The sequence below is a fragment of the Amphibalanus amphitrite genome, unplaced genomic scaffold, assembly GCF_019059575.1.
Source record: "Amphibalanus amphitrite isolate SeventyFive unplaced genomic scaffold, NRLGWU_Aamphi_draft 000001F_arrow, whole genome shotgun sequence".
NCBI classification, from domain to species: Eukaryota; Metazoa; Arthropoda; class Thecostraca; order Balanomorpha; family Balanidae; genus Amphibalanus; species Amphibalanus amphitrite.
The window spans coordinates 2,532,841-2,604,574 of record NW_024881499.1 but is presented as its reverse complement, the minus strand read 5'-3'; the positions used below and the strand labels follow the sequence as shown (position 1 = coordinate 2,604,574).

Sequence of the window (71,734 nt, the reverse complement as noted above, 5' to 3'; positions counted from 1 at the left end):
CGTCTCTGGTAGAAAAAACGCCTTTCCAGCCTTGATCGGTGACATGGAGGCGGCCCTTCAATCCCTGGACGCGTACTTTCGGTCCAATGGACTGAAAGTCAACGAGGCGAAATTTGAGCTCCTCCCTATCGGCACTCGGCAAAATCTACGAAACCTTCCCCCCTTCTCTGTAAAATTTCGGAGTACAGCTCTCCTTCCCGGCTACGAGGCAAAAAATCTTGGTATCACTTTCGATCGTCATCTTTCGTGGGATTTGCACGTATCACAGCTGTCTCGGAAGTGCGTAGGGATCCTGACCGCCATCTCTCACCTACGTCACTACCTACCCCCCGGATCCCTTCCTATCATCGTCTCAGCCCTAGTCTTCTCGCACATCCGCTATGGTTTGGCAGTGTACGGCAACGGTTCTGGCAGAAACATGGCAACCATTCAAAAAAATTTCAACCCGCATCATTTCTGGAAAGCGTAAATTTGACCATATATCCGCCGTGCGAGAAGACCTGGGCTGGCTGTGTTCCCAAGACCTGGTCGTCCATCACACCCTCACACTGCTTCATAAGGTCCGTCAGACTGGGCAGCCCGAGTCTCTGGCTGCTCGATTCTGCACGAACCGCGAACGGCCCAACCATGTGCGCAGCACTCGCAGTGACAACCTGCTGAGTCTCCCTGACATACGCGGCACGGCGGCGGGAAAGCGGCAGTTTCCGTACCGTGCCGCAGAGCTGTACAATGCTCTCCCCGCCGCCTTTACTGATCTGGCCGTCACCGAGTTTAGAAACCAGCTGAAACGTCGACTGACGTCTGGTGCGGACGAAGTGTGATATGTATGTATATGTATGTGCATTGTGTTGTGTGCTTTTATCGTGATTTTTCAGCATTTTTTATGTCATAGCATGATGTTCTTTTACCCACTTCATCACCATCTTTTATTGACTCAGTGCCAAGAATAGCCTCTTTGACTTCGGTCATAGATAAGGGACGGCCACTACGAAGTAAATAAATAAAATAAATAAATAAATAAATGGTGGTATGCAAACGCATTAAAATCTTTCCCCGGCTCCCGCAACGTTCCAGCACCCCTCCGTTATGCGTTCGCCCGATGTGTCCACCGAGCCGGCTTGCCTCCGATGACGTCATCGGCCGGTCGGCGGCGTTCAAGGTCAAACGGCTGGTGTCCTTACCTGGAGTTCTATAGCCTACAGCCTTGGGTGACAGGGACCAAGAGCGACGGCATGGGGCCGCCACGGCGCCATGGATATCGTCTTGCGGGGGCAGGCTTTCAGAAAAAGGGCCCAGTAGCGGCGGAACACCTTCAATTAAAGGGACAGTATCATCGAAAAAAAATCAATGTATGGAGCTGATTTTTTTTTTTACTAGCATTTCTTATTTTTCTGAATCAGAAAAACATAGTTTGAGGACCGAACTCGGTGAAAAATATTTTTTCATGAGCGAGTCATTTTCATGAGCGAACCACCACTACAAGCATGGCCGCCACTTTGGAAGCCTGCGAAATTACTACAGAACTGGCGCAGATAATACATTATTGACGCTACGCTTACGCGGCCGCTCTTCTGATTGAGTTGTCGTTGAGATCGAGACTGATCAGATGACGTCATACATATACGTCATACATTGGAGGGAGATTGTGATTCAAGCTGGAGGAATTCCTTTGTTGAGCCGCTAGAATCCGAAGGAAACAGCGGAAATTGCCTACGACTATTTAATGAATTTAACGGTGATGAATAAGTGCGAAAAACGTTTTGGCTTTATAAAATTTGATGAAATGACCAGGGTAAAAGTTTTATTACTGGCGGTCAATTCAAAACGGCGCAAACATTTAAACAGTGAAGCACGATTCAAAGTGTAGTACACCTTTCGTACTTTGAGCGGCGATAGCGGGATAACGGTGTGGAGCTTCGAGGATCGGTCTTCAGTTCCCGGACCAGAAAGGTGGGGCCTATGCAATGTCAAATTTCATCAAAATGGTGATACTGTCCCTTTAAGGGGGGGAAGGTCGGCGCACTGGCGGTCGCAGCCGTTAGGGGTGATCGACTAAGTTTTTACGTGTGTAGCAAAGTCGACGCCACAATGTGCCGCGTAGTTGGCACTTCTTATGCTACATCCATCTCATTCTTGCGTACAATTTTTGAACTCAGTTCAAGCAAAATAACCACTTCCATTTACCGTCCCACGGTGTGCTCACGGTCGGGCCGTTGCACCATGGCGACAGATCGGTGCAGCATATAAAACCAAAAGAGCATTTTTAGACTACCTATGGCATTTACCCATGACATAGTTGTGTGGCTGCGGGAGAGAGTAGGTACACCGACCTCTAGAGACCCCCCACAGGCTCCTGGCTTTCAAATTTGGCATCTGAGGCATGAGGGCCGCGCGCAGACTCCTGCGGGCTTTGCAACTAGCACATTTATTAGGTATTACTAACTTGAAGCAGTGAAATAGCCTCTAGCAAGGACTCTCTTCTGTTACCTTGGCCTTTGAGCAGCCTTGTATCGTAAGATGAACCACAAATAGGGACCTGATAAGGCTCAAAACATTTCAAAACACCTTGGAAGTTGACACGCAAGATGTACGAAAAAGTGCAAAGTTTGAGGTCAATTTTGAGCATGACCTTGACCTTGACCTTTGATGTTCAGCACTTTTTCGGAATCCTCAGACTCTTTTCTTTCCTTTGACATCCAATTTTACCGGTTTTATGCATCCTGCCGTCCTGTAGAACGCTCACTTTGAGATCACTACAATGTGCCGGTTTTTGCCTTTGACCTTGACCTCTGACCTTGAAAATTGACCTGAGGTCAAAAATTTTGAGTGCTTTAGAATCGTCCATAAGGACCTTTCGTTTGGTATCACTTTTGTTTGCATAGCTCCCTTATTTACGGAGCTAGACAGGGGGGGGGGGGGGCGAAAAACGCCCCTCACCGGGCTGCGGTGGTTGGAATTACCCCCCGGGCCCGGCCGGGTTAAAGGGACCCTCCCACCTTCAAAAAACTTAATGCATTGCCATGAAAGTGATGTCGCTCGGTTCAGAAAGAGCGAAAACGAATATCTACCAAATTTCATCCAAAACTATTCACCGGTTTTCAAGATATTAGACTTTTACTTTTGTTTACTTTTTGGGATCTCCGCTGTTCCTATAGCATTATAGAGTTCAATGTCCTATAGCGACTTTATTTGAAAGTGCGGCCATTGTTGCGCGCAAAGCGGCACATACCACCGCGTGCTGCGTATTTACAAATTGCAACCGAGCTCCGCCGTAGGGTATTTTATTTCCGCCGTAGTGTATTTCAGTTGGGGTATTTTCTACCATACATCTGCCTGAGCTTGGGGTAATTACAATTTGTCGGCGACGTTAAAAAATGTACCTTTTTTCGCAGTATAGGTTATCGCATGTGCATATTTTTGCCTTTTTGGTTGCGCTTTTCCCTCGCCCGTATAGGGGGAGGCGTTGAGCGGACCCCAACGGTTTTTCGTGAGTAACTCGCGTAAAAACCGTCCGATCGCGACGGAACTTTCAATACCCTCGATTTTATCAATTTTACTCCTACCATGAAAATTTCATGACCCTGACCCAAATGACCTTTGACCTGTGACCTATTTCTCGAGACCATGTTTGGCCCGAATCGCGATTCGGCGTATGTCGGCTCGCATTAGCCGCGCGTCTGCAGTCTTTACGTGGTTTCAAGCGTTGAAACATGTGATATGAGGCTGGTCCCATGCATTGGGGTGGGTGTCACATGAAGGTCAGGTCAGCTCAATGACCTTTGATGACCTCGGTTCACTTTTTCGAGTTTAACATGTTTCTAGGCTAGCTTTTGGAGCTGATTTCGAATTTAGCAACCATTTGAACATTACAGGGGGTGTAACGAAATTATCCGGACATCTTTCTTCCCGCTGTAATTAAAAAGCAAAACATTCTGGTACTTTTTATTTTGACTGAGCATGTAGCCACCTTTCATAGGACGCGATCTGGCGTGAGGCGAAAGGTGGTGAACTGGTTGTTTTCCCGTCAGTTTCGTTGTCTTTCAGTTTCAAGGGCACTAGAACCAAGTTAAAGGGCGGGTAGCGGTAAACCATGATATGGGATCTCTTATTATCTGACTTGGTAAGAATTCGAGTCAATTTGCGGATTGATTGGTGCCGTTTCCTTGCCGCTATCTTGATGACTCTCCTCACCACTTGACAAAGGGCGGCTTTTGTGGTCGCGACCGGGCTGAGTCTGCCACCGAAGTCCCAGCTTATTACACCTCAGGCAGATGTGCAATTGGCTGCTGCTGATGTCCAGCTGCTGGCAGACCAGCTTCTGGCTGATGGCTCTTGACGCCGTGGATGCCGCCATGCAATTTTACCACAAAAGGAGAGATTGTATCCCTTTCTCGCAACTGCCTTGGACGAAAACTACCATGTGAACCCGTCTGTGAATCGACTCCTACTCAGAGCAACAGTCACATGACAATGTCAGGTCACTGCTGAGTTGAAAACCGATAGCAGAGGCACGTATTCATCCAATATTCCCACTTCTAACATCAGAAAGGATTAGGAAACTGTGCAAACAGATATGCCGAAAAAATAGATGTCCGGATAATTTTGTTACACCCTGTACTGAAGTAGTTTTAGTGCCTTCGTAACATGTTACGAAGCTGTCAGAGAAAAAATAGCGTTCTGCCCCTCCAACTTTTGCTTATTTGTAGAACTTCGTTGCTTAGCAAACCACTATGTTGTTCGCATTGAGGAGCTTTGAAATGTCTGTGTAATTCAAAATATTAGTTCTGTAATTAAAAGAATTGATTCAGTGTTGCACATAATCTAACTTAACAACCGAGCATTGCAGGTTTGACAGCTTTTTGCCCCAATAGCACCACCTTCCCTGGAAAAGCTCCACCCTTGCCTATGGGGCAAAACATAAGGGACAAAAACACAAAACAAGACAGATAAAAAACAAAACAAAATGAACTCATTACCTAATGAAGTTCAGTCTGGAGCAAAAACATAGGTAATAGGTATCTATGTCAAATTAGAATGAAAGATTAAAATCAACCTGACCAGGTCTTACGGTCTGACCTGATCCCAAACACCTTACTTTACCTAACTTAACCCAATTCAACCTAACCTACCACAACACCTGCAGACTAGGTACCTTCCTGGAAAATGACGCCCAGGGAGGTGTCCAACTTATTGGAATATTACCATGATTGCTTGTCAAAATTGAAATGTGTGTCATCATGCACTTGCTTGACAAGTGATGTATAATAAATGTGACATTCAAAAATGGTCTCCTGACTGTTGAGTGATCAGAATATCCAAATAATCAGGGTACAATGCTGTGCATCATAGTGCACACTAATCATGTTGTTTTTGTGTAGGCCCTCTGCGCATTATTGTGTACACTGCCATGTGCACCTTAAGGAAAAAAAGTGACTGGTGGTACATGAAAAGGGTTGTGCAACTGTGAAGTTCATGCCCTTGGTCTTGCTGGAGTCAAATGCTTATAGCTATAGCAGGATCAGAGGGTTGTAGACATGCTACATACACTGTGAATTGAAGATATTGGCACAAAGTTCATCCATAAATATTATGCTTAACACCTAATGTAAGAAGCAACATAAATGCCCAGATGATACAGCTCTCTGGTCAACATCACACAAATTTATTGACATACGTTGGAGGTACATATTTACATTCATAGCAAATACTTTTGATTTGATTCAATAACTAGGTGCTAGTAAGCTTGCATTTTTGTAGGTACAACAATGAACATATATGTAATCATAAAAAACTTTCCGTGACATTCATCACATACCTTTTTACCGAACAAGTACCTATCTACCATGCAATGATTCTAAATTTTGTCCGCAATCCACCTATATCTCAACTGACACATTGAAATTGAAATACCCTAACAAAACCTAGAACTGTACAAAAGAAGAATGCAATGCTACAAGAACTATGAAGTTCTGAAGTTATTCTCACATGCTGGAATGTTGAAACTCTACTTTTGTCATCCATTTCCACGTTTGATCGAGCCATCATATTGACCTGTTTTCGCTCTTCAGTCATAAGCTTTTGCACAAATCTTGAATTTTTACACATCATCTTGAACCATGCTCCAGTCTTTCCAACAAGATACTATGGAACATCAAAGCAATTTTGATTTGTTACAACAGCTTCAGATCATGATAGGCTTGAAGTTTGTTAGGTACACCATTTGCCAGACAAACCTCTACAAAATGTGTATCAATTCCCAAACTAAGCAATTGATTATATCAGTATTTGCAGTTTCCACACAATGTTTAATAATATTATTCGATTTTTATATCAAGAAACCCAAATAATCCACAAATTGTTATTGAAACACTCCCACTTCAACAGTTCACAGCAATCACAATACAAGTTCAGAAGCAAATAAACATTGCGCCAGATTTCGTATGAAACGCGCCATCATCCTGAAGTTCCTACCACAGACGGTAGTTCAACCGCAGCCGTAGTGCGAAAACCCCTGCCCACCTTACCCCACGGCGGAGCTCGGTTGCAATTTGTAAATACGCCCGCGTGCTACCAAACGCTTTAGTAAAAGATTTAAAATCGTTAGATCTGCGCTGACGTCACAAATTCTAAGGGGGCATTCCAATGCATTAGCCCCTTAGAATCCGAAAACTGCAAGTTTGAAATTCCATATCTCCGAATTAAAGCATTTTTCGATGCTCTGAGTGCCCAAACCGGTATTTTCAGACCATGGCCACCGATCTGGCTATCTCAACTCAAAACTACTGGTAACCCTCACCGGCACAGGGGGGGGGGGGGGGTGATGCAACCCCCCTAAGGTTTTTCGCGAATAACTCGCGTAAAGAGCGGCCGATCGCGACGAAACTTTCAGTACCTTCGCATTGATCAATTTTACACCTACCCTGAAAATTTCATGACCCTGACCCAAATGACCTTTGACCTGTGACCTCTTTTCCGAGATCATGTTTGGCCGGAATCGCGATTCGGCGTATGTCGGCTCGCATTAGCCGCGCGTTTGCCAGCTTCTCGTGGTTTCAAACGTTCAAACATGTGATTTGATGTTGCTCCCATGCATTAGGGTGGATGTCAAGGTCACCTGAAGGTCAGGTCAGGTCATTGACCTTTGGTGACCTCGGTTCACTTTTTCGAGTTTTACATGTTTCTAGGCTAGTTTTTGGAGCTGATTTCGAATTTATCAACCATTTTAACATTTGCGAAGTAGTTTTGGTGCCTTCGTAACATGTTACGAAGCTGTCAGAGGCGGTTGACACGTATTACGAATATCCGTCACGACCCCTACCGGTTGACCTGACCTGACCTGACCCGACCTGGTCTAAATGCTTCAAGACATCATTTCCGATCAAAACTAACACCATATTCGTGATCAGCACCCCGGAAAACCCCATTGCAGCCACACTTTACGACTTTCTAACAGGTCCCGATTTTCCCGATTTTCGGGTCATTGACCTGACCTGGAAGGTCACCCGATGACCTAGGACCTTAAAATTGGATATCATCGGCTTCCTCTCGTGACGGGCAGCACGCTCGTTTTTTTCCGAGAAGCTCTAGCTCGATCAGGGGCCAAACACGATGGGGGGGGGGGGGGGTCGTACCTTGTGCCGTCGAAGGACGCAAAATGGCCTGTGCCGGCGAGGGTTAAGGTGGGATGGTCACTTTAAGTTACAGCCCGCCAAACTTAGCACTACAATACAAGATATAAAATGTTACACACTGGCCGTTTTCACGACGGAATAGCAGGCATCTATTTGATACCTGTTTGATCCTTTGGTTCCTCAGGAATTTTAGTAGTTCTTTTTAGTAGGTATCCCAGCTTTCGAATGAATAGTGCGTTAGTTTGCTATTTTTCTATTAAATATCACATCGATTTACTTTATCTAAGGATTTATCACTAATATCAACATAAAGCGTAAGCACAATTATAAAATTATGAAATTATTAAATACTAGTACAATAGTTAAAAAAAGATACTGAGTTGCCACGCTACAAAGAATATATTCATTTATGGCGCACGACAGACATTTAGAAAGCAGCGCCCTGTTTTACTGCACGCTGCTAGCCGCTTCCATTGGGTTTTGCAGGCCGACGTCATTGGTTGTTACACGTATGATGTCACGCGACTTGTGGCCTATCACGGCTCTTTAATGATCTCCACTAAATGAATGCAACAATGGCCTTTTAAGTTGATCTCTGTGGCCATTTGTCTATGGAGCGACCAATATGAAAGTTGGGTGAACCGGGGTTACATGACTATGAGCAAGCAAATGTGTATCAGGAATGGATTTAGGTGGAGAATTGCGCTGGACCATGAGTGCTCGAGCGCTCCCAATTCCACGCCGGTTTGGCTTTGGAGCCGAGACAGACGATGCGGGTCAAGGTCACCGCTGGGGTAACGGTGGCTGCGCCCGAGCACCCGTAACGCGGCACAATTCTCCATCTATGGATTTCCCTATTCGCTCAGCATTGTGATAGGCGTTCGTAGGGGAAGCGGGGGTAACACCGCCCCCCTAAGCTTTTCGTCAAAATGAGAGAATATGTGTGAAGTCTCTTGGTAGTTATTGTCTTGGTTACAATATTTAAACATTTTCTCACGTGTTTTAGGTACTTATTTTGCATGCTCCTAAAAGGTTTTCATGTATCACGACTTTTAAAAATACCTTGCATATTTGCCGCCTACAAATTGTGTGGGTAACCCCGCCACCGGTGTTGATGTTAACCCAACCCATTCCTACGAAAGCTTTTAATTGTTCAGAGATCGCGTGCGATGAGTTTCCTGTCGGTAAGTGGTAATTTTCGCAAATAATCGGTAATGGACACCTAAATAGGTATAGGTTCATCAGCTGTTTGCCAGTTTTATACAGCTGGCAAGTGCTTGGTCGGGATGCATGAAAAATATAAAGTAAAAAATCAAATAAGCTGCTTATTCCCGACTTAGGAACATCTACGAACATAAATAAAGCGTGTCTTTGGAGTTTCGTCACTTATCACGCTACGAACAGGAAACACCGCAACCTCAATCGGGGTAACACCGCCACGGGGTGGCGGTGTTCCCCAATAAGTGATCACAAGCAAAAATCGCCAGCGGCAAGAATGTACTACACGGTTCAAGCAAACCTTTCTTACTGGACAAAGCCGATCAGTTATTTTTCGATGTAATCAAGTAAATCAAAATGAGTCTCTACTTAAAGACATTCAAAAGTGCTCCCAACTCATCGAATTTTTATTAGAGAATGTGCATTTTTCTTTAAATGCCCACATTGAGCTTCGATTACACTGAAACACCGGAACACAAATCAGAAGACGCTTACCTTCGTGCGGTTAATAGGAAATAACGGATTTTTACACTTCACATTTCATACTTTCGCCGCCAGATGGGGTGGCGGTGTTTCCCACAGTGGCGGTGTTCCCCCCGCTTCCCCTAATAGCATTTACTCTGCTCATGTACAGTCCACAGCAGAAGTAATGTGGGGTTTCAGTCATGGGTATGTTCTGCTTATGAAGCTTAGGAACGGTTAGCCAGACTACAATGAAACTTTGAATGTAGCTTATATGTATCGTCACCCTTGCAGCTGCAACACTGAAAACAAGTTGAAAGAACGTAATGCAAAAGCATCTTAAAATATTCCACACTTAGGTCTTTTGGGTATTAGGGTAAACTGGCTTAGAGGCGAAGCAGAACGTCTGGTTCATGAAGAACACACACAGTGTTTCACATAGACCGAAGACACGTGCTGCTTCTTCGCGTGCAGTCTTAGCGGCCCCAGGGGCCTTCAACTCGACCAACACCGGTTCTTCTTCGTTCTCCCTAGTCACGTGATATTACGTCACACAAAGCGCGCGAAAGATAAACCCTTTGAAGGTTTTGCACGAACTAGCATCGGGTTTAAGAAGAAGGGGTTGTGGTTTGATCAGTGTAATGGCTTTCATCAAGACCACGCCCGCGGTACCACGTTCTGGCGTCCACCGGAAGCGATCGCCATGTTTCGATCCGGCGTTGGATCACGCTTTGTGCAGTGACGAGCGGCTGGTGCAAGATTGGGTGAATGGCAAGTAATCGAATATTGAAGAACTGAAATAAGGTTAATTTTTGGCTTGTCGAGTGTTGTGTATTATCTATATTACTTGTGATTGGCAATGATAAGCAATATCACAACGCTCTTCAAATGCGTGGGTGAATGCATTGGATGAAGAAAATTCATATGCAAGACCAATCAATGCAGTAAGTATTTATGTGTTGTATAAATGCCCCATAGCTTAAATTATGCATGTGGTATTTAGACAAATCTTCTAAATGAAGATAAATCAGGAATAGAATCAGCTTTCCATTTTGGGATCAACTGATTAACCCGCACCGGGCCGGTGCTCTGAGATTCCGCGCCGGGCCGGGGGGGGGGGTGTCTGAACACCCCCCCCCCCGTCTAACTCGGCTCCTGGGCCAGGTAGCGACACGCGGTAAGCGGCAATCGAAAGAACGTCTAAAATAAGGGCGAAAACAATTCGGTCATTTTTTGGGTCAGGTCAAAGGTCAGGTCACCAGAGGTCACCAAAGGTAAAATGTTGACTATTTCAACATTTTGGAAACTGCCAACGGCTATCTCAGGAACCGATAGAGCTACAGCGCCGCGGAAAAGCGCATTCGATAGCCCTTTTACAGACCTTTCTGAGTAATGTTCTCAGATTTGACCTCAGGTCAACGGTTTAGCCTCCAGAGGGCAAAAACTTCAAAAATAGCCGTTTTTACGAAAAGTGGTTTTTTGGCAATAACTTTTGACTCAAAAGAGCCATGACATTACTTTTGCCAGCATCGTGTTCCTCTCGTCGAGACGCGTCGAATGAACTATAATTTGACCTTGAAAGGTCAGCTTGAAAATTTGACCTCAGGTCAAGGTCATGACCTGACCGGAAAAGGTCATGTTGCATATCAGTCGATCCGTATCGTCGAGCTGAACACATCTAAGGCGTTTTCATTGCTCTAGCATGCCTCTATCAAAAGTTATTAGCGAAAAACTGATAGATTCTGTTCGTGACCTGAGACGACCTCGGGGACATAACAAGGGGTCACACTAGTTGCCATTTTCCGGTTCAGTGTGTCAATTGTACCTATATCTCGATGTTTGAGAGTGTCTAGAATAGCGTTCGTGCAAAACAGACGCTTTTCAATTTTCTCCCATTGACTTATAATGGAGAGGCCGCAAAATTGACCTGACCTTAGGTCACCGATATCAAAATTCCGAGATATACATTTTGTAGATATAGTTGCTCTTATCAATCGCTGAAAGTTTCAAGGCAATCGATCAATCGGTGTAGCTATGACGAGCATTCCTATTTTTTCTGAGGTGAGGTCACTTGGCGTGACCTGGTGACCTGACCTAAGGCGACCTGGGTCTGAAATTTTCACAACATGTGCGGAAAAGATGCACAAACAGGTGTGCCAGAAACGGCGGCGGGAGCGCCGCCGTTTTTGAGATATCTGCGAAAAACCGCAGGGGGGGGGGGTGTTCAAACACCCCCCCCCGGCCCGGCGCGGGTTAAGGTATAAATTTGGCTGATTTTACAAAACATATGTTCTTGCTGATTAGTGCAATATTTTATCTAGCTGCACTTTATATGTTAAGTGCATTATTTTATTTTTGGAGTAGGCTCATGGTCTCTGAAGTCAATCTAAGTTTCTTTACTCCCTGCCTGTTGAATAACGCATCCGCCCGACTCTTCATTCTAGGGGACGAGGCCATCTCCGCTCTGATTGAGGCCCTGGAGTCTGAGGAGAGCGTCCTGACGCGCGGAGACGTCGACATCGTCGAAAACGCTGGCTTGAAGCTGGTGGTGGAAGGAGGAAAAACTGTATGTGATTTGGGAGAATGCGATATCGCCACCCGGCTGCTGACATGGGTGATAGCGCATACTGTGTTTGGGAAAACATCCACTTGCTAAAGCTAAAAATGTGTTCATATTTGTACAGAAAGCAACCCTGAGCGTGAAGGAATCAACCTCAATAATTAAACATGCCCGAAAGGCTCTGGAGTTCTTTGGCTTGGATGTGTAAGGCAAGTGACACGGCCGAGGGGAAAGCGTTCCTGCAGGCTGATTGCGGGCTGATCGCAGGCTGAATGCGGGCTGGTTGCGGGCTGATCGCATGGGCTGGTTGCGGGCTGGTTGTTCCTGACTGGAGACTTGCAGGCTGATTGCTCAGAGTAAAGGGGAAGGTAATACATTTTAAGGTGTATCAAATACTGTGTTTGCGCAGCAGATGTGACGGCGCAGGTCGATAGCCATGCATGGGAGGTTCAATAGACGAATGAACGGGGATTTTGCGGTATTACAATAGAACTGAAAGGGTTCTACAACCGATATTCAGAACACAGGGTGGTTTCCCTATAAACCTCAGGGACCTCTTCACAGACCCTTTGGGGTTCTTATCTAGGTGCTAAGAACGCTCTTATTATAAACCCTAAACCTCATAAGAGTCTTTGGAAGAATCGTGTGGATTCTTTTGATGAGAATGCAAAGCCGTCTACGTGAAGAACCATGGGGGTTCTGAAAAACGGTGGCATAACATTTTACCCCACAGGGGTCTAAATACCCCTGTACGTTCTTAACGTTCTTCCAAAGTGTTTTCAGTGAACTTTAGCTATTGACATCTTCTTTTCGATCACTCCGCATTAAACAATCGCCAGTCAAAGCCAACCGTTGAGATTGGTAAAATCCTACATTACTTTAGCGGTGGGCTGTACCTATCCCCGGTTATTTAAAAGAAGTTTTTGTGGGGGGATATCACGGCTATAGGTACTCAGTCGCCCTATTCACGACTTTCAAAGAATGCTCTGATAACTAACTACCGCACAGACCTACTGCATTAGTGAATCTGACAAAAGGTCTGTGAAATTACATCCCCCTCACCACACCCCTAAAAACTCATCCAGTGTCCAAAACCACTTTTATCGACTCGCCAAAAAAAAAAAAAAAAACACACACACACACACAAAGCATGGGGCATGTCAGCTCTCAGTTCATTTATCATTGTCTTTACCATGGTTCAATTGCATTGCGCGATTCAAAGCACGTGAGTGCCTATATAGTATATATGTAGAAAATAATACCTACAGCAAAACATCCAAAATTACAAAGGCTACAATGCTTAAAAAGTAGGTTCATCAAGGAAGCCCATTTTAGCTTGAGTGGTGTTGCCAACCATGCGATTCGAACGCGGGCTATTCACAACGTCTGCAAAGGCACGTTAACGACTGACAAGCCGCCACCGCTGCCACTTATTCATAGATGGTTGATATCGCAGCTTGGGCCACAACGCGTCGGCGCCAGCGCACGCAGCTGTTGGCACTCGGCAGCCGGTGTTGCGACTTAACCCTATTAGTGGCAGGGGGGTTGTTTTTATCCACCCCTCAGGTTTTTCGGGAATATCTCCGAAACCGCTGAAGCTACGATGCTGAAATTTTCTGACTTTTCCTAAAATTAAATTGGGCACATTCCCTGAAAATTTCAAGTTCATAACTTTACCAGGGGCGGCTCCAGAGCACTGGGAATTCGGGGGTCCTATTCGTGAAGCGAGTCATTTGGGCAAAGATCACGATGCTGCACCAGTTTTACGAACAGTGAATGAAAGGTATCATGTGATGACATATACAGTTATTGTGCATCCTCTTTTGACACGTTTTTGCTATAATAGGCGGATCCAGGCGTCCAAAAAGGGGGGTTATGTTTTACCTCCCAACATAGGTGCCCTGACACCGCCTATGCATGACCAATACAATTGTAGTCGTTCTCTCATAAGAAAATGGTAACATAACAAGACCATTACCACCCTTTTTAGAAACAGTACCAACGAAAACCTTATTTACTATACTTTTTGTGTACCCCCAATCTCAATGATCTGTATCCGCCTATGATTTTTGAAAATGCATATTTTTAGGATCCATGTGAATTCCTGGTTCATTCTCTATCGATCGGCAAAAGTTGCGTTAAGATTGGTTCAGAAACCTGGCCGTGATAAACAGTCTAAAATGTATCTGCAATTTGCCCGTTTTTACCCCCCTCTACCCCCCCTATTGACATTTTTTAATTTTTATTTTTTAGAAATGTAGATCACGTTGAGCGAAATCGAATGCCGTTTGAATTTTGAAAATCGGCCCGTTAGATCTCGAGATATCAAGGGGGGTCGTAAACAGCCCCCCCCCTGCCACTAATAGGGGCAGCCAGGAGCCTGCCACTAATAGGGTTAACGGCCGGCCGGCCCCATGAAGGAGAAGCTCTTGTTGAAGCTTTGTGATCGCCTTGGATGTCATCTTTCTTGGCAGATCCATCCGTTCAGATGGTACGGTGCAGTCTGGATAAATGACGAAGTCCAACGCCGCTAACCCCGCGACCGCCACCCCAGAACGTGGCCGCAGACCGAACGGGCGTGAAGGCCGTCCGCAAGGGCCACCCCGCCATCCGGTAGGTGGCTGAGCAGCCGGGCGCAGCGGCGGCCGCGCTGAGATGAAGTCCCAAACCGCCATGTCGCCATCACCGCCATCACCATTGCTGCAGCTGTTCCCAACCGCCTCCATTGCCGCCGTTGTCAGGTGTTGCCAGCAGCCGCGCCGCGGGATGGCAGAAGCTCCAGAGTAGCCTCCAGCGCCCCTCTCCGCACGTGTGCAGGTGCTCTGCGGCCGCCGGGTCCGACGTCCAGGCAGAACATTATATTTCCATGCTGCTCCGACGGTGGGCTGGTCTTGTTTGGGCGTTCCTCCACTGTGACGTCGGTCACGCCTGCCCCGGCCAGGGCGCAGAGGCCGACGTCTCACCATCCGGTTGCGGTCCTCAGGCGGGTCGCAACGTGCACCTCTACCGCAGCGTGGAGCGCGCTCCCGCTGGGCAGCGATACAGTCAAACGTAACATGCGGGCGGCCAGCGCTGCGCCGGACAGCGGACCCATGCCGGGGGTATGCCGGTCTCGGCCATTAGCGGGGTCGTCTGGGCCGAGGCTGTACATACAGCTGGTGACCGCGTGAGCCGCCAATCGAAGCTCACGGCTTATAAGCTCGACGCGGGCATCACACGCCGTCCCGATGGGAGCTCCACGACGCCGCCGCGAACTCAAGCAGCGCGGCTCGCAGCGCGAAGAGCGGCACGGACGGCCGGGGCGCAAACGGCGTGCGGGAGTCGCAGGCGACGGAAGACGTTCTGCGGACAGAAAGGGTTGGGCATAAGCTGGTCGGCAGGACACTCTTGAGCCGAGCCTTTGATGTAATTACAGATGATCCAGAAGCATGCACAAAAATTCATGACACACTATTCTCATTTATGTATTTGCTACATATGATATGATATACCAGCTCATGATCAGTGACGCATTCTGGGCAATATGTTCTAAAGTGAAGTAACTGAAGTTACAATTGACAGCTTAAAAAAACACACGCACACACATTCGATAGCTTATGAGAATAACATGCCTTGTCTGCTTAATGCAGGAAAATATTTTTTCACTTTTTAGAAACAGCAAAACAGTTGTCAACAAGCCATGTCAACTAAACAATTTTTATGGAAACTGCTCTAGCTAGCTTAAAGTTCCACAACGTTTCCGGAGCACTGTACCCAAACTCAGTTCATGTTACAAGAAAAACAGTAATAATGCCTCCTAATTTTGAATGAAATATAGGTATAAGTAATTTGATTTGGAAAGCAACAAAGTTCCGCACATCATGTTAGCAAAATCACTATTTTCTTCAGCCACGAGGTTTTACACAAAACTATAGTAAACTTTATGATCTAGTTTACACAAAGCCAAAGCCTCGATTTTAACAAATGTAGATTAAATTTTAACAATTTTAACAAATGTATCGAGGAGAAAATAAAAAGTGTAGATTTGTAAAGCCGGGATATTTCACGGATTAGGCACTTAAAGAAATATCTTCACATTTCTTTGAGCCACCAGCCTTCACCCAAGTTTTACACGAATGTAGTGAACCAGACAATGTGGCAACTCAAAATTGTGATAGTTCGAGATAATTATGACGGTAAAAGAAAGAGCAACACAAGGTTCCTTACCCTCGCTTTTTTCACATGGGTTCAGATGAGGCTTCAACTGTTGCCGACCTGAGGAGCTATAGGGACTTGAGCTTTCCAAAACTCAATTTCTAAGGGTACTGAGCAGTGTTTGGGTTTCACACGTATGCGATCGTAAGTTCTATTAAGTTGACAAAGCAAGCAAAGCAAAGCATGATGCCCCGCGCGTCCGCCCGCGACCACGTCCCGCGTCCGACTCCCGACCGCTGCGTGACCCGAGGCCCCCGGCGGTCACGTGACCTACCGGCCGGGACTGCAAACGGCCTTCAACACCATTCTTGTATGACGTCATATCCTACTGAGGTGCTGATTGGTCGGAATTAGATACCTGAAGGTAATTATCCGCCGTAGCTATTTTTGTTTCATTGTTTTGCGTGTTTTTCTTATATGTAATGTAATTAAAAAATTTGCCATATTTTAATCACCATTAAAACATAACCGAATAGGTATAAAAGAGAACTCGATATATACTTTCCTTGTTTTTAAGAATTCCGGAATTAGATACCCGAGGGAGCAAAGAGGGAGCAAGTTGCCACGCTGATTTGATACCTCATAGTCGAAAGGTGGGCGACTAGAACCGATAATTGCTGTGTTTGTAAATAAATAAGTGATTTGAGGGCAAAGAATGCCCGGATTTAAACTTCTAAAATTATTTTGAACATAAAATATTTCAGTTTGAGGGATGTTAAGGCCTCAAAGAGTAGGTACTTTTCAGGTATCAAATAGGTTCCTCTGCGAAAGTTCCGTCGTGAAAACGGCTACTATAAGTCAAAAATAGGTACACATCTGAATCTGGTCCGTAAGCCTGATATTATTACAGGCGGATTTAGAGCCCCTGATTTCGGAGACCAATGCTCGTCAAAATCCGAGACATTAGGGTGTCAAATTGAAAAAAAATGGTACGATTTATCGTGGGATGCCCCAGTACGCAAAGCACGGGCATATGGCACGATCCTCTGCCGGTCGTGTCAGTGCGTTATAGCTACATGTTCGAGCCATCTGCCCACCGTACCGTAACGGTCGGCCCCACCGAGCCGGTCCAGCCCAGTCGGCACGGACGCGGCGGCGTCAGCGGCGGTCGACCGACCACTGCGTGACCCACCGAGTACCGCCTGCCACGGCCGGCGGCGGGCGCGGGCCGCCGAGCCGAGCCGGCCTAATTTTAGCCCGCGGCAGCTGGCGGGCGGCGCTGGCGGAGCGCACGGCAGTACACACAGCACGGTGGAAGTCTGGAGAAGGTCGCCGCTGCTCCCTCCCTGTCTGGGTGAAGGTCACCTGCCTCTGCTGCTGGGTGAGCGCGCCGGCTCAGCGTGCACAGGTGAGAGCGCACGCCGCACGCCGCATAACACAGCTAGCCGTGCACGTGCATGCGGTGTTGCAGGGTGCAGAATGCAGATGTGACTGCCGTAGGCAGTGTCTTATATATACCTACTGGTTAGTGTTTATAACTAGACTCGAGTGTCCGATAAGCAGAGTTTGTTGTGCAACACCACTGACCTATACTGCCCTCATCCAGTTCACCGGCATGAATTCGAATCAAACATTCAACAGTTTATACAAGTAAATGGCAGTACCAGACACAGTCCCCCGGTCATATTTCAGGATTTTCTCACTATAGGTTTGCAATCCTAAAAAGCTCCGTACTTTTACGACCTTACCTTTGGCTCCATAACGTGCATATTGCATAATGATATACCGATGCTGCCACTAATGCGTATCCGAGTCAGCACAAACCGGTGTCTGGGAACGTACATGATAGTTACGCGAATAGACTGCAATGCGTAAAGAAACATTTTATTTTCATTATTACGAAAGCCGTTTCATCAGCTGAGCCTCAGCCATTGTCATGTCTCATTGACATTTATAAGATTGGGCTCAGGTGCCAGCCATGAGCAGGACACTGCGGCTTGCCGTTTGCGAACGTCTACACAGCTTGTTGATGTCGTCCTCGTCCTGTCGGACACTGCAGTGGTCGGTGGTAGGCAGGCGGCATAGATGAGCACACAGTGCAGTTGGGTGAACCCTCGCCTCTAGTGGCTCCAGCCCGGCACGCTATCACGCCGGTCCGATGCGGTGATATAGTTTTTACTGAGAGACCATCACGATTGTTTCGGGCCGCAACCACTGTTGTCCGACGTCCGGACGGTCCGCACGTACACACACACACACCTTCGGGACCCGGAGCGATGGTAGGGGTGCTCGATGGAATGGTGGTGGGGCACGTCGCGTTGTCGCGCGACGCTGATATTCAGGGGTCGCCGTTAGTGTTTATCTGAACGTTTAGCCCCCACCCGTATTGGTCTTTTCACAGCGTCTAACGTAGGTACAGGTAATCCATAGAATCCCCCACTCCAGCCGTTTGGCCCCCGATCGAGCTAGGGTTTCGTAGAAAAACGAGCATGCTGCCCGTGACGAGAGTAAGCCGATGATGATCAATTTTAAGTTTCCAAGTCCTAAGTTATTGATTGACCTTCCAGGTCAGGTCAATGACCCAAAAGTCGTGAAAATCGGGACTTCCTAGAACTGTGCAGATTGAAGATCTGATGTTTTTTTCTGGGTCCTGATAATGAGTTCCAAGTTTTGATCAAAGATGATGTAGGAACTCATGCTTTTGGGGGAGATCGAGACAGGTCAGGTCAGGCCAACCAATAGGCGTCACGTGCCGGCTATCCATAGGCTCTGTGTCAGCCAACACTGACAGCTTCGTAATATGCTTCATAGGCACCAAAACTTCTTCCCAAAAGGGCAAATGGATGCTTATTACAAAATTAACTCCAAACCCTACCCTAGAAACATGCAAAATTCGAAGAGGGTAACCGAGGGTTCTAAGGTCTGTGACCTTGACCTGACCTTCACGTGACCTTGATACCCACCATAATTCGTGGAACAAATATAATTTCACATGTTGGAACGTTTACAACCACAAAAGACTGGAAACGCACAGACAATATGTGCTGGCAATTGACATACACCAAATCACTATTCCAACCCGATTTGGCATCCAGGAACAGGTCTCAGATGAAAGATCATTTGAGGCAGGGTCATGAAATTTTCAGGGTGGTTGTAAAATTGATGAAATTCAGGGAATTAAAAGTTTCGTCGCGAGCGGCCTCTTTTTGCGCGAGTTACTCACGAAAAACTGAGTTGGATGGGCACATTGAACCCCCGCCTTTATATAGGTAAGTGCCAGGTTTAACAGCATGTGCCGAAAAGGAAGATCATGGAGTATTGCTACGTTTTGTACATTCCTTCATTCATAATTGAGTTCATTCATGATGGACCTATGGGAGGGGGGGGGGGGACGTCGAAACACCGCTCTCTCCACATTGCGGGTGAAATATTTGCATAAGAACAGTCTTTCCACTACGACCCTTGGTATATACAGGGTGTTGCAGATAAATTGGGACTAAGTTCATGACCTTACAAAAAATGTGCTATGCGGAGGAACATCATGGAAATTTGACACAATATAATTTCAACAATTGTTTTTCATTTGATATTGAAATTTTAATCCTAACATATCGCGCAGTCATGGAGCAGCGTCGGGGGGAAACGATTGGTGAGTTACTTCGCGCCGGACAGAGCGCGAAGGACATAATAAGTTTAACTGGGTACCCAAAGTCTACCGTGTACCGAACTATCGCGACTGTAGGAGCTGGAGGGGATGTCGCTCGACGTTCTCACACATCTCGCAGTGACCGAAAACGGACACCAACATTCCTGAGCGGCTTGAAACGCTCGATACAGGCCAAACCGAGGACCTCGATAAACAAGCTTGCGCGTGCCCGTCACGTGAGCAAGAGCACCATCAGCAGAGCCGTGAGAGAGGACCTCGGGATGAAGTCGTTTACCAGAAAACGACGAAGCCTCCTGACCGAACCAGCAAGGGCGATACGAAGGGAGCGGGCACCGAAGGTCCTCAAGCTCCTCAAGCACCTCGGGAGTGACGTCATAGTATTTGTCGATGAGAAAAAGTTCATCGTAGAAGAGGTCGCCAACCGCCGGAACTCGCTGGCTATCGCCTACAGCCCTGATGAAGTGGCTCCCGTGATGAAAGGCAAAAATCCGGCATCAGTGATGGTGTTCGGGGCCGTCGCAAGTGATGGCCGCATAATGCCGCCCCATTTCATACCTGCTCGTGTGATGATCGACACTGACGCGTATTTGACCATCCTGAAGGAGTCTCTCATCCCCTGGATGATGAAATATTATGACCTGAGCAAAGTCATGCTGGTGCAAGACTCCGCCCCAGCACATGCTTCCCAGAGGGTGCAAGATTTCCTGAGCCAGAGGATCCCCCTATATGTACCCAAGGACATATGGCCCTCCAACTCGGCTAACTTGAATCCATGCGACTTCTGGATGTGGGGCGTGGTAGAACAAAAGTCCAACTCGACCACTCCTGCCAACGTTTCTGACCTGAAGAAGGCCATCAGGAAGGCAGTCAGCACCATTGACCAGGACGAGGCCCGGCGCGCGTGCTCCGCTTTCCGGCGCCGTCTCGAGAGGGTGCGGGACGCCGACGGCGGTCACATCGAGTGACAAGGCTGTGCGTACACGACACAATACACGTGCGAAGTTTCAACTTTATGTGTTTTCATTCACCGTATTAATAGCATGTTAAAATTAGGTCTGAAAATTCCCAATTTACCTGCAACACCCTGTATGTAGACCTTCTATCAGGTCTGTTGTACTCATCTTTCTCCAGTCGTTCCGCAGTCATCCAGATTCTTGATTTTCTCAGCGATTAAAAACAAAACAAAAGAAGATGGTTGCTTGATCATATTGATACTCAATTCGAAGTTCCAAAACAGCAATCAGCGAAATCAATCAAGTTCAGTTCTGGTTCAGAAGACACGATGATCGATGAAGGGTAGCGTAATTAAGAAACTGCAGAATGAAACAATCATGCCTGATAGGTGGAAATAGCGCGAAATGAAGCAAATTACATCTGCGAAACAGACAGCCAGCCAGCCCAAAATCCAAAGTTCCAGTTTTTGTTTTCATCACATTCGAAAAACCAGCTGATCAACAATGGAGCACGAGATTTGCGATTCCATTGTTGATCAGCTGTAGCTACTAGGGCTGCATTTTAAATACACTATAACCAAAAGCACAGCTAAATAAAATGACATTACAAAATCGAATAAGACAAACAATTCATTTAACAGATATGCCTTACGGAGCGCAGAAGTCAAATATGTTTACGATTTAAATAAGGAGGCGAGATGAGACGAACAGCTGATTGCTAAAACACAGCACAAAACAGGAAACAGAAGGAATCACGAAATACAGTACAAGAAGAAGCAAGATATGATCACGAAAAGGAAGACATACACGAAAGAATCACCGCAAGTAAAACTGACGAGCAAAGCAAGTCGCATATAACAATGAGAAACATAAACACGCTAAAACGCTGCCAAAGACAAAAACGAAGACGAAGGAAACCGATGAGGAAAACGAGAAAAGGCAAGAGGAAGCAAGAGGACCTAAAGAAGATGATACGAAGAAAGGAACCAAAAGATGACATGCCTACACCACACCTTCCTTAAAAAAAAACAATCACCGGGGTCAAACACCCGGGCAGAGGAAAAGAGAGCAAGAATAAGAGCAAGAAGACGATCGGATGACGATATTTCAATAGAACCGGGCCAAACACCCGTGTAAAGGAAAACAGAGCAAGAAGACGACCGGATGACGATATTTGAAATACGAAAGAAAGTAGGTGATCAAGAAGAAGACGTAGGTGACTTTACAATGGCGACAAAACTGTTCTAGCCATAAAACCTAAAAGGAACACCGAGGTTAGCGTAAAGCGAGCGCGTGGCGCGCTGCAGACACGGGCGGCCGACCCGGAGCAAACCTTACGGGGTGCCCTAATAAGCACTGGCACAGCAATAGCCACAGTCACGTGAGACGCAAGAGCAAAGTAAAGCCAAGGAGATACGTAAAGGCAAGGAAGGGCACGAGGAAAGGCAATGATATTCGAAAGATGTAAGCAGCATGAAGACGCTTGATGGGAAAGAAAACGGCCAAGATGACGACACAATGAAAACATCAAAGCACAATGACAGCAAAGAACACAAGTGACACGATGACGTCACGGCGATCAAGTAATTGGCACACTCGCGCAACGCATTAGCAGTAGCACCCACTCACTTTAACGTTCTCTCTCGTTCGCGATCACCTCACTAGCTCACCAGCACTGCCGCCCACGCACCCAGCCAACGGTGGCTGATAAGACTCCCGACACGGCGAGGGGTGCGCGGCTGAGACCAGTCCAAAGCCGCGCGCCACCAGTCCTTACCGTGCGGGAGGAGCATCACTCTCCGGAAACAGTTCTACACCAGCCGCCGGCCGGGGAGCGGGGCAGAGGTGAACGGCCAGGAGCAGGACGAGGATCACGCTGAGTAGAGTCGGGCAGGAGTAGGATGCCGGGGAGTCGTGCAGAGCGCGGTGAGCTGGCGGGCCGGTCAGCACAGAGACCGGCGCGCGCGTGTCGCCGTGCCGAGACCGGAGCGGTCGGCGGAGAGCCAGTGACTCGGCCATGGCGCCTCCGAGCCAGAGATCCGTGTGTGCCGGGTCCATTCGCAGGAGGCTGGAAGACATACGAGGGCGCAGTCTCATGTTCCACCAGAGGAGGGCTGGACTCTGGGTGCTGGGGAGGGGTGGACTTTGGCGAGGCGGTTGTGGTGAACCGTGATTGTTTTGCGCGCACCCTCTGGGCGCACCCGATAGTTCAGCGGGCCCAGTTTAGCGATTACCACCGCTCGCTTGTACGGGCGGAGAAACTTGTAATATTGCCCACGTGGGACGACCGCTCGGTGTAGCAGTACTGTTTCTCCGACGCTGAACTCCAGCTCATTTAACCTCTGGTCATACGCTCTCTTATTAATGCTATGGCGAGTGTCTGAGCGGCGCAGTGCCGACTCATGAAAAACGCGCAAAGATTCGCGGAGCCGATCGAAATATTCGGCTGTGCTGCTCGCCCTAGCCTTACTGGGCGGCACTTCTAGCTCGGCCTCAGCAGGAAGCCGGGGCTCTCTCCCCATCAGCAACTTGTAAGGAGAAAAGCCAGTGGTTTTGCTCACTTGAGAGCGGTAAGCGAGCATAAGCAAGGGGATGTGTTCGTCCCAGCGGTTGTGAGCATCGTCATTGAGGAACTTGGCCAGCATGGCGAGGACCGTCCGATTGGTCCGCTCAACAATACCATTCCCGCTGGGGTGAGCACTGGAAATCGTTGAGCGCTCGATTCCCAAACGCTGGCAAGTGATCTCCAGGATCTCGCTCACAAAGCATCCCCCCTGGTCAGAATGAACCCTCTCTGGGCACCCGAAACGAGCAATAAACTCGTCCACAAAGACCGAGGCCACGGACGCGGCAGATAGGTCTTTCAGAGGGAATACCTCGGCCCACTTTGAGAAAAAATCAACAACGACGAGGAGATGTCGGTTACCAGCCGGAGTAGCCGGTAGGCCAGTGAGGATATCTAGCCCCACTACTTCAAACGGGCGAGACGCGTGCAGTCTGCCCATGGCAGCCCTAGGAGCGGGCACTGGACGGTTCCTCCCCTCACAGCGGGGGCACTGCTGACAGAAGTCACGGACATCAGTCTCCATACGGTCCCAGTAGAACCGAGCGCGGCACTCAGCTAACAGCTTCTCGGGGCCAAAATGACCACCGGTCGGCCCTCCGTGCAGGGATTCGAGCACGGCTGATCTCAGAGACTGAGGGAGAAGAACTTGGAGCTCATCGTGGGCTCCAGCGCGCCTGCGGTACAGGCGGAACACTACGCCGTTCACCAGGCGCAGGCGGAACCACTGGCGTAACAGGGACGCACAGTGCTTTATCTGCCGCCGATGCGGCTTGCGGCCGCGCGACAAGTGCTCAGAGAGCTCAGAAATGGCAGGGTCTGCTTCCTGCTCCGCGCGGATGAAGCTGAGAGACCAGTCAGAGCTATCCGATATGCGGAAAGACTGGTCGTACTCAGTCTGAGTCCCAGCATCAGCTGTCTGAGCTGGGGTACGGCTCAGGGCGTCGGCCACGCCGTTCTCCTCGCCGCGCTTGTACTCGATGTCGAAACTGAACGCTGACAGAGTTTCTAGCCAGCGGGCTAAAATACCAGTAGGGTTGCGGAAGTTCAGTAGCCATTGTAAGCTTGAGTGATCAGTGCGAAGCCGAAACCTTTTGCCGATTAGGTAGTGCTTGAAATGAGTGACAAAAGTGACACATGCTAATAGCTCTCTTTTGGTTGCTGAATAGTTACGCTGAGATTTTGAAAGCTTTTTGCTGCCGTAAGCGATAACCTTCTCTCCCTCGGGCGTCACCTGGAGCAGCACGGCGCCAACGCCGGTGCCGGACGCGTCACATTCGAGTACGAACTCCCCCGCGTCGGCGTCAAACGAGGGGAGCGTCAGCACTGGAGCCTCAGTCAGCGCCTGCTTGACCCGCTCGAAAGCGAGCTGGCACTCGTCGGTCCATTCAAACCGGATATCTTTGTTGCAGAGGCGAAACAGAGGGGCACAAATCGCTGCGTAGTCGCGGATAAAGCCCTTAAAATAATTGCACAGGCCCAGGAAACTAGCCATCTGCTTGGCCGTTTTAGGGACGGGCCAGGTCATGACCGCCTCGACCTTCACTGGGTCAGGGGCCAGGCCCTCCTTACTGACGACATGACCGAGAAAGGTCACCTTGGGCTGACAAAACAAACACTTTTCCAGGTTCAGGGTGAGACCTGCCTTGTGCATGCGTGAGAGCACTGCGTCCAAATTGTCCATCATCTCCTCGAAGCTGCTACCGCGCACGATAATATCATCAAAGTAGCACAGGCATTTCTCAGGGATAATATCACCTAGCACGATATTTAGCAGGCGAGCACATGTGAAGCTCGCTCCGGAGAGGCCGAAGCACATGCGCGTGAAAGAATAGTTATTCCACGGGGTAGTGATGGTGGCCTTTTGCTGGTGCTCGGGGTTTATTTTCACCTGGTAGTACGCCATGTTCATATCGAGGGTGGAGAACATGGTCGACCCATTCAAACCGTCAAGAACATCTGAAATCTTTGGGATAGGATAGGCTGGGAGCTCAGTGACAGCATTCAGTCTACGCATGTCACACACCACTCGGATCTTTCCCGATTTCTTGCGGACGACGCAGATAGGAGAGGCCCAGGAGCCGTTACTCTCTACCAGGACCCCCAGCCGGACAAGCTCGTCCAGCTGCTCTTTGACCTCTGACTGGAGGTGGGGAGGGATGCGTCGGTGCGTCTGGCGCACAGGTCGGGCGGTGCCCGTGTCGATGTCGTGAGTCACGAGGTCAGACAGGCCCAAGTGGCCGTCAAACATAGACTCATAGCGCTTGAGAACCGTAACGAGTCTCTCGCGCTGCGAAGGGGTCAGATCCGCCCCCTCAGTGTTCACCAACCGCTCAAAGTCAACTGGAGCGGCTGTATCATCGAGCGCCTGCGACGCCGCGTCCAGCGGCTCCTCAATGAAATCAATCTCGAGGTCCCCGACAGGGGTGTGTCGAGGGATGGTGATATGGGCCGCCGATATATTTCTAACCACAATAGGCACCCGCCCGTCCTCTATGCATGCGAGCGCGCGAGTGGCCTGGAGCCCAGGAATGCTCAGGGTAGGCTCGAAAACTACCGGACCGCTGTACTGACAAGAGTGCACATAACCCCGTAGAACTTGTTCTTCCCCAGGGGGTACTGAGATGTCATGTCCCATGACAACACGACCCACCGCGCGAGCCTCAGACGAGGTAAAACGCACGGCGTCTGTCGGCACAAGAATAAGCCGACGATTGACCAGATCAATCACACTAGGGACCTGTTCCAAAAAGTCTAAGCCGATCAGGCACGGTATGTCAAGATTATCAGATATCTGAAACCGAATAGAAAATTGTCGCTGTTCGATCGTGACCGGGGCGGTGCATTGGCCTAACAGCGAGAGGGGCTCCCCGTTGGCCACTCTCGCCGTTGTGTGAGTGTCAGAAATTGTCAGAGATGGCAAAGAATCGCAAAGTGTCTTACTTATAATACTGATGCTGGAGCCCGGATCGAGCACACATTTGCACTTGACTCCAGCGATGTGTGCATAGAAGCTAAGCTGATCCCCTAGCGGGCAGCTCAGAGCGCCAGAGCCGGGGTCGGGCACACTGGCGGGCTCAGAGAAAGGGCTCATACCCACAAAGTCGGCACTGCTCGTACCGCGGCACGCAAAAGACTCAGTGCCGGAGGCGCCTGCGTCTGCAGCACTCTGATCGGCCAGCTCGGCGGCTGGAGAGGGGCAATTATCACCAGCGCCGGGAAGAGAATCGGCCTTTACAGTACCATGCACGACCGGGGCGGCGCCAGCAACGGCGCCCATAGCAGGACCGACTGCAACGGAGCAGGCGCCCAGACTAGCGCCCGAATCAGAATCAGCGCCGGAGACAACGAGTGCGGCACCATCAACACGAGCGCCGGAATATGAATTGGTTACCGTGGTGCCACGGGCGACGGGCGCGGCACCATCATGGGCGCCGGTAGCGACACGAGCATCAACAGGGAGGGCGCCAGGAATAGCGCCGGAGCCAGCGCCAACATTCAAAACAGCGCCGGAGGCAGCGAGCGCGGAACCAGAACCATCCGCACCGGGGAATGAAGCAATGACAGCGCCACGGGCCACAGGGGTAACGCCGGTACCGGCGCTCGTAGCAGCGCCAGCTCCAAGGGAGCGGACGCCCGGACCAGCGTCAGCACGAGAGTCGGCGAGGTCGGCACCGACCGCGCCGAGGGCAACAGAGGGGGCGCCAGCATTAGCACTCGTAGGGGCGCGATCATCAACAGAACAGGCGCTAAGGACAGCGCCGGCACTCGGGTCGGCGCCAGATACGGCGAGGTCGGCACTAAAATTATCGGCGCCGGAATATGCAGCAGCAACCGCGCTACGAGCAACAGAGGTAGCGCCAGTATCGGCGCTCGTTACGGCGCCAGCATCAACAGAGCGGACGTCTGGAGGAGCAGCGCTGGCACTCGAGTCGGCAAGGCCGGCACCAAAATCATCAGCACCAGGAGATAAGGCAACAGGGCCGCCGGCAAGAGGAGCGGCCCCTGTGCTGGCGCTAGTATCGGCGCCCGCATCAATAACGCGGGCGGCTGAACCGGCATCGGTGAAGGCGCCTGACCTTGAAACAGCACCGGGGGCTGGCGCGCAAGTTGCGCCGGCGGTGTCCCCGCGAGAAGAAGGTTTCAATGACTTTGAGCCCCGGAGGAAGCGGGCGCCGAAAATGACTCTGCTCTTCCCCCGGACTGCGCGTTTTTTGCCCGGCAAGCAGGTCTGATGTGCCCCTTCTTGCCGCAGGAGTGGCACGTTGCGGAGCCGTAACGGCATGCAGCCCTAGTATGGCCATTCCGACCGCATGCAAAGCAGGGGCCGCTGGGTCCCGGCACGGCAGAGGGCCGTGGCGCGCGTAAAGCTCCATCGACCTTAGCCTCCAGCGCCTCCAGCCGACTAAGCAGCTGAGAGAGGGCGCCCGGCTCCTCCACGCGGCGCACCTCAGCCCCGCCGATCCCTGCCCCAATAGGCTGAGAGTCCACCCTCCTAGCGGCCAGGAGGCATCTAGTTTTTGAGACGACCTGTTGGAATGTGTCACATCCCGCTCCTATGACTCCGGCGCGGAGCTCAGGGGGCAGACAGCCCAGGAAGTATGTGAGGAGAAGCGGGTCTGTTGCATCGTTCGGGAATGCCGCCCGTACTGCCGCCTTGAAGCGTACCAGGAAAGCCTCTAATGACTCAACACAATCAAATTTCAGGGCCTGCAGCCTGGAGTGGGCCTCCACAACGCCCACCGGAGCAAAGCTGTGTCGCAGGGCGTCAACAGCTGCTGAGAACGAAAGTCTCTGACTATGGTCCAAAGCTTCGTACGCGTCTCGGGCCAGCCCGGTTAGGCACAGAGGCAGGTAAAGTAACTTGTCTTGGTCAGTCCATGAGTTTATTTGAGCAAAAATATCAAAGTCTGATTTAAATCTAGAGAAAGAACCATCTCTGCCATTATACAAGGGAGGAGAAATAGAAAAGTTCATGGTTGGCACACTAGGCTGAACTGTAACGGCCTGCCTACTTCGGCTAGTTGATCTCGAACTGGTTCTGTGTTGTTGGAGAGGCATACTGAAGACTACGATCTAAATAATACATCTAGACACTATCCGCACTGTAAGTTTAAATTTTCCTTCTACTGGTGTTACTTAAACAAGATCAGACATAAGAGCTACGATTAGTCGCAAGAAAGACACCTATTATCAGTGTGGCATCATCAAACGAGCCATTTAGGGTACGCATCACTTGACCAACCACATAGCAATCAACACAAAGTACACCGCAAAACAAGGTCAAACACACACATGATACACACGACAATTTCTAATATAATCGATGTTCAATGGCAAATGCAAGTGCCCAAGACGAGACATTTTGACTGTAGAGGCAAGGCAAGAAAGAAGAACAGCAAACAAGGTAGCGTGTTAAGAAAAAGCCATATGATTCCATAGCAAGAGAAGCCAATGCAAAGTATGACCAGAGAAAGAGCTATTTTTGAACCACCGCTGCCACCAGATGTAGACCTTCTATCAGGTCTGTTGTACTCATCTTTCTCCAGTCGTTCCGCAGTCATCCAGATTCTTGATTTTCTCAGCGATTAAAAACAAAACAAAAGAAGATGGTTGCTTGATCATATTGATACTCAATTCGAAGTTCCAAAACAGCAATCAGCGAAATCAATCAAGTTCAGTTCTGGTTCAGAAGACACGATGATCGATGAAGGGTAGCGTAATTAAGAAACTGCAGAATGAAACAATCATGCCTGATAGGTGGAAATAGCGCGAAATGAAGCAAATTACATCTGCGAAACAGACAGCCAGCCAGCCCAAAATCCAAAGTTCCAGTTTTTGTTTTCATCACATTCGAAAAACCAGCTGATCAACAATGGAGCACGAGATTTGCGATTCCATTGTTGATCAGCTGTAGCTACTAGGGCTGCATTTTAAATACACTATAACCAAAAGCACAGCTAAATAAAATGACATTACAAAATCGAATAAGACAAACAATTCATTTAACAGATATGCCTTACGGAGCGCAGAAGTCAAATATGTTTACGATTTAAATAAGGAGGCGAGATGAGACGAACAGCTGATTGCTAAAACACAGCACAAAACAGGAAACAGAAGGAATCACGAAATACAGTACAAGAAGAAGCAAGATATGATCACGAAAAGGAAGACATACACGAAAGAATCACCGCAAGTAAAACTGACGAGCAAAGCAAGTCGCATATAACAATGAGAAACATAAACACGCTAAAACGCTGCCAAAGACAAAAACGAAGACGAAGGAAACCGATGAGGAAAACGAGAAAAGGCAAGAGGAAGCAAGAGGACCTAAAGAAGATGATACGAAGAAAGGAACCAAAAGATGACATGCCTACATATATACCGGGTGGCCCAGAAAAAAACGTTCCCAAATTTAAATCAATATTTCTCAGAAAGTGATAAAGATACAACATTAAAACTTCGAATAGTTAATGCAGCAAACATTTTCAGTAAATGGTGTGATTTTCATGGTGCTCGGTAAATAACTTTTTAAACGGTTCGTGTTTCAAGCATGCCATGTAAAAATTACTTTTTTGCTCCGATGTTTACTAAAAAATGTGAGTGAACGGGTCACTTTCACCCCACGGCACCGCGGCCTAGAGCCATGACTTCTACTGGCACCTAGTCTCATTGATGGTTCGGGTCTCAGGATGACACATTCCCTCAGGCAACCACGATGGCTCTGTGCCAGCGGCATCGGAAGAAGTTTCCAGTTTTCTAACCATCTTGTGGCTCAAATGCTTTCCTGGCTGACATTCCTGGGAAAAGGTAGCTTTTCAACCAGTTTTTTTTTTTGTCATCTGCTGGCAATGTTGTTTTTCATAAGCTATTCTGTGGTCTTCTGGCAGAGGAACCAGTCTGCTTTAGTTTGCTTTCCTTATCCGGTCGATTCACTGTTTGATCTACTGAAAGGAGGGTAATCAGCAGTAATCCATGCACCGTGCCACTCCTGCTCGAAACATGATTTGGTGTTGAAACGAATGACATCCATAAGCACCATTTTGGCTCAGTATTTGAATATTTGGCACATAAGTGAGACAAAAATATTTAAAACAAGAGCATACGTGTTGGTTTCATTCACGTGCTCTATTTTTTATTCTTTTTTATAACATGGGACGTCTAACCCAATCATCACTATCGTTTGACATCGGCAAAAAAACAAAACAAAAACGTCTTGCTTAATTCAACTCAAGATTTCCAGCTTGAAAATGATGGTATAGTGTTATAATTTGGCATACCAATGCGCAAAGAAATGACCCAAACTTGATGAAAATTTTGGCTCGTTATTTGTACTCGTATTTGATATATAGGCCTCCAAAGTTCGGAACGTTTTTTTCTGGGCCACCCGGTATGTACAATAAATACTAAATCCTAAAGAATGATTGAATATTTAGAGGAGTTTTGGGAAGGCGTTTTACCCTCCTACCCCGCAGCATCCAACATCGCTTTTCTGGATCCGCTTATGGTGCCGTTTCCTCGCGTATTAATATACAAAATTGTCCGGGAACTCGGGTTTGTTTTTCAATAGTAAACACAAAGCCATTGAATAGTGTTTTTAGATATTGAACAAAAACCTTTGATTATGCACTGATATCTTGTAATGGTAACTCAGGTTGTTAAAAAAGAGTTCATGTACCTATAGCATAGTGTGATAGCTATTCAACACAAATCTTTGCGTAGGCTGTCTGTACTCTATGCGTCTCATACGAGTAGGTATGTATGTACCGGGAAATAAGGCTGCCAGAAGATGCCGGGCATTGCAATACTTTGTTCCCTGCCATGGACAGTTCCAAAAAGGGCTAATGAATATCACTTTCCTCATGCTTCCTATCGTGTTGAATGTCTCGCATCTTGTCGAGCAATAGGACTATGTTTAATTGTTCAGGGGACAGGGATGATAAAAAAGCTCTCGCCTACCTATTACTCTAATAGGTAGGCGAGTATAAAAAACATGTAAAACGTTTTTTTATCGCAGTAATGTGCCGTGTGCGGGAACTTTGGAAGATACGGCCGATATAAGAACATGACACTTTGTTTGGCGGCTTCGATTGCAGTTGCGCGCCTGTGCCACCGACAAGGGCCTTCTATCGCCTGCCTCGAGACCTGGCGCGCCGAGTGGCCAGTCTCAGACACCTGCTCAGTGCTCACGCGGGACCGGGGTCGGAGAGGTTCAATGCTCGATCAATCCACGTGTGTTTTATAATATCGCTACGATACGTCATGTGCTTTTGTGTTGACTTGAATGGCTCTTGTTTGCCCAACGCGCTGTGCAATCCAGAGCGTTTTATTTACGCTTTCACGTCCTGACATCCTTGTCATGTAAGTACCTGAAACAAGTCGGGCGATTTGATTTATTCGAATATCTGTTTCCTTGCAAATCCATACGTTCTCTGGGCAATACTGAATAGTTTTATTCAGTCTTGCAGTCATTTTTCAAAGTAAAGGCCACCCCACACGGGACCTCGCATGCGGGTTGCGAGTTTGCGGGTTTTGAGTTTGCGGGTATACCTATTACTAATTCTTAGGGTAATTAGACCGTTCCCTTATGGTAACTTAATGAATGCAGTGAAGCCGGTACACCTTCAGAAAATTACATATAGTCGCAATACCAGCGCAACGAACCAAAATTCGACTCCAACGAAAAACCCGCAAACCTCGCAGAACTCGCAGACCTCGCAGCGAGGAAAATCGAAAGGTGACTCAAAATCAACTTTTGGAATGCGATGCAAGTTGGCTCGCATGGTAAAAACATGCAGACTCGCTTGTTGCATGGTGGTGTGGGTTACTCAACATAAAATGTATTCTTAATTTGGAAGAAACCCGAAAAACCAAAAACTCGCAACCCGCATGCGAGTTCCAGTGTGGGGCGGCCTTAAATGGCCAGATAAGCACTTTTTTTGCCGAACATCTTTTTAGCTGAGCACCCATCCAGCACCCACACCGGATGTCCCGTGCTGCTGACGCGTCCGTTGCCAGCGGCGCGGCCGGCTCGTCGGCAGGACAGGATCATGCCAACGGAGGAGCAGTTCCGGAGGGCAGTCGAGGATGTCCGCAGACTGGCCAAGGCCAAACCGTTCGTCGCCGTCGCCGTCACCTTCCAGGGCAAGGAGGCCGGATACGGCAAGTAAGAAAACAAACGATACCTGCAAATAATAGGGGCCACTACCCGGTTGATTGCAATGCACGAGAAATCTACGTCTCGGGTTGTTTTGCATATAAACTCCGAGCACAATACTTATAGCCTATAGGCTCGCTATGCAAGTCAAAATGAATATTTTGAGTCTAAGAACAGGATAAACTCATTCAGGGCTGCCAAATACACCCCAATATGTTGCAATAGGTGATGCCTGCTCAGACTTTGTGCGCCCTCAGTGTCTATACTCCGCCGGCAGGCCGGCAGCGGGCAGCAAGTCGGAGGCCCGCGGCAAGTACGCCGCCAAGCACGTGAACGCCGAGCTGCAGTTTCTGTGTGATATGGTGTACCAGGAGGGGCTCCAGTACCCGGACGGTACGGCCGCCATCCCCTTCGGCGAGCTGTTCCAGGTGCGTCAGCTCGCCACCCAACTGGTGGGGGCGAGGGGTCACCTCTGTGGGTCAGCTTAGGCTGTCGGTGGGAAGGATCTTCCTCGTTTAGAAGGAACTAACTTTTCATTGGAAAAGATACTTTGAATTGTTCAATCACTCATAAAGAGGCAACATCTTTTGATTTTTTTTAAGTATGAACCACGTAGGGTTCAAGACCTTCTTTCTGAATGCCCCAGATACTTTTTATTTCCTAGGCTCTGCATTACATTCCTTGGGCATTCCATTACCAGAGCTGGGCGCATAGGCGGTCCCAGGGGGGGGGGGGGGGGGCCACGGGGGCCATGGCCCCCCTTTGGTGCTGAAAGGTGGTGCCATACTATCTTTTGGCCCCACCTTTCAGATCGAACAAAAGTCCTAGAAAAGCTTTTTGTATGTTCCATTTTCTTTCTTGTGCCATCAAAGGACGTAAATTTCACTCATGAGTGGGCTCAGTTTCGCATTCTGTCAATTTGGCGGTCAGCGTCGCTGGCACCGGTTCACGAGTACCTATGACCGGATCTTACGAGTATATGGAATATCAGCTTGGGTTTACTTGAGGGGCTGGCTGGCATGAGACCCTCTTCGGCAGTGGCGGGTGGGCCCTGCCAAATGAGCGTGGCTCTACGACACTAAAGTAAGACCTCGGGTTGGTGCAGTGCACCTCAGAAGCCCGGTGGTGACGCCGTATGCCGGATTGGTTTCTTAAGGATTAGCATGGGACCTCCGGGGCCTGCATAGAGTTTGCATGAGCTAGTATGTAATCTCAGAGGCATGTGTGATGTGTACACAGTGGCGGTCGCGGGGGGGGGGGGGGCATCAGGGTCATGCCCCCCTCCCCAAAGGCCAATAAAGGGGGCCATCATATCATTTGCCCCCCCCCCTCAAACAACCAATGGGCCCCCATAGGTGTATGGGGTCCTGGCCCTTATTCGATCGTCACGAGGCTCAAAAACCCACGCCCAGCTATTAATATAGCTCCAACACCGCTCTTCGAGCGTCCTACACTGACCTCTGAGGGAACTTCAGTGACGGTCAAGCGCCCACGTTGACCTAAAAGCCCAGATCAACCTCTGAGGCCCCACATCTGGCCTATGAGGGCCCCTAACCGGCTTCAGGGGCCCCAACCGGCGTCTGAGGGTCTCACACCGGTCTCTGGTGGCCTTATTTCTGTCTCTGGTGTCCCAACACGACCCTTTAGATGCCAGTGAGGGCCCCGCATTGGCTGCTGAAGACCCGATGCCGGCCTCTAAGGGCCTGCATTGGCCTCCGAGGAGGGCCCATTTTGGCCTCTGAGGGCCCTCTGTTGGCCGCTGGGGTCCAACGACGGCTCATGCCGGTCTTTTAGGGCCCCACGCTGACCTCTGAGGGCCCCATGTTGGCCTGTCAGAGTAAGGACCCACATTACCCTCTGAGAGCCCAACTCGGTCTCTGATGGTCTCAAACTACTGGCCTTTGCAGTTTGCAGGCCCTGTACTGGTCTCTGAGGGCCCTAAACTGGCCTCTACGTGAAAACATACATGGGTGGGTTTCTGAAGATCAGAGGGCTCACGCAGACTCCGGCACAGCCTTACGTTGGTCCTGATCGAGATTACTTTACGTCATGATGGTCCCGCGCAGATTCCCTCATATTTCTACGTCTGGACCCCATGAGCCGGTGTGGGTCCTGGGGCTGGCAGAGAGTGAGAGACTGATGAAGTCCTTAGGGTTCAGGGCTAGTCTTTTTAGCAGTAGGACTATACAGGTTGAGTGAGCCCCAATAGAGCCGTTGCGAAGCCCCGCAGGAGTCGCGCGCGGCCCTCAGATGCCAATTTTGAAAGCTCGGAACCGTGGGGGTCTCCATAGGTCGGTGTACCTACTCTCTCCCGCCGCCACACAACTATATGGGTAAATGTCATAGTCTGAAAATGCTCTGTGGGTTTCACATGCTTGTTCAAAGCAAGAGGTATCTGTACTTTTCCGAATTGCTTTATAGTGGTAAGGTCATGAATCCGCGTGCCCGACCTTCCAGTATATGCTACACCGATCCGTCGTCATGCTGCAGTGGCCCGACCGGTGGAAACACTGTGGGACGGAAATAGAACTGGTGATTTTGCCTTAAATTGAGCTTAAAGATTTCACGCAAGAATGAGATGGATGAAGCATAAGTAATGCCAACTGCGCGGCGCCTCGTGGACGTAAAAAATTAGCCGATCACCCCCCCCCCCCCGGTGACGGATAAATGTTATGTCCCGCGAGTGTGACTTTGGCCCCCCCCCTTTTGCTAGCGGCTGCGACCGCCAGTGGCTGGGCGCGTTCCTCGATTTTCGGTAGTGCGTTAGCGTTCCTGCGTTCCTCCGGCCGCGGTTAGTGCGTTCCTGGAATAGCGTTCCTCAATTTTTTTTTCGCTCGGTGCGTTAGCGTTCCTGCGTTCCTGCGTTCCTCCCTCAAAAATACCGCCGAACCACGCGGCGCGGGCCCAACCAAACACGGGGCGAATCGATCACAGAATACCCAGAATGGCGACGTGGGGCCGAAAAGCAGCTCGACATCTCTTTTCCGAATCGAATATCTGAAATACGTTTTACCAATATCATCCGTAGGGTTTTCAACAAAAATACGACCTGCTTAAAAACAATAGTTAAGTTAAAAGATGTATCTTAGTAAAAGTTATCATATTTACTTTACAAATTTAATGCCTGAAACTGAATCGAATAGTAAACATCACCACTAAAAATCTTTACACATTTAATGCTTGAAACCGAATCAAATAGTAAACATCACCACTAAATCTAAGCAAGCCTTCCTCGATTCGACCGACAAGTGGCGCCTCTACCGGCAAACACACGTACTCGAGATTCAAACATTTGACACAGAGGTCATTGGCAGCAATATAATTTTTCGGGTGGTTCCGCAAGAACGCAGGAACGCTTCAAAATTTCGGGTGGTGCGTTCCTCTTACTTGCGTTCCTTTGAAAAACTTTTCGTTCCTGCGTTCTTGCGTTCCTAAAAAGGGCGGTGCGTACGTACGGAAGAACGCAGGAACGCACTAAAGGAACGCACTTGCCCAGCTCTGTCCATTACATTCTTAGGGCATTACAGCTGTAAATATTTACTTCGATAAATTATAGTAGAACATTAATCGGCATTATGCGTCAAACGTTTTCGCATCGCTTTAAATATGAAGTTCATCGCTTATTGATACATGGATTTATGCTTACCTGGCAAATTGTTTCAGATATTCACCGTAATAAACAACAAGGTGGTGGGTCTACTGATGAGGGCCAGAAAACACGGCCTGCTCTACTTCGAGGGAGAAATGCTCTTTCAGGTAAGGAGACTTTGCAAACACATTGTGTAGTTTGTAGGTACATCTCAGGCGATAGTCTATCATTGATTTATCGTCAAAACCACATAGACATTTTTTTAGTCATAGAAGACAATAATTGAACACCAGCTATTTCTTTATTTAATGGGAGCTTTCGAAAGCTAGTTTTAGTGTTTTGTACCAAGGCTGACGAAGAAAGCTGCATAGCTTTCGAAAGCTCCCATTAACCCTCGCCGGCCGAGGGGGGGGGGTGCCGCCCCCCCATAGGGTTTTTTCGCGATAGCTCCGAACACGCTAGCGATAAAGAGCTGAAACTTGGCATACCTGACCTTTGATCCAAGCCGGATCTTTTGACACCAACCGCATTTTTGGGTCAGGTCAGGTCACTGACCTATGACGTCATAAGTGAACCTCTGCACGGTCTTCAGATGTCGCAACTTCGCAACGCCCTCACTGCCAGAGGAGATGTCACAGGGAAATGAAACTTGCAGGATCTAGTATCCATTATGAGTCCCACAACTTGTATATCTCGGATTTTTTCTAAAGGTCTTATGAGGTCAGGTCATTTTCGTGACCTCACCATTATAAGTCAATGGGGAAAAATGAAAACTGCTATTCTGGCGCCGGAAACGATCTCCAACTATCTCAAGCACACAGAATCGTGATTTGATGCACTCCTTGCAAGGTTAGATGCGTCACTTTTGCAATGTTGACCTTTCGTGACGTCATTTATGACGTCATCAAGGTCATATTAGTTTTTCGTCAATAACTCTTGATCAAATTGAGCTAGCGAGTCGGGAAAGCCACCAATGGACTCAGGAAGGCCTGCCGAATCGAATGATATGCGACATGACCTCTTTCGACCAACTTCGTGACCTGGGGGTGCTGACCTGACCTTGACCTGAGGTCAACACCCCAAGTTGACCTGACCCGGACAAAAAGTATATCATTCGACGCGCCCGAGCGAGGCGAACACGATGCTGCCAAAATCGGCGCTCTGCGGCCGTTTTTTGCGAAGTTATTCACCAAAAACTGAACCGTACCTTGGGGCACTTGAACTGACCTCAGAGGTCACCGGTTGACCTAGGACCTTAAAATCGGGTACCAATCTCTGCGTCTCGTAACGGCGCACACGCTCGTTTTTCCGCGACGCGCTAGCTCCACCAGGGGCGAAACGGCGAGGGGGGGGGGTCGTACCCGCCCCCCCCCTCGGCCGGCGCGTATGTAGAAAACCAATAGGTCCGGCGAGGGTTAAATAAAGAAAAAGCTTGTGCTCAATTATTGTCTTCCATAACTATGCCACCGTCCCAGCTAAATAACAATATTTACAATTACCTACATAAACATTTATTTATGTGCATCTTGAACGGTCGTCGTCCGTTTATTTCCCTAAGTGAATATTTCAACAGCACTAGTTGCAGTGAGCTTATGTCGCAATGATCGGACCAGATTTTTGCTCAATTTCGTTTCTTATTCTATGCTGCTGTTGCTGAACAGTGCGCTCACTGCCGAATGCTCATCCGCTCCCGATACGTCGCTGGACAGACACAGGCCCAGCACGTGTCGCGGTAACTCGGCAGCGTTCGCCATCGTTTTCAGAGGAGGGACGACGACAAGCCGATCGTGCTGATCCGTCCCATTGACGACATCCGACGGGAGCTCTCCAGTGTCGAGGAGTTCGAGCTGGGCCAGTCGGCGGCGACGGCCCCCAAACAGTGACCTCCCGTGACCTGCCGTGTGACCTCCCGTCCGCTGAGACTGACCCTCGGGCCGCGGGAAGACCCAGCGCGGGACAATCACTCTCAGAAGCTGTGACACTTCTTGCGACGATAGATCTGCTGTTCGTACGGCGTCGTGTTTGTTAGAATAACAGAATAGTGCTTCTCAACTGTTGCAGTATACTGATATGCTGCATGCGTTATTAGTTCCTGGACTGGGCACCAGGGGATAGGTGGGCTGAGCGATAGTACCGCCACCTGGTCATTAGAAGCTGACTGCAACAGTCACCTCGCACCATTCCCTCTTTTCCATCCTCAGGACAGACTAAGCCTTCTCCTCCACGCATCTTTCTCCTGCTCCGGGCTGGACGGGCAACTTTATCCCATGCGGGCGGCTCTCATTGGAGCGCACCGTAGCACCTAACCCGTAGTCGGGTGCAGGGAGTGCTTGAGAGGCGTGAATAGCCGTTTTCACGACGGGCTATCCGGCGAATGCACCTGATTTGACCAAATCTGCAGCTAATTTCTTTTACAGCAAATATCTTCATTTTATGAATTTATTTCAGTGTTTAACTGGATGATGCTCTCTGATAATATGACAAAGCAGGCATGCCTAAGCAGACTTGTGATTCGAGTCAGGGTTACTCCGCTTTGTCGGGTAGCCCCACATGCCTTATAAGGAAGGGAAAGGTCGGGTCACTGGAGATGCGACATTTCCTACGGACGGGACTGAAAGGGTGCGTGTTCCCATATTGGAAATCTAGCATCTCCACACGCCAGCGCTCGGAACGCTCTTGGCATCCTGCCAGGTCACGAGGGGTTGCTCGACAAAGCGGAATAACCCTGACTCGAATCACAACTCTGTGCCTAAGCAATTAGTGCAACCCTAGCTGATAGCTGCTAAGAGACACACTGAACCTGATTTGACCAAATCTGCACCTAATCTGTACCAGATGTGCACCAAATATGTACCAGATGGCCGTCGTGAAAACGGCTAATGGCCTGTCCTAATGGACGGGCTCAACCCCAGCGACTCACTATAGGGTGCCTGTCCAGAACAATGTCTCCCCCTAATTCCTACCATCTTTCCGGCTCCGAAATGGTCTCATTGGACCGAAAGGGCCTAACCCAACAAACCAAAATAAAGCAAGTCACTTCGCGTGTGCAATATGCTTCAGATGCCTGAAAGGTGCCTTAAGAGCTTTGAATGTTTTTGAACTGTCGGCAGGCCTAGCGTTTTTTGTTTTTGTTTTTTTTTTTTTGTTTTTTTTTGTGCACGGTTGCACGTAAGGTGGTTGATCAAAACGGTGCGATCAATGGAATATCATCCCAGATAGAACCAACTAGACTAAATGATGGTTCAAATTGAGCGAATTCTACGTCACACGACAATGAGTATTGCAAAATTGTTACGGGCGGGGGTGACACCGATACGTCAGTTCGGAAATGAATGATGTAAAGCCCCTAAAGACCCTAAAGAACTAGAAGTTGATAACGTGGTTTAATTTCCGGCCGTCCGGCCTCCGACTCGCTTTTTTCTTTGCTTTATACCTATGTACCACATTATTTTTCATCGGTCAACCATAAGAATATAACGCATGCATGAATGCCAAGGCTATGTGAGCTCTCATAGCAAGGTATAGTTAGGTACATGAGTGTATTGGCTACTCAACGTCTTCAGATTTGACACGTGCTATGGCTCTTGGAGAGTTGTTTTACTATATAGTCGTTTGCAACGTGTTTGTATTTTCATATTTATATAACTGGATGTTCAATGCTCATCGCCTTAAGATAATACCGATGTTTTTCGTCTTTCGTTTCGTCAACACTGGTGTAATTGTCGAAGTAACTAGTTGTTGCGTTTTTGTTGTATCTGTTCGTCGGTATTCCATTTAAAAGTTTTGTTGGTCGTCCACTGAGCTGTCTCGGTGTGCCATGTCCGCAGGGCGCAGCTGTTTTGGACACCAATGCGTTCTTCTGGACCTTTCTTTGCGAAACTTTACGGTGGAAATTAAAGCCAAGTTTTATGTGCATTATGAGTGACGCAGTCGTGTAAGAGTTTGGGACATCTAAAATTGGTGTTTTCCTTGGATAACTGCCGAGAATCGTTTTATTGATGGCATATTGAGGCAGCGCAATCAAAACAACCCTGTTATTATAGGCACAGCTAGTTTGCAACTCGTTTTATGCATACCGAGTGTAACTCAAATAAAAAATCACGACATTGAATTTTCCTACATAACAGCGATAATAGCCCATCCAGCACAACAGTATGGCAGCACTTTCTAACAACACGAGCAATAGAATGTTACTGTTAAAAACATCAGTAATGGGACTTTGTCTGCATGTTGTCCACACGAACTTTACCTGTCGTTTGTAAATGCGTGCGTCCCATACTCGTACATTGACACTTTTTTGAAGCATTGTTCGAGTGCCCCCTCTGTTTGGTTTGGAGTGGTTTAATAGTATTGAGAGCTATATTAGGTCAGTTTTTATGTTCATGTTGTCACTTTTATTAAATGCGTGCATTTTCTCTCTCAATGGCTCTCAAGTCTAACCATTCCCAGCATCTTCGACAATCTAAAGCCGTCGATAGCCTGCTTCATTTGTGTGTGCTGCGTCGATAGAATTTCAAGAGAAGGTAATGTCTGGTAAGTTAAAAAAATCATTTTATGGAACGGCAAGTTTAATTCGGCGTTGCGAAGTAATATATAGAAGACTTAGTCAGAAATAGCAGAGGAATTAATATTTCTTGTATTGTTATTTACACGTGGTGAGGATGTGCATAATCTATTAAGATAATCAATACGTTCGACCTTTCTACCGAGTGTTTTCACATTTGTTTAGCAAGCATCGTCATTGCCTACAGTTGGTTGTTATCGCAATTTGCCGTGCAATCAATCATTATCTCACAAACAGTTGTTTGCTTGTTGTATTCCGTCGTTTCTGAGCGTTTATGAAAGTTTGCTTTGCATACAAACAAACTTTAAATCGGAGGATTAAATATTTAGAAACACGTTTTAATAATACCTGCCATCATAAATCAAATACGTTTACATGATGTAACGCTAAAAAAGAATTTGAAAAATTATGGGTTTTGAATGTAAAATTTTAGAGCTTCACTGATAAATTCAAAAGTAAACAGATTATCTCACGATTCCGTCGAAGTGCTAAATCAAACACACTACTTTGCCAGACGAGACAGCCACCTGCCTCGCCCGGGACTGGTGTGCCGCGCTGCGCCGGCCGCGGGGCCGATGGGCCAGGCGGCGCTGTGCTGCGCGGCGCCGCGTCCGCCGCCGCCCGTGGTGGCTGACGTGGAGGGCAGCTGGCCGTACGTCACCGTCAGCCAGAGGATGGTCTCAATCCTGCGCTCCGTGGTCGACACCGTGTCCCGGGACGCGCCGGCGCTGACCGAGGAGGCGCAGCCCGGCGGCCAGGAGGGCGTCCAGCAGGCGCTCCGGCAGCTGGAGCAGCTGCTGCAGTCGCTGACCGCCGACGGGCCGCTGACCCCGCTCACCGGGTCCGCCGACGACGTCACCATGTGGAACGAGGTGCTGAAGGCGGTGACGGCGGCGTCAAAGGACGGGAGAGCGCCCCACTGGCACTCCGGGGAGTGGCTCTACGTCGAGTGCTACATGTACAGGAAGATCTGCGACATACTGGAAACTAATGGGGTGTCGAAGAAGTATGACTTCTTCCACGCCCAGAAGGCGGAGAGCTTCGAGAGCTCCATAAAGGCCGCCTACGACCTGAGTGTGTGGACGCTGGGAGACGTGTTCTCTGGCACCAAACTATCGCCGACTCGGGTGCAGGAGGCCTTCCAGAACCTGATGCTGGTCTGTCTGTGGGGGAACAAGAACGACCTGTCGCTCTCCGGCGGGCGGCAGGTGTCTCAGGACGAGTCGCCACTGTCGCAGCTGCCCATCCTCGCTCAGTTCCTGCTCGTGGACGACCACCAGCGGGTGCTCTCCTATCTGAGCGACCTCCGCAAGCAGCAGCGAGACATCCGCGTCGACTTCGTGTGTGACAACGCCTCCTTCGAGCTGTTCTCGGACCTGTGCCTCGCCGACTTTCTGTGCGCCTACCTACTGGCGAACCGCGTCACCTTCCACGTCAAGGCGCTGCCGTGGTTCGTCTCAGACACCACGCGCCCGGACGTGGCCTGGCTGCTGAAGCGGATGCAGCGCGACCGTCAGGGGCCCGCGCTCCCGGCGCTCGCCGCGCGCTGGAAGCAGCGCTTCGACGCCGGCCAGTGGAGCCTTGCCTCGGACCCGTTCTGGACGTCACCGTTCCCGTTCCGTCGGATGCGCCAGGAGGCTGCGTCACTCTACCGGCAGCTGGAGAACGCCGACCTGGTCATCGTCAAGGGCGACCTCAACTACCGGAAGCTGGTGGGCGACCGCCGCTGGCCGCTGCAGACGCCGCTCTGCCGCGCCATGGAGGGGTTCCACCCGGCGCCCGTGGCGGCCCTGCGGGTGCTGAAGGCCGACCTGGCCGCCGGCCTGCCGCGCGCCGCGGTGCGCCGCGCCCAGCAGATGGACCCTGACTGGATGACGGGTGGCAGGTTCGCCGTCATCCAGTTCTGCACGCAGGTGCCGCCGCTGGACTGAGACGCGCCGCTAGTCAGGGTACCGCCAGTGGACCCTGCACTTAAGTGAAGCTAACGGGTGCAGATGCTGAGCTCAAATTCATGTTTCAGATGGTGAATGCTTCTGCTGGACTGAAGTCCAAATAGTGGGTGTATCCGCCGGACTAAAGCTGAGCTTGGAGCTATCTCCTCCGACCTCCGCGCTGGACTGATCACTGAAGTCAGAATAGCGAGTGTTTGTTCTGGACTGGAATTCGGCTTGGGTGCGTGTCCCCGATGGACGGAACTCCAAATAGCGAGTGTCTCCGCTAGGCCGAACTCCAAACAGCAAGTGTCTCCGCTAGGCAAGTCCAAATAGTTCGTGTCTATGCTGGACCGAAGCTCAGTTTGGGGCATCCCCTCTGGGCTGAAGTCCAAATAGCGAATCAGTTTCTGGACGTACGTCCATGGACGAGCAGCATGCATGCAACTCGTAGCGAGTGTCTCTGCTGTAGGTACTGAAGTTCAGATAGCGAGTGTATCGAATCTCTGATGGATTGCATGGAGATGCTGCATAGATTCAGTGCACAGATTGGTCGTCTGTAGCCCAGTGCTGCTGCTGCGTCGATCAGGGAGGTTTGCCTGTATGACCACTGACCAGGTAATTGGCTGCGTCTCCACTGGCAGCCAGCATAACAATCGTTGCTTTGTCATAAAGCGGGTTATATAAGTTGTGTACGATATGACTACTAACATATCTGTATGTATTCTTTTTAAGCTAGGTAGGTGCCAATGTCTATAACTGCCAATATCTGTTGTGGCATTTTGTTAGCAGTATGTAACTGATTTGCAACAACATTTTTCCTCGTCTCTTCGCTTACTATGCTGTATAAATTTGGCCGTCCGGTTGTTGGTAAATTTATCGTTAAGTTTGCCATCCTGAGTGCGTACTTCGAAATAAAGTGTCATCTAACGAGGTATCTGCGCCAAACCAATGCTTTCTATGTCCCGTAAAATGTTTACGCCACAAACAAAGTACAGACACCTTGAGAATAGCGAAATTTGATGTGAGCTTTCACCTTGTGCCTTTCTCGTCTGAATGATATGATCATTATTGCCAATGTAACTCGAGAATCACACGATAAAAATATACGAACATTCAAATACTACATGCTGTTTTTAGATTAGCAACTTTTATGCTATCATCACCTCAGCATGCATATAGAAATATTTGCTGATAAAAAGAAAAACTCCTATCGACCTTTTGATGACGACACATGACTTCCAGGGCTGTGACAAAGTTTAGCACTCTACCGTTTATTTCAGGCAAGTTAACATCTGTATTTATTTACTGCAACTTAATTAGCATATTAACATATGTTGTGCACGGGAACATGTTTTACTATGTCGAGGTTAACATTTTGTTTTGCAGTTACAAGCGAACTCCTTGAATCCTTCCGGTTTTTCATGTCGAGCGTAAACTAGGCACAGGAACGACTGATCAAATGATAGCCCGCGCCCCGTAAAGAGCTCATCAAGATGCACAAGATAGGATATCGATGACCTTGATATTTGACCTGTGACGTCACAACAGAGGTCAGCCTCCACCAATCAGGAAACACTTTCGTGAATCGTAAGAAAAGGCATGTTAAAGGGACTGTCCCACCTTTGCATTAGTTCTGAGTTGAGATAGCCAAGTTGGCGGCCAGGTTCAGAAACCACTATATATCCTGGTCGCAATATCCTCAGTTTCGTGGTGTTAAAGAAATTCGTTCCCTTCATTTGAAAAGTGGGCCTTAGCTAAGGCCCTATCTCTTAACTATTAACGGCCATTTGATGACGTCATTTGCATTTTGAACGCCTGTCACGCATGTGAAGTTTCACTTGATTTACGAATAAGCTAATCAGAGACACTTGTTATTGTATGAGCCGCGTCATATTTGAGAGCAAATACCTATATTTGCTGCCAAATTTCCCCCACATTGACATGAAGTAAATCCTTCATTACGTCACAGATCCGATCTAAATGACGTCACGATGAAATATAAAAATCGCAATATCTCAAAAAGTATACAATGAAAACGCGTTAAAACTTGCAGAATTCGTCACAATATCATGAGTAACATTTCCGAATCCTAAATGGTACTTTTTTGAAGGTGGGATAGTCCCTTTAAATTGTAAATATTCGAGTTTTTATGAAGATATTTCATTTGTATGCAACCACAGAAATTTTCTTGGTCATTTTTCTTGGACCTATGACGCCACGGGAAGGTCAACTAAGGTCAAATTGTACCGGTTTACAACGAAAAACATTTTTTTACGTATCAGTGACTTTAGTCTTTACTTACCTAAAGGATCATATTCAGTCCGGGAAGATGTTGTAAGTATCATAAATATTACTCCTGACTGATTTCAAGCACAAATACCAAAAATATTGTAACGTCATAAAACAGTCGTTACTCTTCCAGACATTCAAATGGCTATATCTCTAGCAGTTTTAGAGATATTTTGTTAATTTTTGGCATGTGTAAGGAAAGGGGTTCTCTGACATATATTCCGTTTCTTTTAATTTCCCCAAATTAAAAAAAATATCAAGAAAGCTAAATTTTGAGTTTGAAAATCACAAGATCTAGGGATTTCTAGATTTTAGAAATTTCGAGAAGGCCATTTTGTTTGCCATGCATTTTTATACCTAAGGTCCAATTTTTGAATCGCTAGGATGAAACTCTGATTTTCTGCGATTTTTCTCCGTGAACAGCTACTTCAACGAAAAATCACCGAACATGACCTCCGTTTGACCTCTATAGCTCGTGACCTAAGATGACCTGGGAGCTATTTTTTTCAGCAGTTGCGTAAAATTGATGTCCGGAGAGGAACTGGAAGCTTCATGTCGAAATTCGCAGCCGTTTCTGAGTTATCTGCGAACAACCACAGGGTGGGGGCTCTTTGGCCCCCTCCCCCCTCCACGGGTCGCGGGATAGGCGTAGAAAGAATCGCCCCTCTCCATCCTTTCTTCTCTCTTTCCGCTACTCCCGTGCTCCCGTATACGCCCTTACTGTCCTCCCTCATTCTCCCCCCCCCTCTCTCTCTCTCTCTCTCTCTCTCTCTCTCCGCTGCTCTCGTGATCCGGTGCCTCCCCCACTGCCAGGTCGCCTCCCACGCCAGGCCTGCCTCTGACCGTTCATCACACCTCCATTGGAGCTCTCATCAAGGCCGAATACCGCTCACCGCTAGAATAACAGATCATTCAGGCTCGCCAATGACCCCGTGTAACACGGGGACGTGTTCGCAATTTTTCGCCACCCGTATACGTTTGAGTCTGTTACAGCCATTGTTGGCTCGTGGTGACAGCTGACAGCATATTGACAGACGGCGTCCCAACACTTCCGTCAGCCTTGGCATTATTTACCGGTCGCCGGTTTGGCAGTCGACGGACGGCTCGGTCAGAGTCTGTCGACGTGGGCAGATGCGGACGGTGTAGGCGGCGACGGAGAGGAACGATCCTGAGGCCGGGCCGGGTCGGACCAGCTCTCGGCTCAGTCGGCAGAACAGGGCCAGACGAGGCGGGCGGCCGCGCCGCTGTCTGTCGGCCTTATCGGTACTGCGATCCGGTGATCCGTGCCTCCATTGCTATAATTGGGGCTGCGGCTGAGTGGTGGTGGCCCAGCGGGCGGTAGAGGCACACGGTAACAGTGAAGACTCGGGGAGTGACGGCCGCGACTCAGTGAGTGTGATCTACGAGGGGCTGCCGGCCGACCGGTCTCTCGGGGCCTTGTCACCCCGTCACGAGGGTCAGGAGAGCGGACCGGCCCCCAGCTCAGCGATCTGAGCCGGCCCCGCCCCTAACACCGCACAGCCGGCGAGACGCGCCCCTATCGCGGGTACCACTGCGCCCGATTCCTGGAAAGCGGCCACGAGCCGGCCAAATACAGAGCTGGGCGAACATGTGGGCCGACCTGGGGCCGAGCGCCTGGACCGGTTAGGGCCGGTCGCCTACAGCCGCGGCCGCCGCCGCCCCCAGACGCTGCAACACCTGTCAAGAGTGCAGACGTGCCGCGCCGTGCTGGTGCCAGGAGCTGTGCCGTGAGACAGTGTGACGTGACGGTGGTGTCAGAACGGTGCCGCGAGTGTGAGGTGTCACTGCGATGTCCGTGCGCGTGGGGCGTGCGCCCGGCGGCCACCTCGGCCCAGCACCGGGCCGAGCAGAAGCCGCACCGAGAAAACGTTCCACGGACGCGGCCGGTCAGCCACGGCGCCGGTCATCCGCGGGTTATCACGAGCACGAGGTAACCTGTCCGATGCATACCGACGAGAGAGGATCAGCGGCCGCCAGACCCAGCGCCGCCAGAGGCCGGATAAAGTCCACTGGGTCACCGGGGCCCCGCACTGGAGCGGCAGCCCGCCGAGCCGCCCCCGCCTCAGGTACGGCGCCTGCTTCAAAGGGAGCCCCCGCAAAGCCGGCGCACCAAAGAGGCAGAGAGGCCCCGAGGCGACCCAGTTCAGTGGATAATCGGCCCGAGTGGAACTCGTCCCCACCAGAGGTACCGCGCCGGACATCGTCTGGAAATCCAAACAGGCCGGTAAAGGCAGATAAGTCACCGGCTCGGCGAAATTCTCCTGCCAAACAGGCTGCTGGCACCAAACCAGCGGCGCCTAAAAGGACCGGCATTCCAAAGCGTAAGAGTGTGGGATCTTCAATCTCAGATAACAAGCCAAATAAAGCTAAGAATGCAGGAGGCACCAGAGATGTTTCAAATAACAGTAGATCAGGGAAAGCGCTGCCCTCCTCAGCCAAACGTGAATACAGAGCTGTGCCGAACGGAACAAACGATCGGAAAGATCGACTTTCGGTTCCGAACGATCGTCCGAGATCAGGCTCAATTACCGGCGCCGGGAAAAGTGAGCTGGGAAAGTTTCTCGAGAAGCTGCACCTGGAAGAAATGTATGGCAGTTCGGACGACGAGCCCGACCGTGCCAAGTCGCGACTGTCTATCGAGTCTGTCGATACATGGCGCACGGGGGACGGGGACGAGGAGACTATGAACACACTGAGAACAAAGCGCAGGGAGAAGGAGCCCTCCATATCTCCCAGCTGGAAGTTCGCTGATGTCGTCATACCGAAAAACACCGAGGATAGAAACGTGACGAAACCAAAGCAGAAGAACCGGTTTTCATTTCTGGTTGACTCAACGGATGAGGATGAACCACATACAAAGCCTGTAAATGGGACAGACATGAACAACGGCCTCTCTCGCTTCGACGGCTTTGTCAGGGAGTCTCTGTCTCCAGAAAGAAGTAAGCCCAGCATGCCTGTCTCGAGGAAAAAGTCGGAGCCGGTTTCTGAGAGGATCGCTCGACCGTCGACGGCGGCGCAAAGTGGATCGGCTCGGCGCGAACAGGCCCGGTCTCGATCTCGATCACAGGACCGGGACCTTAGGAAGGGGTCAGCGAAGGATGACGGGTCGCGCAGGGCCAGCTACCTGGATGACCTCATACAGCCCAGTGCACCGAGAGCGATAGTCCCATCAGCACCGCAACCCAGAGAGAAGCGCTCAGCAGCACCACAGATGGACCAGCATGCTCGTCCCAAAGCGACCAAGCCTACTGTTGCACCTAAACCCAACAGCAAGGCAGCTAAGGAATCGGAAAGGGTACCGGAAAACAGCCGATATTCCCACTCTCGCACTCCCTCTCCCGAAAAGAGCCCTGAGATCAGGAAGCAAAGCCTCACAAGAAGTAAAGAGACGCCCCCGAGGCGTGCTTCGACTCACATTCCAGGCAACTATTCCACAAATCAGCAGGATGTCAAGAGGGCGCATCAGCGCAGATCCCGAAGTCCTTCGCCGAACACTGCCGACATCCTGGAAAGATACCATGATGCCTATCCGGACGACGCAGCGGCAATGCCCTCACCCTTTGCGGAAGACTGGTCAAGTCGCAGAAGTTCGAGGTATTCTCGCGATAAAACTTCTCCGCTGTCTGGGGACCTACAAAGTCCCAAAATCTCCAGCCAGAACGGAAGAGTGGGCTCGCTGTCGGAGGCCCCCAAAGGGGACTACTATAGTCCCACGACGGCAGTGCAGCTGCGCGAGCGGCGCGCGGACGAGCCGCCCGATGACAGGAGGGTGAAGAGGAAGAGCCTCTCTCTGGCCGGAATGTCCAACCCCGAGCGGATCTCCACTGACGACGACGGGGACCGATTGAGGTGAGATGGATCACCTCTGATTGTCCTGCTCGGTCTATAATCTCGCTTTCAGATAAATTCATCCATTCTTGGCTGTGTTGTCAACAGCACTTCATTTTCTGAGATTTTGAGTTGGTGCGAAATGGTGTCACAAGGCATTGTAGTGTAGCATTTATGCAATAGTTACATCAAGGAAATAACAGAAGACATTTGTCGAATAGCATATGAATGCATTTTCTGCTAAAACTTAGTAGCTTTAACAAATCTTATGCCTTACTTGTAGCGGGTATGCCACCTTTTAGATATCGCATCGGTATATTACGAGATGCAGTTCGATACCTAAGTGCAATTCTTACCTGCTAAGTGCTAACCAAGGCATGCCATTTGTTTTCGCAGGCGTCTGATTATGTCGACTGAAGCTTTGGAGCGAAGATTCTTTACACCATAAACCCGTGGCGAATGCTGAAATATTGTGCAACGTTTGAAACTGTAAGTTATCTGGTTGTTTTGTCGTCGGCGATATCCTTACTTTTAAGTTGCCGTGATTTATTTATTTCTTCGGTACCTTTATGCTGCTATTTTGTATCACATGCGCTTACATTACACGAGTTGGTTGCAAGCACCGTGATTTATAGTCACGTGATGGTGACACTGATGGTCTCTCTCTCTCTCTCTCTCTCTCTCTCTCTCTCTCTCTCTCTCTCTCTCTCTCTCTCTCTCTTCCTCTCCCATGTGAGGACAGGTCACAGGTGCGCCCAAGGTCAGCCAGGCCCGCTCCGTTCGACTCCAACAGTCTCCTGTGGTGGACGGCCTCACGCCAGCCGTATCAGCACCGTACGAACAGGGCCGCCCTGCCCCGGCGGCCGAGCTAGCCGTCAGGGCGGGGGCGGCGGCGGGGGCGGCGGCGGGGGTGGCAGGAGCTGTCTGGTGGGCGGACCGGACCCCGAGCGAGCCGCGCCGGCCACTGACGTTAGCCCGGACGCGAGGTGCACGCGACGTGCACGCGACGCCCCTCCGTGACAGGTGCACGGGGCAGTGCAGGCCGCTCGTGCAGCCTTGGTGAATGCTGGGATTGGAGGGGCTTTCCGAAATGAACTACAGAGAATTAGGTGAACGAACAATACTTATTAACTTGTTTGTGTGTGATAACATCGTATAACATACATCTAGTGTAACGTTGTGATGAGGAAATCACAGAGTTCTTGCGCAAACTCGCCAAATGCAATGCTTGCAGCGCAGCTGCATTGTCACTTCTGCATTATGATGCTTACAAGATATGTGTAGGAGGTCAAATGTCCTAATAATTATACAGATATAAATGTTTTCATGTTGAAATGACTGTGATGAGCAAATTGTGGTAATAATACCTATTGGATTAACCCGCGCCCGGCTGGGGGTCCTGGATTTCCACGCCCTGCTGGGGGGGTGTTTGAACACCCCCCTTCTAACTCGGCTCCTGGGCCACGTAGCGATACGCGGAAGGCGGCGTTCGAAAGAGCGTCAAAAATAATGAGGAAATCACTTCGGTCAATTTTTTGGTCAGGTCAAAGGTCAGGTCACCAGAGGTCATTGAAGGCAAATTTTCGCCGATTTCCAGGTCGAATGTCGACAATTTCCAAGAAGCCAACGCATAACTCGGGAACCAATAGAGCTACAGCGCCGCGGAAAAGCGCATTCGATAGCCCTATTAACGCCCTTTCTGAGTAGTTTTCTCAGATTTGACCTAACGTCAACGGTTTTGCCTGCAGGGGGCAAAAACTGCAAAAATAGCCGATTTTTTCGGAAACAGTTTTTCTGCAATAACTTTTGACCCAAGCATTGTACGAGCTTACTTTTACCGGCATCGTGTTCCTCTTGTCAAGACGCATCGAACGAACTATAATTTGACCTTGAAAGGTCAACTTGAAAATTTGACCTCAGGTCAAGGTCATGACCTGACCGGAAAGGGTCATGTTGCATATCAGTCGATCCGTATCGTCGAGCTGAACACATCTAAGGCGTTTTCATCGCTCTAGCATGCCTCTATCAAAAGTTATTTGCGAAAAACTGTTAGATACCATTCGTGACCTAAGATGACCTCAGGGCATAAACAGGGGTCACAGACACCATTTTCATGTTCAGTGTGTCTAAACCACTTGTAATTCAGTGTTTGGGAGTGTTTATAATGTCTTTCGTCCAAAACAGGCGCATTTCAATTTTCTCCCATTGACTTATAATGGTGAGGTCGCAAAATTGACCTGACCTTAGGTCATCGATATCAAAATTCTGAGATATACATTTTGTACATGCTAATGCTCTTAGCAATCGCTGAAAGTTTCAAAGCGATCGGTCACTCGGTGTAGCTATGACAGACATTGAAACTTTTTATGAGGTGAGGTCACTTCGAGTGACCTCGTGACCTGACCTTGAATGACCTTGGTCTGAAATTTTCACAACATGTGTAGAATTGATGTATGATAAGGTGTACCAAAAACGGCGGCGCTCCGCGCCGCCGTTTTTGAGATATTCGCGAAAAACCACAGGGGGGGGGGGGGTGTTCAAACACCCCCCCCCAGCAGGGCGCGGGTTAAGAGTACGTGATGCATTTATATATGCAATGCCATGAGTTTTTCATATTGAATTAATTACGCTGTACGCCAAGAGAATTGCCGTGGTTTATCGGTTATCTCGGTCTATGCCTACAGCGATGTTGGATAGATAATCAGCATTGAATTGGTGCTTACTGATTTCTGAATAATAAAGTGGGATTAACTGGCGTGGGCGAACATCGAGCGTTAACCCGCGCCTCGTTGGGATATCAGCGGACATAGGCGGCTGAACGGGGGTGGCACCGGGGCACCGTGCCCCCTTTTGATTTTGGCATTTTAACATTAGCCCTATGGGCGTTGCATGGGAAGAATGGGACCAAAAGTCGGCAGTGCCCCCCCCCCCTTAATTGAAGGTGTTCCGCTGCTGCTGTTAGCGGAGTGTGGGATGACCACTTAATCGTGCACCTTTTTATCTCGCACATTTTTCTCTATCTTCAAAACCGCAGGCGTGTTACGTTTTTTTCCAACCCGACCAGAGGAGAGGCGCTACCCGGAGAATACCCCATTGCGTCACTGGAAACTGGCTTACACCGCGGCACCTGACAGCTGGCCGGCTGGCTGTGGATAGGCCGTGTCCGCCCTGAGTATCCTGGGTCGAGGGTTCGCGGTCAGCCACCCCAAAAAATTTGGCCGTGGTAGGTTTTCAGGTTGTAGGTTTGTAGGTAGGTTGTACTTCTGTAGGTTGAAGGATTGTAGGTTGTAGGCTTGTAGGTTGTAGGTTGTAGGCTTGTAGGTTTTAGGTTTTTAGGTTGTAGGTTTATAGTTTTGTAGGTTGTAGCGTTGTAGGTTGCAGGTTGTAGGTTAGGTCTGGTTAGGTTAGGTTAGTTTTTTTTTGTTTGGTTACAAAAAAGTGTGTTCGTGTAAAATGCCTCTCCTTGGTTGGAAAAACGAAAAGCGCGTGCGTGACCAGTAGCGGCGGAACACCTTCAATTGAGGGGGGGGGGGGGGACTGCCGACTTTTGGTCCCATTCTTTCCATGCAACGCTTATAGGGCTAATGTTAAAATGCCAAAATCAAAGGGGGCACGGTGCCCCGGTGCCCTCCCCGTTCCGCCGCCTATGTGCGTGACAGCTCTTCCCGCATAATCAATGTTTCGAAAATGGTAGAACGTAACGTCACTATTACGTCATTTGTGGCCAACCTATCATAGCCTCTGGAAAAACTTGTAGTCACAAGGTGTACAATTGATCACCGGAGGGGTCCTGAAAGTTTGGTGACGATATCTGCTGTACTTTAGAAGAAATCGACTGAAAAGGAGAGAGGGGGTTGTCTCATCCCCTCCCCCAACGGGCCGCGGGTTAAACAATGACTTACTGTTATTTCTGAACGCCCACAACTGACTCATTTTCAGATAAAGCTTACACCAATTTCCCTTACACAATATACAGGCATGGGCACAACGCGCAACACATGTAATTAAAACTTTAATACGGATTTTACAGTTAATGTAAAGTGATCGAAAGTATTAGATTAGCCAACCGGATATAAGGTGACAGCGCGGTGCGCACGTCGCTCTGCGGCGAGCCAGTCACCTTCACCCCACTGACAGCTCCAATGTGACGGCTCGGCTGTGCTCTGCGACGGTCCTGCCGGGAACGTGACAGCTCCCACTCCAACTGCATAAAAAGCTGACATTTGGAGACCATCACGCATCACTCGATATCACGACCACGCCGTGCAGACAGCGGCCATGCGCGCCCTGCCCGCCCTCGCTCTGCTGCTGGCCGCCTGGCTGGCCGTGGCTTCGGCTCTCAGCTGTCTGCCCTGCACCAAGGACCGCCACGTGAAGTGTCTGCTGGACAACCCCAGCGAGTGCTCGTGCTTCCCGTGGGGCCGTAAGCCAGGCGTGTGCGGCTGCGGCTGCATGGTCTGCGCCCGCGGCCTGGGGCAGAGCTGCGGCGGCCCGTGGAACCTATCCGGACAGTGCGGCGACGGCATGGTGTGCGACAAGAGACCGCCGCTGGCCGGCAAGTGCGTGAAGGCCTGCTCAGATCCAGTCATCAAGTATTTCCCGATTAAGAAACTGCCGAAAGCTGTTGCCGAGCCAGAAGTTTTGAAGCGCACAGAAAATGCTTGATCTTGGTGCTCGATCATAGACCAACGATCATAAATGAAAGTTCTGACGAAACGACCATCTGCGGCAACTGACATGTGGCAACTGATGCAGTAACAATTAATCAGAAAACTTGCATTGTATTCCCGTCATTCTGACATTGTTTAATATCATTCGTGCAATGTGCTTGATTGGAGCGAGCGAAAACACATCAACAAATATATTTTTGCCAACCAAATAAAGCATTTCAGTTGTAGGAGGGAGGTTAAATATGCTATCAACCATGACAAATTGTGCCTATCTCCTAGGAAGCAGATGAATTTTATTTTTGCGTTAAATTGTAAGCTTCAGCCTTCAGGCCTCAGGGGCCGTATTCACGTCGACTTCGTAAGTCGATTTTTTTCGTAAGTATAATTTGGTATTCACATCGACACTTCGTAAGCTTTTATCTACGGAGCTCACGTGATTAAAAAAAAAAACTGCGTAATACCGGGCTCACACCTGACACCGGATTCCGGGCCGGCAAGATTCCGTCTACCGGGCCGGAAAAATGGCCAATTCAGTGCCAAAAAATTGAAAACTGGTGTGAACCGGCAAATCTGGCAACTTCTTTTGACCGGTCCGGCAGGCCGGTGAGCCAGATTTTCCGGTCCGGCAAGAAGTTGAAATCATCTCAACTTCTGCCTTGCTGGATAGCCACCGTTTGCAATATGAAATTAACCCGCGCCCCACTGGGGTCTGTGTATGACACGCCCCACTGGGGGAGGGGGGCTATTCATAGCCCCCCTCCTAACTCCGAAACTACTGGGCCGATCGTCAAAATTCGAACGGCATCTGATAGCTCCGGAAAAACTGTTGAGCGGAACCTAATTTCATTGACCTCGAGGTCATCGATGACGTCACAGGTCAGGTCAAAGTAAAAATTATCGAGATTTGGCTTGTTCACTTTTTGGGCTCTGGCTGCCGTCTTACAAGTCAGATCAGGCTGATTTTTGGTTTACACACTCGTGAACAGATGCTTTAGATACTCTGAGGGTACCCAACTTGTATTTTGATTTTCAGGTCAGGGTCAGGTCATCATAGGTCACGGAAATCTTATGTCATAAGTCGGTCACGTGACACATGTTTTATGGTCCGTTTAGGCCATAGATTTCGAATTCGGTGTCGCCTGTGTCATTTTAGGTCATTTTCATCTGAATATAGCTGAGGTCAAGTCACTTTCTGGTCAAAAAAGGTCAAATTTTAAAGTTAAATTGTTCAACAAAAAATATATCTATCGGATGCAGTTTGAGCTCAGGAACACGATGGTGTTATTTATATTGGTGTACGATGTCAAATGCGTACAGAAAAATTGATTTGAAAAAATTAAAAGCCATTTTTGAAGATATCTGGCTTAAACTTGCTAGAGTCAGTCATAAGCATGTGTTCTATCATATATTTACCGTTTTTTTTTCGAAAAGTCAAAAAGTTAAAAAAAATACAAATTTTGATTTTGATATATAATTTTCAAAATTTTCTAAATTTAGAAAATTAGAGATACCAGTTTGATAGCGCAGTCCATTCTGAGTCCTCTCATGCAAAGAAATTGGATCTACACCTTTTTTCGTCCGAATTCACAAAGATGAAGTCCAAATTCACAAAGCTGAATTCCAAATTCACAAAGCTGAAGTCCAAATTCACAAACCTAAATTACGAATTCAAAAGTCGAAAGTCCAAATTCACAAACAAAAAGTTGGAATTCAAAAAGATAAGATCGAATTTCAAAAAGCAAAAATGTGATTTCAAATAAGTAACAAGCAATTTCACAAAACAAAAATGCAATTTCAAAAAGATAATGTTTGATTTCAAAAGATATTCTGAACTAACTACAGACAAAGCTGCTGCACCTGAATTTTATATTTTTATAAGAGGTGCTTATAAGAAAAGGTACATAAATTTCCGCATGAGGAATACATCTGCTAATATTATGTAATATTCCTATTTGGAGGAACTCATTTAACAAAAATAGCACATGGAACACGTGATTTTTTACAACAATTGTTTATGAATCCACATGAATCATTCTAAACGTTGAACTCACAGATGCTTACCTCATTTGCTCTGTTAACGTCAATAACTTGCTGTGATGTATTTTATTGTAGCCAGGTATGTCTCAGTCCTCAACGGAGGTTGACCATTTTTTTAACCATGATGGGGATATGCAAGTTGAGGTAGAATTGACAGAGGTTGAAAATCCAGTTCCTGACGGAGCTCCTGACGAAGCTGGACCTGCCGGTGGCGGTGACGGCCCACCACAGCCGCGAGGCAGGCGCGGCCCTCCGCCGGGCACCAGGCGTGGGCCGTACAAGCGGATCCCCCGGGATGCCCAAGAGCGGGTCGTGGCCGTGTTCAATGAAGGTGGAGACTGGAAGGCGGCTGCGACAGCGAATGGAATTCCGGTCCGCACTGCCTACGGGTACATTACGAGGCCCGAAGGACAGCTGCCGCGTCCCCGTGGCGGTGCCACAAAGAAGAAAGTTACCCAGGGGATGGTCGACAAGATGGTCACTTACGTCGAGGAGAATCCATTGATATCTCTCGTGGAGATCGGTCGCAATTTGCGCCAGGACACCGGTGTCACCATATCCGTCCCGACCATCCACCGCCACCTGCACGGCCAGCTGTTTACTATGAAGAAGGTCGTGGCCGAGCCAGTGGCCATGAACAACGCCGCAAATAAGCAGAAGAGGGCCGAGTACGTGCGAAAGGTGATGGCGGCGACGGGGAGTGGGAGATCGGTGCTCTACATGGATGAAACGAACGCGAACCTGTTTTTGCGGCGTTCTCAGGGCCGATCCCGCCGCGGCCTGCGATGTTCGGTGAAGGCCGCCACCAGTAAGGGCCCCAACGTCCATATCATCGGGCTGATGTCGCAGACCGGCATCATCTACTGGGAGCGCCGACGAGGGTCCTTTCGGAAGACGGACTGCTCTGACTGGCTGCGACGTGCCCTGCAGGCCTGCCCTCTGCCGCTCGACCAGGTGACGATCGTCTGTGACAACGCGCCGGTACACTGTGACCTGGAGGCAGTTGCAGCCGAGTTCCCTGGTCTGGAGCTGGTACGGACAGCGCCATACAGCGCGCCGTTGAACCCGATTGAGGCTGTCTGGTCTGCAGTGAAGGCGAACATGAAGCGGGGCATGGCGTCATCATTCAGCGCCATGATGGACACGACTGACGGCATCACCCAGCAGGAGCACCGGCTCCGCTACCTGGAGGCCAAGATGGACGCCGCCATGGAGTGCATCAACCCGGTGATGTGCATGAACTTCTACAATCACGTCCAGCGCCACTATGCCGGGTGCGTGGCCCTGGCCGACCTGGCGATGGGCGTGTGAGAGTGATGGAGGTTCAAGATATGTTTCTGATTTGTAGTGGCTTAGTTCCAAACGTGCCCTACGGCGTTGTCAGACAAGCAGCTTTGCGTTGTTTTTGTCTAAGTCGCAAATAAAACTGTCCGTCCGTTGCCTTGCATTTATTTCAACGAGATCAGTGCCTGCAGATGGCCACTCTGCTCATTATCACGTTATTAGGTATCCACTATAAGCTAAAACCGACAAATTCTGAAGATATAGGAACATTATTTTTACATCCGAAAAAAACAAAATATTTTGTCATTTTAAATTGTAGGTATATGTTAAAAGAGCTAGGTAACATCATCAGAAAACAACAAGAAACAACGTTTGAAATCCAGCATTATCTTTTTGAAATTGCATTTTTGGTTTGTGAAATTGCTTGTTACTTATTTGAAATCACATTTTTGCTTTTTGAAATTCGATCTTATCTTTTTGAATTCCAACTTTTTGTTTGTGAATTTGGACTTTTGACTTTTGAATTCGTAATTTAGGTTTGTGAATTTGGAATTCAGCTTGGTATATTTGGAATTCAGCTTTGTGAATTTGGACTTCATCTTTGTGAATTCGGACGAAAAAAGGTGTAGCTCAAAAACTGAGCTCTTGGGAGCGATCCCCGTAGTTCAATGTTTTGCGTCGAAATCGGCCGAACATGACGTCACTCTGACGTCATTTCCGGCCGATCTATGATAGAAACGAAGTTCAACCTTTGACACAAGATGTCAAATTGGTGCAGCCGAAGGTAGGTACTGAAAGTTCGGCGGCGATGCGTCAAGCGGTTTAGAAGTTATTGCAGAAAAACGGGAGGGGGGCTATGAATAGCCCCCCCCCCCCAGTGGGGCGCGGGTTAAAACATTTTTCGATGTTGTGAGTGCCCAAACCGGTATTTGCAGGCCATGGCCAGCAATTTGGCTATCTCAACTCAAAACTAATGTTAAAGGGACTATCCCACCTTTAACATGGGGTTTGAGTTGAGATAGCCAAGTTTGCGGCGAGGTTCAGAAACCACTATCTATCTAGGTTGCAACCCCCGCGGCCTCTTGGTGTTGAAGAAATTCGTTCCCTTCATTTGAAAATGGGCCTTGCGCAAGGCCCTATCTTCAACATGGAGCGACCGTTAGTGTGACGTCACCTCGTTTAGTCATTCTGATTTAAATGGGTTTGTTCGTTGAAAAATCGCTTAAAACTTGGTCTGAACTTTGTTGTGGTGCCTACAGAGTAAAAAGAATCAGCTTTATGACAGTAATGTGGCCTGGGGAAGGAGGTAATTTTGGGCTGTGACGTCACATATTTGAAAGTTTGTGTTTGGAATATGGGAAGCCTAAGATGTTTAATGAAAAATAAATGCCAGAACCGTGTTCCTGGTCATCCAATCTATAAAGTCGGGCACAATTTAACTGGTTTTAACAACATTTTAGAAGGTGGGATAGTTCCTTTAAAGGTAGTGTGCCACCTTTGAAAGATTTCCCATTTTATTTTTCCTAGGATAAGAAGCTTCTGTTTTTACCTAATATCGCAAAGAAAATCACAAATGGGCCTGGAATAGTGCCTTTTTCGCCTAAAAGTTTATCGGTTTTTCGATATGTATAACAACTGTAGTGGGCTGACCTGCAAACAGGCGTCGGCAACAATCGCGAATGCGGCGCACATGTGACAATAAGCAAAGGTCATTATAGAGTTACGACGTACGGGAATGAGTTATCAGCTGTCTAATCGTAGACAACACAATGTCGAGCCTTAAACTGTAAGCCTGTATTGGTATTGTTTCTTTTATTTGGCTGTCGAACATTATTTGTGGTTTGAAATATGATTTTATGTAAAATAATTGATATAAAAAGCCGTCTCTTAAGTTATGACCCCATTTCACCACACGCAAGTGGCAGAAATGATAATGATCAGCTGACGCATTTTTCTTGGCCGAAGTCAGAGCGCGCGGCCCGACGCACCACCACCGCACCACAAAGTATGAGCAGAAGCCACGCCCAAAGCCAGGGCCCCGGTAACGTGAGGTAGCCGAGTCGGGGCAGCGTGCGCTGACCCAAGCCGGGGCCGCAGCTTTGGGCGCGGTCTACCGCATCCCCGCGGGCAGCCCCGGGCTATCACATGACACCGGGAGGACGCGCGGCCCCGGCTTGGGTCAGCGCACGCTGCCCCGACTCGGCTACCTCACGTTACCGGGGCCCTGGCTTTGGGCGCGGTCTACCGCACCACCTAACAGGCGTGTTCGAAACCGCAGGAGATGATTATGAACGGGTTTATCGAAACTTGATTTGATGAGCCTATCGGTAATAGCGATTTCAGTGTGTGCATTTATTGTTCATAGTGGTGTGAAATGTGGTTGGGGTACGACCGACAACCCGTCGGGGCGAACTTCGCACTGGGGTACTCAGAATTTGAAGAATTTAAGACGTTTCCAAGAGTTTTGAAGGTATGGATAAGTTCTAAAAATCCGGTTCTCCTTATCTGGGCCATTAACTCCATACGGTCCAGGAAAGCTGGCACACTACCTTTAAGGTGGGATGGTCCCTTTAAGCCTCGCCGGACCTATTGGTTTTCTACAAACGCGCCGGCCGAGGGGGGGCGGGTACGACCCCCCCTCGCCATTTCGCCCCTGGTGGAGCTAGCGCGTCGCGGAAAAAACGAGCGTGTGCGCCGTTACGAGACGCAGAGATTGGTACCCGATTTTAAGGTCCTAGGTCAAATGGTGACCTCTGAGGTCAGGTCAAGTGCCCCAAGGTACGGTTCAGTTTTTGGTGAATAACATCGCAAAAAACGGTCGCAGAGCCGCGATTTTGGCAGCATTGTGTTTGCCTCGCTCAGGCGCGTCGAATGATATACATTTTGTCTGGGTCAGGTCAACTTGGGGTGTTAACCTCAAGTCACGGTCATGTCAGCACCCCCAGGTCACGAAATCGGTCGAAGTAAGTCATGTCGCATATCATTCGATTCGGCAGGTCTTCCTGAGTCCATTGGTGGCTTTCCCGACTCGCTAGCTCAATTTGATCGGGAGTTATTGACGAAAAACTAATATGACCCTAACAATGCAAAAGTGACGCATCTAACCTTGCAAGGAGTGCACCAAATCACGATTCTGTGTGCTTGAGATAGTTGGAGATCGTTTCCGGCGCCAGAATAGGAGTTTTCATTTTTGCCCATTGACTTATAATGGTGAGGTCACGAAAATGACCTGACCTCATATGACCTTTAGGAAAAATCCGAGATAACTATACCTACAAATTGTGAGACTAGTAATGGATATTAGATCGTGCAAGTTTCATTTCCCTGTGAAAGCTACTCTGGCAGTGAGGGCGTTGCGAAGTTGCGACAGCCCATCCCCCCCCCCCCCCCACCCCATAGGTTTTTTTCGCGATAGCTCCGAACACGCTGGCCATAGAGAGCTGAAACTTGGCATACCTGACCTTTGATTCAAGCCAGATCCTTTAACACCAACCGCATTTTCGGGTCAGGTCAGGTCATTGACCTATGACGTCATAAGTGAACCTCTGCACGGTCTTCAGATGTCGCAGCTTCGCAACTCCCTCACTGCCAGAGGAGCTGTCACAGGGAAATGAAAATCGCAGGTTCTAGTATCCATTACGAGTCTCACAACTTGTAGGTATATCTCGGATTTTTCCTAAAGGTCACATGAGGTCAGGTCATTTTCGTGACCTCACCATTATAAGTCAATGGGGAAAAATGAAAACTGCTATTCTGGCGATTCCTTGCGGCTTGAGATAGTTATAGATCATTCCCAGCGCCAAAATAACAGTTTTCATTTTCTCCATTGACATATAGTGGTGTGGTCACGTGACCAGCCTAATGTTACCTTTAGAAAAAAAAACGAGATATACAGGTTGTGAGACCTCTGGAGGAGCTCCGGAGAAAGCACCTGAAAATTCCGAGCATGTGGGGAAAAAATGGCTAAAGGGCCACCACTCAAAAGGATCATCGGGGTCTGGGAGGATTGTCCGTTCGACTTGGTACTGGAGGGACAAACTTGTACTGAAGACCCATAAGTCTCATGTAAGGCCAAAGTTAGCGGGAAATCAGTGATTCTAGAGCCTTACTCGTCCTTTTTTGAAGAAAGGCAAGACTAGGATGGTGGAAGAGTGGAACTGGCGGTGTTTCACGGCCCCGCGCTACGGTGCGCTACGCGTAGCGGTGTATGGGGTTTCCATGGAAACATCAACAAACTCGAACGCTCGCAACGCTGAAGGGTCGCCGTCAATTCGTCGCAAACGCTGCACCAATACTGTAGTGCTGCGTAGCGCACAGTAGCGACGTGCCGAGAAACGCCACCCGGATCAGAAATGAGTCATTATTAGCGACGAGTCTCTAGTTCACTTGTTTTACCAACCAAACCAGACAAAGCGGGTATGTGGTGAAAACATGGCAAGGGTGGTCCCGAAAGACTAGCGTGAAATTCTGGCGGCTTCGTTTAATGGCATAGCGCACTGCGCAGGATTTCTTATTAGGTCCTGCGTTAGCTGGTCGCTGGACGCGATTCCGCTGAATATGGTGATCGATGCTGATATGAGAAGATCCTGAAGAAAGCCTGTCTCCCTGCCATCAGTGCAGGACGGCCACCATGGGCTCCGTTCATTAGCGGCGCATAATCGCCGCTGTGTGCCGTGTGGCACTACCTGTGGGGTACCTACCATATATGTATAACGGTGCCACACAGGTCGGACAGCATTTCCATGGAAGACATGCTCCTTCTCATTGGTCTGCCTGGTGGTGCAAGGAGCATCTTTTCAATGTCTGGGCGAATGATACAAGGCTAGGGAACATTCCTGAGCTAAATCCATTCGAATTGCTCGGGGGAATTGTGCAGCAGGAGCTTGACCAGACAAAACCTCCCAGCGACCCACGACAGCTCGGAAAGCAAACATCAGCCCCTAGCATCTCCAGAACTTTGTGCCTAGCATGCCTGCTGGTGTCTCACGCTGTATCCATCTTCATGGAGCTTATTGACGGATGTAATGAATCTGTTTTACTGAAAGGAAGGGACGATTCGTCAGATATCAAACATTTTGACGCACCCTATAGTAGGTATATGTACTGTCGTTGTCATCTTGGTTGTCATAGCGCCTGGTAACGTTTGTCCCTCCGTGTTCGGGGTGTCTGGTAACGTTTACACCACCGTGGTAGGGACGCTTGGTAACAGCTATGTCGACTGTGGTCGGGGCGCTTGGTAACGGCGATGACGCCTTGGCCGGCCGGTGCCGATGGAGCTCTGGCGGGCGGGGCGACCATTCGGTGTCCACCGGCCACCGCAGATAGACCAGCGGTCACTTGAAGCCCACCGGCCACCGCAGGAAGACCAGAGGGACTACCCGGAGGCGATCAGCAATCAAGGACAGACCAGCGGTCATGCTGCTTCTCTGGCTGGTGCTGGCGACGCTGGTCTGCCGCCCAGCAGCGCCCGCTTGTCAATCACAGTCTCCGGACGGCAGCGTCTACCAGGGTCTGTCTGTCGACAACACCACCCTGACTGAGTCCGGCGACGCGCAGACATTTCCCGGGGTGGACGAGTGCGGCTGCCGGCTGCGCTGTCTGGCCAGACCCCAGTGTCGCGGATACGGATACAGCAACAGCTCGTCCACCTGCCTGCTGACCGCGGTGCCACCCGCCCCGGAGAAGACGCAGACCAGCTCGGGCGAGTGGCGCTGGCACGCGCGCCCCGCCAGCCGGCTGCTCGGCGATTCGTGCGCCTCCGACGAGGAGTGCTCGCCAACGGCGGCCTCCTGCGTCGGCGGCGTGTGCGTCTGTCACGGCACGGTCCGCGAGGACGGCGCCGGCGGCTGTCGGAGGGCCGGCGGCTTCGTCGAGCTCGCCGGCCTGCAGTTGACTTCCGGTCTCCTCTCGGAGACATCAGAGATGACTCTCGACACCTGCAACACCTCGTGCGCCGCCAGCCCCAGCTGCATGGCGTTTGACTTTTCTGTTGCACAGCGCCGCTGCCGACTGTACTCGCAGGGAGTATCGAGCGACGTCGTCTCCACCAGCGAGGTGGTGCGCTCGTTCGTGTGGCTGTACCCGGGTCCGAGCGGGACTCCGCCGGCCTCCTACCGGCTGATCGGCGGCAGCTACCTGCGTCTGGTGTCCGCCGTCACCGGGCTGAGCGCCACCGGCGCCTGCATGGCGGCCGGCGGCATCGTGTTCCCGGGAGTGACGAGCGAGGCCTTGCTGCTGCTGGACGAGCTGCTGGCCAACAGCACCGACCCGGTGCTGGTCGGCATGGAGGACCTGCTGCAGGAGGGCCACTACGTCACCACCGACGGCAGGAACGCGACCGACGTGGCCTGGGCTAAGGACGAGCCGAACGGCGGCAACGTCGAGAACTGCCACTGGTTCGTGCCGACCGAGAAACGCGGCGTGCACGACGTGGCCTGCTCCAGGAAACAGTTTGCCGCCTGCCAGTACGTCGGCGAGAACCTGGCCCTGGGAGCGCCGGCCTGGATAACGCCGAACCACCCGGGCTACCCGGCGACCGGCGGCTGCGACGGCGACGTCCGCACCCACGTGCTCACCGCCGTGGAGTTCTTGCTCTTCTCCTCCCCGCCGTACTGGACGGTGGATCTGGGCGGACCGGTGCAGGTGACCAGCGTCCTGTACGCCGCCCGGCTGGACTGCTGCGACCCGGACACCAACCACAACCGGCTGACGGAGGTGCGCGTCGGCAGCCACCCCACCGACTACGAGGCCCAGCACTCGGCGCGCTGTGTGTGGCTCGAGCGGCCGTTCGTGGCCCGCGGCTACGCCCGCCTGTTCCACTGCGCAGTGCCGCTGACCGGCCGCTACGTGCACCTGATCCACGACAAGGAGGAGCCCGTCATCGACTTCGCCGAGCTGGCGGTCTTCGGCAACCGGCTGAGTGCTCCGTAGGACGTTGACGGTTCTGCAATTACTCAGCTTGGGACCTCGTTTTTGGACGAAGCATGCGACGATGCGCCTTGATCCTCTTGCACGGAAAGCAGCACAACATCCCCAGAAGTCTTCGATTTTGCGCTGGGCGTTGTATTCGACCGATAAAAACTCTATTGCACATCGAGAGTAGAGGAGAAACTAGAGTGGTCCCGCACACGGTGTTTGTTGATGTAACACTTGTGCAGTCACGTCTCTGAGACTCTGTGACAGTCGGTAATGGAACGGGACTGCCGGTCCTAAAATCATTTCAATGTTCATTGTTCAGACCACCCAGCAGCTGCATGGTGGTTAGCTGGGTAGAATTATCGATACATATCGATGATACGTAGCTACAGAAAGCTCAGAACCAGGCAGGAACATAGCCCAGGGGGGCCAAGGGGGCCATGCCCCCTGAAGGCGAAAAAATAAAATGAAATAAAATAAAATAAAATAAAATCAAATTAAATAAAATAAAATAAAATAAAATAAAATGGAATAAAAAATAAAATTAATCAAAATTAAAAAATAAAACAAAATAGAATAAAATCAAATACAAAACTAAAAACAAAAAATAAAAAAACAGCTGCACCACACCCCCAAAAAATAATGGGCCAAATCCGAGGAGTTCTCCTTTTTGGAGGGGGTACGACACTAGGCCGCGACCTATCTGTGGCCCATCCCTGAGCAAAATCCTGGCCTCGTGCCTGGAACTAGAATATGAATAATTCTCATTTATCAACTCGTTGTTACAGAAGTCGCAGCTCGCAAAATTTCGAACGCACAATCCTGCATAACATAACGTGCTGGTAAGAAAACAGAGTAGTCACCAACGTGTTCAAATTTTATTAAATAAGCACATGACTACGAAAATACTATTAAATTATTTTTGTTATGTAGGGTATCCGATCCTATCTGCATAGTACTTACATACCTACATAATGGAAGCCTTTGGGAACGTGACCGCTAGCTTCCTGTCAGCCGGAACTAACCACGTCACTGGATTTTTTTGAGTGTTTTTGAGGACTCCGGAATGCAGTTAGCCCGCGCCCCACTGGGGTCTGCGTATAACACGCCCTACGGGGGGGGGGGGGCTATTCATAGCCCCCCCTCCTAACTCCAAAACTACTGGGCCGATCGTCAAAATTCAAACGGCGTCTGATAGCCCCGGAAAAACTGTCGAGCGAAACCTAATTTCATTGACCTCGAGGTCACCGATGACGTCACAGGTCAGGTCAAAGTAAAAATTATTAGCATTTTGGCTTCTTCACGTTTTGGGCTCTGGCCGCCGTCTTACAAGTCAGATCAGGCTCATTTTTGGTTCACACACTCGTGAACAGATGCTCTAGATACTCTGAGGGTACCAAACTTGTACTTTGATTTTCAGGTCAAGGTCAGGTCATCACAGGTCACGAAAATATTATATCATCCGTCGGTCACGTGACACATGTTTTATGGTCCATTTAGGCCAAACATTTCGAATTTGATGTCGTCTGTGTCATTCGAGGTCATTTTGAGTCAAATTTAGCTTAGGTCAGGTCACTTTCAGGTCAAAAAAGGTCAAATTTTGAAGTTAAAATTTTTTCAACAAAAAGGTGTCTATTGGATGCAGTTTGAGCTCAGGAACACGATGGTGCTATTTATATTGGCGTACGATGTCAAGTTCGTGCTGAAAAATTGATTTGAAAAATTAATAATTGTTAATTTTTTGCAATAATGCGTATAACTTGGCCATTTTTGAAGATATTTAGCTAAAACTTGCTAGAGTTAGTCATAATGATGCGTTCTATCACATTTATTCCGGTTTTTTCGAAAAGTCAAAAATTTTCTGAAAAAAATGTAAAAAGATAAATTTTGAATTTTATTATATGAAATTTTCGAAATTTCCAAAATTTCGAAAATCCGAGATAGCAGTTTGATAGCGCAGTCTATTCTGAGTCCTCTCATGCAAAGAAAATGGATCTAGCTTAAAAACTGAGCTCTTGGGAGCGATTGCCGTGGTTCAATGTTTTGCGTCGAAATCGGCCGAACATGACGTCACTCTGACGTCATTTCCGGCCGACCTATGGTAGGTACGAAGTTCAAATTTTGACACAAGGTGTCAAATTGATGCAGCCGAAGGTACTGAAAGTTTGGCGTCGATACGTCAAGCGGTTCGGAAGTTATTGCAGAAAAACGGGAGGGGGGGGGCTATAAATAGCCCCCCCCCCCAGTGGGGCGCGGGTTAGGTATCATGGAACTAATAAATAAATGGAGAGTATGCCACGACTTTAACCCTCGCACCGACGGGGGGGGCGGATATCCGCCCCCCCTGAGGTTTTTCGCGAATAGCGGGAAAACCGCGGCGCGTAGCGCCGCGAAATTTGGTATGACTATAACCTCATCAATTTTACACATGGTGTGCAAGTTTAAACCTCCTACCTTTTAAGGTCAGGTCACCAGGTCACTTTGAATGACCCAACCTCAAGTCACTTTTTTGCAACTTTGTCACCGTGCCAGAGCTACAGTAGATGTCGGAGGCCTTTGAAAGTCGCAGGATATTATTAGGTCATTAGTAGCTACAATTTGTACATCTCGGAATTTTGATATCGGTGACCTAAGGTCAGGTCAATTTCGCGACCTCCCCATTATAAGTCAATGGGGGAAAAATCAACTCCCTGTTTTTACCACTAAAACGGGTCGGAATGGCCCCATATACCATACATGACTTCATATACGATCAACCTTCACTACCTTGAGGTCTGTTTTGCTGTTGGGCAGCTGTGAGGTCATGTGACGTCATCAAAGGTAACCAAAGGTTTTTGGCCAATAACTCCGTACAGGAACAAGATACAGGCGCGTGGATGGTCTCATTGTGTTCAGCTCGTCAAGACGCATCGAATGATATACATGATGACCTCGAGGTCACGTGACCTGAGGTCAACCTTTGACCTTGACCTTTCGAGGTCAACATATATATCATTCGATGCGGATTGACGAGAGGATCACGATGCTGCCCTTAGTTTGTTCCTATCTTGACTAATTCGAAAGTTATTCGAGAAAAACTCTCTCCATATCCAGCGCCGCCATTTTGACTTTTTCGACCCCTGTGACGTCATCTTTGACCTGACCTGAAAATGACCTTTGTAAAAATTGTAGATCTTGGCCGTGCGTATCCGATGCCGTTTACCGCTTGTCGCTATCTTGCTTCGTTCTCGAGATCTCAGGGGGGGCGGTCATCCGCCCCCCCCCGTCGGTGCGAAGTTGGCGCAGACCCCCGTCGGTGCGCGGGTTAAGCTCTTGCTTGTGGTTCTTTGTCTTTCTCAAGTCCTCTGATATTCCGTCAGTCCTTTGTTGAGCTCTGATGGCGCTGATATCGGATCAGCCGCACAGGTGGCGCTGTGGCTGTCATGGGTGTCGCAGGACGAGGTCGCTGGTGCTCAGACGGTCCACTTACAGATTGGTCTTGGTCAGCAGCTCCGGCAGCTCAGGTGTGGCCCAAGACCCCGAAACGGCGTGTGACCGCTGACTTCGTTAGGTGCAGGTCTCGTGAGATTAAGCGGTAGGTTTTGCACCTTTACATTTCCGGTTATATCTCAGAAACTAATCGATCTACGATGAAGCCATTTTACTCGAGCATGGCCGGCTTGTTACCCAACAAGTCGATCGCATCTTCAACACTTAAAAGCTTAAGACGACGAAGATATAGCCTGAAGTACACTGAATTTTATAGGTGCAAAACCTACCGCTAAAACCCGCGAGACCTATACAGCCCTCTGCAAACTGCGTGGTAGGTATTCTTTTTTCGACAAAACCGAGAATAACGCGAATACTATGCTATCGGTCACTCAAAAATCGTAACAGCAAGACGCACGAGACTCCGCACCTTATATTGGCATTATCATCGTGTTCATTTTCCATCAAGTTTGGCAACAAACCCAAGAGTTTATAATTGCCCCTAAAACAAACTTTTGCATTTTGTTGCAACACAAGGCATATACTCGTACATTGTTTAGTGATAGACCCAATCGAAGGAGTGGAGCATGGCACCTCTATTTGCAGTGAGTTCCAACCGACTGATAACATAGTCTTTGAGTTATTGCTGGTTTTGTCGGGAAAAAAAATGCCTACCACGCAGTCAGCTGAGGGCTGTATATATGGAACACAGCCACTGGCGGATCCAGGCTTGCGTTTTGGGGGGGGGGGGGGGGCAACTCATGCAGGAGCCAAACCTAGGGTACCCCCAAATCCTGTTTTCTCATCGGATTTAGGCCACTTATTTTTCGTCACAGCCCTGACACTATGAATATTTTTTTTTAACTAAAAAGAAAAATATATAAATGGTAGCCCACCCGACCCATGCCTTTATATTACTTTGTAAACACTTACCATTGCTTTTGTCGACCAGTTAACCCGCTTCGAGTCAGTGCTTGGGTCCCTTTGCGGGCCGGGAGGTGGTAAAACACCCCCTGTCTAGCTCGGCTCCTGGGCCACTCACTGATTGAACTATGTGTCATTATCGTTTGGGGGAGGGGGCAAACGGGCCACTTTAGGCCTCTGGGAAGGGGGCATAGCCCTAAATGCCCCCTCCCTGGATCCGCCAGTGTAAGAGACCATTGGAGCTGCAGTTGGGTACCTCAGACGTCAGGGTACGCCCTCAGATGTATAGGACTCGCATGGAGACCTCTTATGCTATAGTGGACTGAAAGGACCCAAAGGAGCCTGTCTAGGGCTCCCGGAGATAGACGTGGGCCCTCAGGAGCCCGCCAGAGCCCCCAATGAGGGATAAGTGAGGGATACCAAGTGCCTGCAATTGCATATTGCATAAGCCATAACGCCTTTACAAACCAATATATTATGTATCAGTGGCAGATCCAAGGGGGCCACATGGGTCATGACCCCCCTTGGTGCCCGGGGGCACCACAGGCCTGTCAGGGGCACTACCGGCCTAGCAGGGGCACCACCAGCCCGCCAGGGGCACCACAGGCCTAGCAAGGGCACCACGGGCCTGTGAGGGGCCCCACAGGCTTGTCAGGGGCACCCCAGGTCTGTCAGGGACACCAGAGACCTGCCAGGGGCGCCGCCGGCCTCGCAGGGGCACCATGGGCCTGTCAGGGGCACCAGAGGCCTAGAAGGGGTACCACAGGCCTTACAGGGGCACCACCGGCCTTGCAGGGGCACCTTGGGCCTGTCAGGGGCACCACAGTCCTGTCAGGGCCCAGGGGCACCAGCGGCCTAGCAGGAGCACCACAGGCCTGCCAGGGGCACCACCGGTCTAGCAGGGGCACCACCGGCCTCGCAGGGACACCATGGGCCTGTCAGGGGCCCCACCGGCCTCGCAGGGGCACCACCGGCCTCGCAGGTATCACGGCATCACGCAGGGGCACCTTGGGCCTGTCGGGGGCATCACGGACCTGTTGGGGGCACTTTAGGCTTGTCAGGGGCACCACAGTCCTGTCAGGTCCCAGGGGCATCAGCAGCCTAGCAGGGGCACCCTAGGCCCGCCAGAGGCACCACAGGCCTGCCAGGGTCCAGGGGCACCACAGGCCTAGCAAGGGCACCACGGGCCTGTCAGGGGCACCTCAGGCTCCCGTGCCCCCCCCCCCCCCCCCCGGATCCGCCAGTGATGCCACACCACGCGAAACACCGCCAACTATCAGCTTCCGCGCCATAAACACGTGCCAACAACAGTCTTTTTTTGAAGGTCGACTCCGCTCGCGCAACTTTTGACTGACCCTCACTGCTACCATGTTGCTTCCATATCATACTGTGGAAAGCTTTACTTAACCAAGTGGCTAAAAACCTCCATCAAGGTATATTTTCTTAGCAATTTTTCTGACGTTTTGGGGGGGGGGCAAACAGACCACTTTTGGCCTGGGGGGGGCATGGCCCCCGTGGCCCCCTGGATCCGCCAGTGAACACAGCTCTTTTTATTTTCCTGCTTTATTCTGTCTTTTACTCAGTGCGGCGGGAACACACCCCGCCATGGCCGGCGCTGGCACGGCGCCCGCGATATGGGCAGGCCTTTTATTGCTCCCCATTGTGATGGCTCCAGATCTGCCCTAATGGAGACTTCAGATCTTCAGATCAGGAAGTTCTCCAATAGCCGGCAAAAAATATACATAAACACTTGCGATAGATAATAGGTTGTTTCGTGGAGAAGCAAAATGCAAATAGGTTTTTGAGTTGCGTGCAAGGAAGGTGTAACCAAGGTGTAACAACTAACAAGGTTATAAAACTCAAAATTTATAATTTTGAATTCAATTCAATTTAGATTAAATTCAATTTATTTTAATTTAATTTAAATAAAAAACTGGAAAATTAGATTCAAATTCAAGATTCAAAATTTCATAAGTAGGTTGGTAAACGTTATGAAATTTTGAATTTTTAATTTCAATCTAATTTTCAAGTTTTTTATTTAACCCGCGCACTTCTGCGCCAACTTCGTACCGACGGGGGGGGGGGGCGGATGACCGCCCCCCCTGAGATTTCGAGAACAGAGCAAGATAGCGACAAGCGGTAAACGGCATCGGATACGCACGGTCAAGGTCTACAATTTTTACAAAGGTCATTTTCAGGTCAGGTCAAAGATGACGTCACAGGGGTCGAAAAAGTCAAAATGGCGGCGATAGATATGGAGAGAGGTTTTCTCGAATAACTTTCGAATTAGTCAAGATAGGAACAAACTAAGGGCATTATCGTGATCCTCTCGTCAATCCGCATTGAATGATATATATGTTGACCTCGAAAGGTCAAGGTCATAGGTTGACCTCAGGTCACGTGACCTCGAGGTCATCATGTATTTCAAACGATGCGTCTTGACGAGCTGAACACAATGAGACCATCCGCGCGGCTGTATCTTGTTCCTGTACGGAGTTATTGGCAAAAAACCGCTGGTGACCTTTGATGACGTCACATGACCTTACAGCTGCCCAACAGCAAAACAGACCTCAAGGTAGTGAAGGTTGATCGTATATGAAGTCATGTATGGTATATGGGGCCATTCCGATCCGTTTTATTGGTAAAAACAGGGAGTTGATTTTTTCCCTATTGACTTATAATGGGGAGGTCGCGAAATTGACCTGACCTTAGGTCACCGATATCAAAATTCCGAGATAAACAAATTGTAGCTACTAATGACCTAATAACATCCTGCGACTTTCAAAGGCCTCCGACATCTACTGTAGCTCTGGCACGGTGACAAATTTGCAAAAAAGTGACTTGAGGTTGGGTCATTCAATATGACCTGGTGACCTGACCTTTAAAGTTAGGAGGTTCAAACTTGCACACCATGTGTAAAATTGACGAAAAATAGTCTTACCAAATTTCGCGGCGCTACGCGCCGCGGTTTACCCGCTATTCGCGAAAAACCTCAGGGGGGTGGATATCCGCCCCCCCGTCGGTGCGCGTGTTAAATTCCAATCAATTTAATTTAATCTAAATTACATTAAATTTAAAATTTAAATTTTGAACTTTGAATCCTTGTTATACCCTTCTTGCACGCAACTCAAATCTTTGCATTTTGATTCAAAAATCAAAATTTCAAAATTCAAATACTCAAAGTTTTATAGAGCGTCGCACGCCTTTGCCTATTATTTTATGGTAGGTATACTCGTATCTACCTGACAGCATGACCCATGCCTCCTATTTTCGGCACTCACTGTCGAATTACGAACATGTAGGTATATGTCGCTGTTTGAAGAAGAAAAAAGATTTTTGCTAAGTGCCGGGCAAAACTTCTATTTTTAAACATGTTTATATTTCATCAAACACTAATGTGCGATCACTCAACAGACAGCTGATGGCTCAGCTCAGCGTAGCCTCTACCAGGGACACGCTCTGCATGGTGCATAATGCATATACCTAATCGAACAGCCCTGCCAGACTTCAACAAAGATAAATAATAGCCGTTTTTACGACGGGTTATCTGGCGAATGCACCAAACTTGACCAAGTATGGACTAAATCTCTTTTACAACATTACAAATATCTTCATATCATGAATATATTGCAATACCTACTTTTATTGAAAATAGTGTGTGATGATTTGAAAAATAAGATAGGTATCTAAGCAACTGTGCAACCCAAAATAATAACTTCTACGAAACAGAACGATCCTAATTTGACCAAATTTGCACCACCTCTGCACCTAGTGTGAACCAAATGTGTGCTTATGTGTACCAGAGCGTCGTCGTGAAAGCGGCTATCAAATACCTCACAGTATGACCGCACGGCGCACACTGAGCT

General features: G+C 49.2%; 3 protein-coding genes across 4 annotated transcripts; all 3 read left to right on the top strand.

The window, feature by feature from the left end:
* The first annotated feature begins 17,198 nt into the window (after positions 1-17,198).
* Positions 17,199-43,555, top strand: LOC122390005 (damage-control phosphatase ARMT1-like). 2 transcript variants are annotated; one of them, XR_006258061.1, is made up of 3 exons: positions 17,234-17,413; positions 36,009-36,101; positions 37,698-37,715. XR_006258061.1 is itself a non-coding variant. In XM_043382599.1 (2 exons), exon 2 carries the CDS (start codon positions 41,074-41,076, stop codon positions 42,427-42,429), a length of 1,356 nt encoding a protein of 451 aa, XP_043238534.1. In that variant the 5' UTR covers positions 17,199-17,413; positions 41,013-41,073; the 3' UTR covers positions 42,430-43,555. The 2 variants fall into 2 exon arrangements, 1 of the variants encoding a protein (XP_043238534.1); XM_043382599.1 differs by lacking the exons at positions 36,009-36,101; positions 37,698-37,715 and adding an exon at positions 41,013-43,555 and having other exon boundaries at positions 17,199-17,413.
* Positions 43,556-46,761: 3,206 nt separating this feature from the next.
* Positions 46,762-49,953, top strand: LOC122389934 (serine/arginine repetitive matrix protein 1-like). Its single transcript, XM_043382485.1, has 3 exons — positions 46,762-48,591; positions 48,967-49,059; positions 49,313-49,953. Exons 1-2 carry the CDS (start codon positions 47,327-47,329, stop codon positions 49,016-49,018), a joined length of 1,317 nt encoding a protein of 438 aa, XP_043238420.1. The 5' UTR covers positions 46,762-47,326; the 3' UTR covers positions 49,019-49,059; positions 49,313-49,953.
* Positions 49,954-52,829: 2,876 nt separating this feature from the next.
* Positions 52,830-53,435, top strand: LOC122389863 (venom protein 302-like). Its single transcript, XM_043382356.1, has one exon. It carries the CDS (start codon positions 52,849-52,851, stop codon positions 53,233-53,235), a length of 387 nt encoding a protein of 128 aa, XP_043238291.1. The 5' UTR covers positions 52,830-52,848; the 3' UTR covers positions 53,236-53,435.
* The last annotated feature ends 18,299 nt before the right edge of the window (positions 53,436-71,734 follow it).

Coding starts and splice junctions, on each gene's coding strand:
- LOC122390005 (XM_043382599.1), top strand. CDS start 41,074: ATGGGCCAGGCGGCGCTGTGCTGCGCGGCGCCGCGTCCGCCGCCGCCC.
- LOC122389934 (XM_043382485.1), top strand. CDS start 47,327: ATGTATGGCAGTTCGGACGACGAGCCCGACCGTGCCAAGTCGCGACTG. Junction 48,592..48,966: donor GACGACGGGGACCGATTGAG/GTGAGATGGATC, acceptor TTGTTTTCGCAG/GCGTCTGATTATGTCGACTG.
- LOC122389863 (XM_043382356.1), top strand. CDS start 52,849: ATGCGCGCCCTGCCCGCCCTCGCTCTGCTGCTGGCCGCCTGGCTGGCC.